The 71,612-nt window shown below is 44.4% G+C and overlaps 1 protein-coding gene across 3 annotated transcripts; it reads left to right on the plus strand.

The window, feature by feature from the left end:
* Positions 1–296: 296 nt before the first annotated feature.
* CRCP (CGRP receptor component) lies at positions 297–40,111 on the plus strand. Of its 3 annotated transcripts, none has more exons than XM_002722281.5 (6): positions 297–544; positions 14,069–14,105; positions 16,375–16,473; positions 18,540–18,634; positions 35,247–35,304; positions 38,473–40,111. In XM_002722281.5, the coding sequence occupies exons 1-6, from the start codon at positions 537–539 to the stop codon at positions 38,617–38,619; spliced, it is 444 nt and encodes a 147-aa protein (XP_002722327.1). In that variant the 5' UTR covers positions 297–536; the 3' UTR covers positions 38,620–40,111. The 3 variants fall into 3 exon arrangements, with proteins under 3 accessions (XP_002722327.1, XP_069920854.1, XP_069920853.1); XM_070064752.1 differs by having other exon boundaries at positions 443–544; positions 18,364–18,634; XM_070064753.1 differs by lacking the exon at positions 18,540–18,634 and having other exon boundaries at positions 422–544.
* The last annotated feature ends 31,501 nt before the right edge of the window (positions 40,112–71,612 follow it).

Genomic DNA, 71,612 nt, shown 5'->3' on the forward strand with positions numbered 1-71,612 from the left:
AGGCAGAGTTACAGAGAGGGGAAGGCAGAGAAAGAGGTCTTCCATCAGCTGGCTCACTCCCCAAACGGCCACAAGGGCCAGAGCTAGGCCACTCTGAAGCCAGGAGCCAAGAGCTTCATCTGGGTCTCCCTCACGGGTGCGGGGGCCCAAGCACTCGGCCATCTTCCAGTGCTTTCCCAGGCCATAGCAGAGCTGGATCCGAAGAAGAGCACAGCTCCTCTTGGCCCCCGCCCTGGGATTTTTTTAACACTGCAAAGGCCTACAAAAACGACCACGCCTTCGGAAGCTTAACTCGTGAAAACACTTTGCTTAAGTCCCGTCCGCAGACGCTAGACAGCCCGCTCGGCCAGGCGAGCGGCGCCCGGCCGCGAGAACCTCCCGGCTCCACCACGATCCCGGCGTGCAGCGCGGCGATCCCAGCGTGCACCGCGGAGGCCCGCGACCGCCGCGAGTGCTGTGTAGGTTAGGGGAGCTGCGGCGGCGCCGCGGCTGGCTCCTTATCTGCAGGCTGCTGGGGCCGAGGGCGCGAGGACGACATGGAAGTGTAAGCTTTGGGTCTGGGTGCACGGCTGGAGACGGTTAGACCGCTGGGAGCCGAGAGCTGTTAGAGACAGGGTTGAGGGCGCGGCGACTCCGGCTCAGCGGCGACTCCGGCTCAGCGGCGACGGCCGGGTCTTGGGAGTGGAGGACCGAGGAAGACGGGGGTTCTCGCTCTGCCGCGCTGAACCTCCGCTCCCGGTGTCTGGGGCGCCCGGCCCAGTGAGACTCGGTCGGCTGGCTTTCAGTGGGCCTCCTCCCTCCCTCATTCATTTACTGGCCTTTCCTGGGTCCCAGTGGCAGCGCGACCTGGTTTCCGAGCGGGGACTTGGAAAGCATAAAGCCCTTGAGAGATGGCTGCGGGTTGGAACAGAGCTGTGCTTGGGGGTAGGGGGCTCCTGAGAAACCCTCACAAAGAGGTGGCATCTGAGTTTGCTGAGGAGCTATCGGCCCTTTAGGGGAGGGGGCGGGGCTTCTGGGAGAAGGAATTGTATCTGGACTGGATCAGAAGCAGTACGAGGCGGGTGTGTGCACGGTATAAGCAAGGAGTAAAAGTTCCAGCAATTTAACGCCACGTGATCTTTTCCATGTTTCCTCATCGTACCGAGTACAGATAGAAACTTTTGCTTCTACTCTGCATGTGGCTTTTTACATGATTGGTGTAAACTTGTAGGCATGTCTATATTGTGTTTTCTGTGGCACCGATGAAAACATTTTCCTTTAGGTTAAATTTTTGCTTCGTGGTTAGTGATTTATGAACTGGTGGTTTTCAGACCTTTTTTTTTTTTAAAATAAAGAATTATTTATTTATTTGAAAGGCAGAGAGGCGGGGAGAGGGAGGGGAAGGGGGATAGGTGTCTTCCATCCGCTGGTTCACTCCCCAAATGGCTGCAATGGCTGGAGCTGGCCCAATTGGAAACCAGGAGCCAGGAGCTTCTTCTGGGTCTCCCATGTGGTTGCAGGGGCCCAAGGACTTGGGCCATCTTCTACTGCTTTCCCAGGCCATAGCAGAGAGCTGGATCAGAAGTGAAGAAACCGGTACCCATGTGGGATGCCAGCACTGCAGGTGGAAGGTAAACGTTCTAGACACAGTGCTGGTCCCCAGACTTTTTTTTTTTTTTACTTTAACTTCACTATTTACATATAAAACGGAAATGACAGGTACATACTTTTTTTTTTTTTTTGATAGGCAGAGTGGACAGTGAGAGAGAGAGACAGAGAGAAAGGTCTTCCTTTTCCGTTGGTTCACCCCCCAATGGCCGCTGCAGCCGGCGTGCTGCGGCCGGTGCACCGCACTGATCCAAAGCCAGGAACCAGGTGCTTCTCCTGGTCTCCCATGCGGGTGCAGGGCCCAAGGACTTGGGCCATCCTCCGCTGCACTCCCGGGCCACAGCAGGGAGCTGGACAGGAAGAGCACCGACTGGGACAGAATCCGGTACCCCAACCGGGACTAGAACCCGGGGTGCTGGCGCCGCAAGTGGAGGATTAGCCTGCTGAGCCGCGGTGCTGGCCTAGGTACATACTTTTTTTAAAAAAAGATTTATTTATTTACTTGGATGTCAGAGTTACACAGAGAGGAGAGGCAGAGAGAAAGAGAGGTTGTCCATCCACTGGTCCACTCCCCAGTTGGCCGCAACAGCCGGAGCTGTGCCAATCCGAAGACAGGAGCCAGGAGCTTCTTCTGGATCTTGCACACGAGTGCAGGGGCCCAAAGACTTGGGCCTCCTATTGCTTTCCCAGGCCATAGCAGAGAGCTGGATTGGAAGTGGAGTAGCCGGGACTCGAACTGGTGTCCATATGGGATGCCAGCACTGCAGGCGGTGGCTTTACCTGTTATGCCACTGTGTTGGCCCCAGGTCCATATTTTAAGTTATTCAGTTTACTCTGCTGTTGTCTAGTTTACTAAAAGTTGACCCACTAAATTAAGTTTGCAAGCAACCCACTAATGGGGTTTAGCCTGCAACATGAAATCATTCATAAATTAATATAAGCCATCATCATTAATTTTCCCACGTTACCAGAGTATTTCCTATCAGTATACAGGCCAGTTCAACCTATACATTGTATTGGTCAGCTTTTTATGAAATACCTGAGGCAATTAATTTTATAAAGAGAGAAGGATTCTTTAGTTCACAGTCCAAGATGGGGTAGATCTCATTGGTTCAGTGTCTGGTGATGGCGTTCATGTTGGCAGAATCCTCAAATCATATTGCAAGAGACAGGGAATGGGCATGTTTATGTGGTCTCTTTAATAATGGAGGTTGAAATCTAATGACCCAATTTGATCCGTTGCCAAAGGCTCTGCCTTCAAATATCATAACTGGATTAAGTTTCTACTCTCTTAGTGCCATTAACATAAGACTTTGGGCACCAGATATTTAACAGGTGGGCCTTTGGGAGACACTGAGCACTCAAATTAATACCCATAGCGTACATCTTGTAACAATCCCTCGTCCTCACCTATTTCTATTTCACCTATTCTTGCCCACCTATTGCCCAACACTTCTGCTTCCCCTCACAGCAAAACTTCTTGAAAATTGTTATATCTCCTAATTCACTTGGCCTGCTGTTGGACTCATCCTTATTGCAGAAATGGCTCTTGTGAAGATTACTTGAGCCTCTGTCTTATCGAATCCAAAACTGATTTTCTGGCCTCAGCTTTCTTGATCCCTCAGCATCAATTGATAGAGAAATGCTAGAACTCCTGGCCTTGTGTCAGGCTCTCCTGGATTGTCTTCTACAGCAAGGACCTCCCAGTGTCCTTCCCTGGCTGCCCTTCCTCCCTTGTTTGGCATCTAAATGTTTCTTAGTCCTGGGAGGCTTTCTCTCTATTTTCTCTCACTTGGTCATTTTAATCATCTATAACTTGATTGTTCCCTGAAATACATTTCTGATCCCCTTTTCCCATTTTTCCTGTTACTTAAAGCACAAACCTAGCCCCTTTTCCATACCCATAACCATCAGCCAGTCCTGTCATCTCTACATTTCAAACATTTTAAATATAGGGTTACTTTTCACCAGCTCCACTGTTAACTCTAGTCTGTCATCTCTGGTCTGGATTAAGTAAATAGCTGTTTGGCTCTCACTGCTTTGTCTATGTAGCAACCAGAGTGAGCTTAAATATTAATTGGATCGGGTCACCTGCTGTGTAAAACCCTTCATTGGCTTTCCATTGTCCTTGAAGAAAATCTGCACTTCTTACTAGGACCTACAAGACCCTGTATAACCTTGCCTCAGCTGTATCTCTGTCACTGTCATCCCCTTCAAAGTACACAATTTGTCAGGTTGTTCCTCTGACTTTCCAAGCCCATTCCTCCCTTTGGATCTTTGAATTGCTATTCCTTCTCCTTGGTATAACTCTCCTGCCCTGCCCCCTTATCAGATGGAGTGTCTCTTTAAAGATGCCTTTGCTCTTTAGTCAGTCCAAAATCAGTCCCCCCCACCCCCCACCCCGGCTTTTTTTTTCCCTTTCTCATCGCCTTGGTTTACTTTCTGCTTAAATAATTACAAGTTTTGAGGCCGGCGCTGTGGCGCAGCAGGTTAACACCCTTGCCTGAAGTGCTGGCATTCCATATGGATGCCGGTTCGAGACCCGGCTGCTCCACTTCCAATCCAGCTCTATGCTATGGCCTGGGAAAGCAGTAGAAGATGGCCCAAGTCCTTGGGCCCTTGCACCGCGTGGGAGATCCTGGCTTCTGGCTGTTGTGGCCAATTGGGGAGTGAACCATTGGATGGAAGACCTCTCTCTCTCTCTCTCTCTCTGCCTCTCCTCTCTCTGTAACTCTTTCAAATAAATAAATCTTTAAAAAAATTACAAGTGGTTTTTTTTTTTTTTCAGGCAGAGTGGAGAGTGAGAGAGAGAGACAGAGAGAAAGGTCTTCTTTTTCCATTGGTTCATCTCTAATGGCTGCTGCGGCCAGCGCACCGCGCTGATCCAAAGCCAGGAGCCAGGTGCTTCTCCTGGTTTCCCATGTGGGTGCAGGGCCCAAGCACTTGGGCTATCCTCCACTGCACTCCTGGGCCACAGCAGAGAGCTGGACTGGAAGAGGAGCGACCAGGACAGAGTCCGGCGCCCCTACCAGGACTAGAACCTGGTATGCCGGCGCCGCAGGCGGAGGATTAGCCTATTGAGCCACGGTGCTGGCCACAAGTTTTAATAATAGAAGTATTTAGTTGTTTAGTATCATGAAGGCAGGGACCAATATATGTCTACCTAGTGCTTAGCACTATGTCTGGCACACAGTAGGCATTCAAGAAATACTTGTTGAATGAAGTAATATAACAAAACTTTATTAGTTTAATAACTATAAATTAATTAACTAATATCCTAATTTCTGGGCATATAGATTTTCTGATTTCCTAAATGAAACAGTTTGAATCTAGGGTTTTTACTCCTGTAACAACCTGTATGCTTCTCCCAAGGAGTCAGTGACTTACTGAAATCAATCAAGAATTTTGCAGTAGGTGGGCATTGTGGCACAGCAAGTTGAGGCATTGCTTGGGAGTGCCAGCTGCTCAAGTTCCAATTCAGCTTCCTGCTAATGTGCCTAGGAAGGCAGCAGATGATGATGCAAGGATCTGGGCTCTTGCCACCCGCATGGGGAGACCAGGATGGAGTTCCTGGCTCCTGGCTTTGGCCTAGCCCAGCTCTGGCTGTTGCAGACAATTGAGTAAACCAATGAACAGAGGATCTCCTCTTCCTCTCTCTTTCTGTCTCTCCTCCTCTCTGTCACTGTGCCTTTCAAATAAACAAATCTTTAAAAAAACCAATTTTGTAGTTTATGGGAAAAAGAGGTTTTCTGAGGTGGATGTATGATTTAGAAGTGGAGTGGCCCCTGTAGTGGAAAGGTTTGGAGACCTCACTTCTGGTTGCTGCCTGGTCTCCAACATGAGTTGTGACCCCTCTCTGGGCCTTTGACTCTTCAGTAAATACATACTGGGTCTCTATCAGACGCTCCTAGGACCTGTAGCGTGGAGGCTTGAAAGAAACACTCCCTTACATTTTTACTATTTTTTTTTTCAGCTATGGGGTATGTAAAAGTATATAAAGACAGACACCAGATGGTTTTAAAATTTTTTAAAAGATTTATTTATTTATTTGAAAGCTAGAGTTGCAGAGAGGAGGGGGAGAGAGGGCTTCCATCCATTTGTTTACTCCCCATATGGCTGCAACAGCCAGGGCGGGACCAGCCTGAAGTCAGGAACCAGGAGCTTTTTCCAGATCTCCCAGGTGGCTGCAGGGACCCAGGCACTTGGGCCATCTTCTGCTGCTTTTCCAGATACATTAGTAGGGAGCTGGACCAGAAGTGGAGCAGCCAGGACACAAGTGGTGCCCCTATGGGGTGTCTACGTTGCAGGCGGTGGCTTAACCTGCTACACTGCAATGCCTGCCCCCAGAAGTTTTTTGTTGTTGGCTTTTTTTTTTTTTAAGATTTTATTTATTTATTTAAAAGGCAGAGTTACAGAGAGGCAGAGGCAGAGAGAAAGAGAAAAAGTCTTCCATGTGCTGGTTAACTCCCCAGATGGCCACAGTGGCTTAGAGCTGAGCCTATCTGAAGCCAGGAGCTTCTCCAGGTCTCCCATGTAGGTGTAGGGGCCCAAGTACTTGTGCCATCTTCTACTGCTTTCCCAGGCCATAACAGAGCTGGATCAGAAGTGGAGCAGCCAGGACTCAAACTGGTACCCATATGGGATACTGACACAGCAGGTGGCTTTTACCCACTACACCACGGTGCTGCCTTCTCCCCCCCCAAGTTTTTTTTTTTTTTTTTTTAACTTTTATTTAATGAATATAAATTTCCAAAGTACGACTTATGGATTACAATGGCTTCCCCCCCATACCGTCCCTCCCACCCACAACCCTCCCCTTTCCCACTCCCTCTCCCCTTCCATTCACATCAAGATTCATTTTCGATTATCTTAATATACAGAAGATCAGCTTAGTATACATTAAGTAAGGATTTCAACAGTTTGCTCCCACACAGAAACATAAAGTGAAAAATAATAGATGATTTTTTTAAATGATGATGAAATCAGATCAGACCTATTGTCATGTTTAATCCCAGTGAGAGTCAACCCCCCCCAAGTTTTTTAAAAGGAAGAATATTTGTGATTTATTTGCCTTAATGACAGAATTTAAAAAAAATATTTCTTGACCATCTTTTAAAAACTTATTTTTCTCAAGTAAAAAGATACAAAATATCATAGCAAAGTGAAGTATTTCCATACAGATGCCTCTTGACTTACGCAGAAGTTATACCCTGATAAAACCATCTTTAGTTGAAAATGTCATAAATGGAAAATGCACTCAGTATACCTAATGTTCTGTATGGCATAGCTTAACAACACAAAACGTTGAGGTCTATGCTGTGGTGTAGTAGGTTTAGCATCTGCCTGGAGTGTCGGCATCCCATATGGATGCTGGTTCAAGTTGTAGCTGCTCCAGTCGGATCCAGCTCTGTGGTAATGGCCTGCGAAAACCTTGGAAGATAGCCCAAGCGCTTGGGTCCCTGCATCTATGTGGGAGACCTGGAGGAAGCTCCTGGCCACTGGCTTTGGATAGGCCCAGCTCCAGCCTTTGCAGCCATCTGAGCAGTGAACCAGCAGATGGAAGACTTCTCGCTCTGTCTCTCCCTCTCTCTGTGACTCTACCTCTCAAATAAATAAATACACAGGGGAGTATTGGTTGTTTCTTCTTGTGATCTTGTGCCTGACTGAGAGTTACCCCTCGCTGCTCTACAGAGGAAAAGATCTAGCATAGGGAAAGATCAAATTTGAGGTTTGAGGTACGATTTCCTGTGAATATATATTACTTTCACAGCATCATAAAGTCAAAAAAAATCATTAGATTGAACCGCTGTAAGCTGTGAACTGTGTGTGTATATATAAGGTGTTTGCCCATTTTAACCCTTTGAGATAACTTATATACCTGTCTTGTGTTCACTCTTATTTTTGAACTTTAATATACATAGTTAGGAAGATAGCCACTATCCTCTCTACCATCTTTTTGAGATTGTGTCAGGATTTCTTTCATTTTACAGCTGGAAGTACTGAGATTGAAAAAAGTTAGGTAGTATAACAATTCCGTAACGGACCAGAGAAAAGATGCTTGTTTACTAGCTCCCAAGAGAATACTATAGGTTAAATTGCTCTTTGACTGTGTCTGCTACCTAGTTGTCTTGTACCGAAAACATCACTTGAATCAATAGCATAGGCTGAACAAAGGAGAATTTGAGCAATTCTGGTCGTCATTCCGTTCGTAAGAGTTCACTGTGTGGCAATTAATAGGCACTGTTTGTGTGAGCTTTTTTTGTGAATGTGTGTGCTTTTAAGGAAAGTCAATAGATCATCGTGTTCTGTTTATTCAGAATCCAGTTTTCCAAAGTAGCTGTTTATATCTATTAATTTGGCTCAGCAAGTTAAGCAGATTTGACAGGTTAAATTTCAAATAGCAAGTCAACGTCAAGCAACTGAGCAAAAAGTTTTTGAAACCCTTATATTGTTTTTACATAATATATAATTACCCTGAATTCTCAGTAATTCTGAAGATTAAATTTTTTTTAAGATTTATTTATTTATTTGAAAGACGGAATTGGGGGTGTGGGGAGGAGAATTTCCATCATTTGGTTCACTCTCCAAATGGCTGCAATGACTGGGCCAGGACTAGGCCAAGCCAAAGCCAAGAGCCTGGAATTCCATCTGGGTCTCCCACCTGGGTGGCAAGGACCTAAATACTTAGACCATCTTCCACTGCTTTCCCAGACACATTAGTAGGGATGCTGGATTGGATGTGGAGCAGCTGGGACTTGAACTGGCCTTCACATAGGATGCTGATGTCACAGGCCGCAGTTTAACCTACTGCACCACAGTGCAGGCCCCTACCCTGAATGTTTTGATGACCCCTTGTGTGCATGGATTTCAAAATAAGATTTCCTTTTTAAAGATTTATTTATCTGGAGGGCAGAGTTACAGAGACGCAGAGGCAGAGAGAGAGGTCTTCCATCTGCTGGTTCACTCCCCAAAAGGCTGCAGCTGGACTGAACTGAAGCCAGGAGCCAGGAGTTTCTGCCAGGCCTCCCACATGGGTGCAGGGGCACAAGTACTTGGGGCGTCTTCTATTGCTTTCTCGGGCCATAGCAGAGAGCTGGATGGGAAGTGTTGTAGCCAGGACTCAAATCGGTGCCCATATGGGATGCCAGAACTGCAGGTGGAGGTTTTACCTGCTATGCCACAGTGCCAACCCCCCAAAATAAACTTTTAATTCCATTTTCCCATAAACTCTTTGAAGTACCCTTGTAGATTCAGAAGTCTTATTTTATTTTATTTCATTTTATTTTTTTCTATTTATTTTTTTAATTCTATTCTATTTATTTTAGTATTTTATTTTATTATTTTAGGCAGAGTTACACAGAGAGAGAAGGAGAGGCAGAGAGAATCTTCTATCCTCTGGTTCACTCCCCAATTGGCCACATCTGTTGGAGCTGTGCCAATCTGAAGCCAGGAGCCAGCAGCTTCTTTTGGGTCTTCCAAATGGGTGCAGTGGCCTAAGGATTTAGGCCATCTTCTGCTTTCCTAGGCCATGGCAGAGAGTTGGATCAGAAGTGGAGTAGCCTGGACTTGAGCTGGTGCCAATATAGGATGCCAGAACTACAGGTGGCAGTTTTACCTGCTGTGCCACAGTGTTGGCCCCCCAAAATAAACTTTTAATTCCACTTTCCCATAAACTCTTTGAAGTACCCTTGTAGAATTTAAAAATTCATTTGTAATATTTGTTTTATACATCTGTAAATAAAACCAGTGGCATTCTATTATAAGTCCTATAGGGGAATATGAATATTTGTGTAGGTGGACAATTTCTAGAAGTCTGATTGCATGTGTATGTATTACATTGTATTATATGGTACAGAGCAGACAGTTCCTGTTCTATAGGGATCAACAGCTTGAAAACTTATAATTCATAGATGTGTCCATTGTCAGATTCTAATAGCTGTAAAGGACAATGGGAAAATTTATTATATCCTCAAATTATAAGTTATAATAATTTTTTAGCCTTATAAAATTCCTTTAGTTTTACATTTCCATTTTCCTCAGTTTATTAGCTTGAAAATCTTCAAACCTGTGGAACAATTGCAAAAAAGAGTACCATTTCATTTTGGCTTCAGTATTTGCCTCGTTTCTTTTGTACATGAGTTAAACTTTCTCTTCCTATACCCATGCATACATATATTTTACTGAGCTACTTGAGAATTGTAGACATTATGTAGTGTCATTCTTTCTTGAAGAAGGACATTCTGCCCGTGCCGCAGCTCACATGCCTAAACCTCTGCCTGCGGTGCCGGCACCCTGGGTTCTAGTCCCGGTCGGGGTGCCGGATTCTGTCTCAGTTGCTCCTCTTCCAGTCCAGCTCTCTGCTGTGGCCTGGGAAGGCAGTGGAGGATGGCCCAAGTGCTTGGGCCCTGCACCCGCATGGGAGACCAGGAAGAAGCACCTGGCTCCTGGCTTTGGATTGGTGCTACGTGGCGGCTGTAGTGGCCATTTGGAGGGGTGAACCAACAGAAGGAAGACCTTTCTCTCTGTCTCCCTCTCTCTCTCTGTCTAACTCTGCCTGTCAAAAGAAAAAAAAAGAAGAAAAGACAAGAAAAAGGACATTCTATTGCAATTGCAATACTGTTATCACAGCCAGGAAATAGCCTGATCCAGCTGTAGTACTGTTACTAAAATTTCTTTCCCTGCCCCAGTAATGCCCTTCTGATTGGTACTCCCCCTGCCCCCATCTGTTTTGGGATCCAGTGAGAATTGCACATTGCATTAATTGTCGTGTTTCTTTAATCTCCCTTAATCTAGAAGAGTTTCCCAGCCTCTTTTTATGACATTGGCATTGTGACAGATGACAGTGATACTTAGAACCTGGTATTTTGAAGAATGTTCTTCAACTTGGAATCATCTAATTATATTGTTATGACTAGATTAAAATTTAACATTTTTGCAGGATTGCTATAATGGATCTGTCTGTCTTAGTGCATCACCATTATTGGTGCTGTTAATTTGGATAACCTGATAAGTTGATGTCCACCTGATCTTGCTGTGTCCTGTTCCCAATAACCTGTCACCTGTGGTGGTTGCAGTAGCTTCTTGAGGATAAAAACTGCCTTACATTTTTCCCCCACTACATAGAGTTCATTTAGGACGTCATAAGAGGTGGATAGTGTACCCATTGACATTTTATTGAATAAATGAAGGTCTAGCATGTATTGGCATCTCTTCTAAGTATTTAGCTGAACTGAAAAGTTATTTATCATCCTAATAAAAAAATTCAATGAGTAAATGAGCTTTTGCTCAGCACCTGTGTAAATATCCATTGTTCTCTTGGTTCCAAAACAAGATTCATTAAAATATATGTGTTTTCCTCCTTTGTTGTATTGGTTCTAGAAAAGGCAGATGCTATTCTTTTGATTCTTGCATTAAGAATAATTATTTGAGTAATGGAGTAGTCACTTGGAGGGACCAAGGACACCTTTCTCTGCATGATGGAGGAGGGGTTGTGATTTGAGAATGAGGTTTTAACAATGGCACCTGGGATAGATCCATTGGCCCTGAAGCAAAATGTTTGTATTTATTTTCCCCAGTCAGCTGTTTTGGGAAGGGATATTTTAATGCCTTATGTTTTAGAGAGCACAGGGAGTTGTAACTCAATTTCAAGCAAATGAAGGAGGAAGCCTTTGTAGGCTGACTTCCTGATTAAGTGGACAAAGATGGCATGTGGCTGGATATGTCATTTTCAATTTCAGATGAACTGTACCACACTAATTGTGCATTGCCCTTCCTTTGTTTGCTTCTTTTTGTTATTATTTTAATTTGAGAGGCAAAGGCAGAGAGAGAGAGAAAGAGAGAGAGAGAATAAGAGCTAACTCCCCCCTCTGCTGGTCCATTCCCCAAATGCGTCTAACACCCAGGAACCAAGAACTCAATCCAGGTCTCCCACTTGGGTGACTGGAACCCAATTACTTGAGCTGTCACTGCTGCCTCCCGGGTTTCACATTAGCAAGAATGCTGGAATCAAGAGCCAGAGCTGGGAATGGAACCTAGGGCTTCTGATACCAGATGCAAAAATCTTTTTATTTATTTATTTATTTTTTATTTGACAGGTAGAGTTAGAGACAGAGACAGAGAGAAAGGTCTTCCTTTTTCCATTGGTTCACCTCTCAATGGCTGCTACAGCTGGCACTGCGGCAATCCAAAGCCAGGAGCCAGGAGCTTCCTCCTGGTTTCCCATGTGGGTGCAGGGGCCCAAGCACTTGGGCCATCCTCTACTGCCCTCCCAGGCCACAGCAGAGAGCTGGACTGGAAGAGGAGCAACCGGGACTAGAACCGGGCACCCACATGGAGCCATGGTACTGGCCCAGATGCAAACATCTTAACCACTAGGCCAAATAACCCAAATACACATACCACTTTTTTTTTTGTTATATGTTATGTTTGTGATCTGAATGCAGTAGTGATCATTTGGGCAACATTGTACTGTGAAATTGTAACTAGTTGTTGAATCACTGGTGGCATTTGGTAAGCTTCACGTGTTGATTCGGTTGCTAAGCTGACATCAGTATGCTGGCAATGTCAGGCTTGGGTCCATCCTGGGTGAACCACCTGCTAGTTTTGCTGTTTATTGACTGGGAAAATTACTCATCTAGTTGGCCCATGCTTTGAAATCTTGTGCCATCATTTTCATCATTTGGCCCCATTCCTGGTTTAAAACATACAATAAGTCCCTGTCACACATTATGTCAGATCCATAGTACTCCACCTGAATTTTTAGGATTCTAATTACTAATTTCCATTCATCCAATCCAGTCTCATTTTTCAGAATTCCTTAGTTATCATCTGCTTCACTTAGGTTTCTTACTGTGTAACCTTCAGTAGATTACTGTTTCTGAGCCTCTGTTTCACCATCTGTAAAGTAGGAACCATACTAATAGTTCCTACATCACAGAATTTTTGATAAGAATTAAGTGAGATAATATCTTTAAAAATTAATATTCCCGGGGCCAGTGCTGTGGTGCAGCGTGTTAATGCCCTGGCCTGAAGCACCAGCATCCCATATGGGCACCGGTTCGAGACCTGGCTGCTCCACTTCTGATCCAGTTCTCTGCTATGGCCTGGGATAGCAGTAGAAGATGGCCCAAGTCCTTGGGCCCCTGCACTCATGTGGGAGATCCGGAAGAAGCTCCTGACTCCTGGCTTTGCTCACACAGCTCCAGCCATTGTGGTCAGTTGGAGAGTGAACCATCAGATGGAAGACCTCTCTGCCTCTCTTCTCTCTGTGTAACTTTGACTTTCAAATAAATCTTTTAAAAAAATTAATAGTCCCTACTTATGGAAATCTTACTAAGCACCAAGAATGATGCTAAACTTAAAATACGTAGTCTCATTTCGTCATCATAGTTTTATGAGGTAGGAGGAGTTTATGGTGCTCATAGTAGCACAGGTAGTAGTAATAATGGCATTTATTGAGCACTTACTGTGTTTCAGGTTCTTTACAAGTGTCAGACTGTAAACAATCTTACAGGGTTGACACTATAATTGCCATTTTATAGATGAGGAAATTTAAGCAGAGAGAGATAATAACTTGCCCATATTCACACAGTTTATATATAGTGGAGCTGAATTTAGAATCTGTGCTACACTTCTAGATAGTAGCTTATTCCCATTTTTTGCTTTAACTCACTTTAATTCACACCCTTTTTAATGGGCAGAACTAGAATATGAACCCAAATTTGTCTGATTTCAAAACTCTTATCAAACTGTGCTACCTCTAGACTGCTAAAACAATACTTTCTGATGTGATATTATAGAACAGATCTGTTATAACTTAATAAGTCACATCACACTATACACACACACACACGCACAATATAATGTGTTGCCTTGATCAGCTGTCACACAAGGGTATCAGGCTTTTAACCACTGTTTAACAAGTGAACTCTGCTTGTTGAGTTGACATAGAAGATGAATACCTTTGGCATTTAGTGGATGTTGGGATTCTTGACCGTTGCTGGACTTGGCAGTGGGATGTTAATATTAAGACAAAGACTTTTTCTGTTGATTCAGTGTAAGGACTTGGCTGCAAAGAAGTCAGTAGCTAATGGGAGGCTGATGCTGTATGGGGAGAAGACATGGGTTCGGGAGGGTGTTATTTCTAACACCCCCACTATTTATTGACTCCTTCACCCTTTGTGGTTTTTGCCCCCAACTTCTTCCTTCCGGAACTCATACTTCTGCCTGTATAGAATTGGGACAAGTATAGTATTTTAATCATCTGCTTGGTGATGGGTGTGTGATATGCTGTGGATATAAAAAAGAAAGAACACTCTGAAGTTGTCTACAACCTGCTAAACCATGTAGGATTTAGGACATTTCTCAGTTTTAGGATGTAGTCCCCAAATTGCTGAACTGGATTACTGGATTCTTTTATGATATTTAATACCCAGAGAAGGGTATAAGCCTGGACTGATAATAACTTACTTTTCTTTTGCAGGAAGGATGCCAATTCTGCACTGCTCAGTAACTATGAGGTAAGTGGCTTTGAAGTGGACTGTTGTATATGTTTTTCTCCCAGAAAGGTATCTCTTTACTTCTGGGGATTGTTGAATTAGATTTAGTTAGAAATTACTGGATTCATTTGGGTTTTCACTTTTTTTTTTTTTTTTTTTTTTTTTTTTTTGACAGGCAGAGTGGACAGTGAGAGAGAGACAGAGAGAAAGGTCTTCCTTTGCCGTTGGTTCACCCTCCAATGGCCACCGCGGCCGGCGCACCGCACTGATCCGATGGCAGGAGCCAGGAGCCAGGTGCTTTTCCTGGTCTTCCATGGAGTGCAGGGCCCAAGCACCTGGGCCATCCTCCACTGCACTCCCTGGCCACAGCAGAGAGCTGGCCTGGAAGAGGGGCAACCGGGACAGAATCCAGTGCCCCGACTGGGACTAGAACCCGGTGTGCCGGCGCCGCTAGGCGGAGGATTAGCCTAGTGAGCTGCGGCGCCGGCCGGGTTTTCACTTTTAAAACAGGATAGACGGCCCTGTCGGTTGGATCTTGAATTATTTGAGGCTTGATAAATCATACGTAGTATTTCTGGGAAGATGGGAAGACTTTAAATCAAGCAAACTTTCTAAGTCCTCAAAATTCTAGTAACCATTGGGGATGCCTTCTTGGGATGGAAGCCATCTATTTTAGCACTGTTTCTGTGTGCAAAAGTTTTCTAATAAAATGCTTATTTCTCTTCATAATTACCCATTTTACCTATGAAATGCTTTTTTATACATTATTATTTTGATCCTCAGTCCATAGGTGGTACCATCCTTGTTTTGAAAGTAAAGGTTTAGTTGAATCACCATTATGAATGATTAGAAGACTTAAAATTTAAGGGACTTACAGGGTAGGGTTGCTGGGGAAAGGGAGGAAAGAAAGAGGTTGATGAAGGAGGAGATGTGATAGTATTTTGTGTACCTATTTTGCACAGGGCCTATTTGGTACCAGCATCTGACAGGCCCAGTTTTCCATATGCCAGAGTCTAAACTCATAAAGAGTTAAAGGAGGTCTGAGTTTCCATTGTGTGATATTTAGAGAAGGTACTGGAATAAACACGATTGGCTGTATTCCTTCCAAAAGGTTCATCCTAAATGGTTGCTGCTTAAAACAGGAAGGAAATGTCTGTTGGTCAGCCCATTGGCTTTTAGGAACCTCTTTGTCCATTTTGAACTTTGCTAGGTGTTTGATCTTTTGTCCATTGGGGACACCATGCATTCACTGGGCCCCATGTATTTGTAAAAGGAACAGCAGGCAGGGATAGGAGTTGCATTGTATCTAATAATGGTCTGTGAGCCTGTATTTCCCTCCATTTTCTGGCAGAGTCTCTGAAACAGCAGAGATCCCTTCTCCCACCCCAGCATGGATACACATCTGTTTTTCTCTTGCTGGGAAATGTAGCATTTCGTCCTTTCTTTTTTGAAAACTATTAAATCACTTGCTTCATAATTTTTCTTTTCTGGAAAGAAATTATTATGCTAAATTTTCATATTAGAGGAACAAAACCCTTTTTAAAAATATTATATATTTAGTTTAGCAAAATTTATTTATTTTATACTCTTATCTAAATATAAAAATATTTATATATTTTTGAAATATCTGGTATGTTTTTTGAGATCAGAGATCAGTTAGATGGCATATACTGATAGGAAACATTTGAAATATTTTAATTAAAATAATTTGGATTATTTGATTTAGATAAAAGAGCATTTTTTAAATGTCTCATGCTTCTGGGATTCATATTTACTCCAATCCAAGAGTTGGGAGGCAGGTTGTAAGGAAGAAAGAGGTATTATACTTACCTAATTGTCTTTTTTTTTAAATGTACATGAAAAAAATTTTTTTTTTTTTTTTTTTTTAGATTTTATTTAGTTATTTGAGAGGTAGAGTTAGAGAGAGAAAGAGAGAGACAGAAAAATCTTCCATCCACTGGTTTGCTCTCCAAATGGCCACAATGGCTGGAGCTGGGCCAACCTGAAGACAGCAGCCTGGAGCTTCTTTTGGGTCTCCCATGTGGGTGCAGGGGTCCAAGCCCTTGGGCCATCTTCTGCTGCTTTCCCAGGCCATAAGGAGAGAGTTGGGTCAGAAGTGGAGCAGCTGGGACTCAAACAGGCACCCATATGGGATGCCCGGTGCTGCAGGCCGAGGCTTTGCCCACTATGCCACAGTGCCGTACCCCCTAATTATCTTCCAGTATCATGGACCTTGGAATAGAACGTTTCTCAAATGTATTTATAAAGTCTTTTGTATATCTCTTCCTAGGTGTTCCAGTTACTAACTGATCTGAAAGAGCGGCGTAAACAAAGTGGGAAGAATAAACAGAGTTCTGGGCAACAGAACTTGAATACTATCACCTATGAAGTAAGCCTGGGCTTCTGGAGGCCTCCCTAAGCCACCACTGAGCGCTGTTGGTTTACTCTGCTGATAACTGGCCACCCAATCAAGATCACCTCTTACCTCATGTGCGGAGTGTTACTCTAACCCAGTGTTTATTCTGTTTATATAAAAGTGGGGGTGATTTGGCCAACAGAAGTGGTTAGTTAGCCACAAAAGTGGAAGGAATAGTCTGACTGCCCTCACCTCTGAACCCCAGTTCCATATTTGGGAATCCTCATCCTGAGGCTTCTGTAATTTACTGCATGACTCACAGATCTGACTGAAAGCTATTATAGTCATGACTGTTGTACATGCATCACAGGGAAAGGATACAGTTGTTGTTGCTTTTAAAGATTGATTTATTTGCAAGGCAAAGCAACCTAGACAGTTGAAGAGAGAGACACAGAGATCTTCCCTCTGCTAGTCTCCTCATCAAATGGCCACAGCGGCCGTGGTTGGGCTAGGCTGAAGGCAGGAGCCTGGAGCTCCATCTGGGTCTTCCACTGCTTTTCCAGGTACATTAGCAGAGAGGTGGATTGGAAGAGAACAGCCGGGACTGATACCATTGCTCGTATGGAATGTCAGTGTTGCAGGTTGCAGCTTAACCTGCTACCTGATGTTGATTTTTAAATTATTTACTTATTCATTTCTTTGAGAGGTAGAGACAGAGCTTTCATCTGCTGTTTCACTTCTCAAATGCCGGCAATGGCTTGGCCCAGGTTGAAGCCAGGAGCTGGGAACTCAGTCCAGGTTTCCTGCTTGGGTGACTGGGACCCACCTACTTGAACCATCACTTGCTGCCTCCCAGGGTGCACGTTCACAAGAATCTAGAATAGGAAGCAGAGGTGAGACTCAAATCCAGGTATAGGGTTACAGATGTCTTAACTGGGCCAAACATGTACTCTTAATGGTTTGTAAGCATTGTGCATTGTCCTCACTCCTTCTCTGTAAGAGTTGTCACTTCTTTTTTTTTTTTTTTTTTTTTTTTTTTTTGACAGGCAGAGTGGACAGTGAGAGAGAGAGACAGAGAGAAAGGTCTTCCTTTGCCGTTGGTTCACCCTCCAATGGCCGCCGCGGCTGGCGCGCTGCGGCTGGCGCGCTGTGGCCGGCGCACCGCGCTGATCCGATGACAGGAGCCAGGTACTTCTCCTGGTCTCCCATGGGGTGCAGGGCCCAAGCACCTGGGCCATCCTCCACTGCCTTCCCAGGCCACAGCAGAGAGCTGACCTGGAAGAGGGGCAACGGGACAGAATCTGGCGCCCCGACCGGGACTAGAACCCGGTGTGCCAGTGCTGCAAGGCGGAGGATTAGCCTAGTGAGCCGTGGCGCCGACCAAGAGTTGTCACTTCTTAGCCATTTCTTTATTAGTCATATATGAGTATTTCCATCTGGACAAGATTTTTATTCTTTGGGCGCCTCTTTTAAAAAGTGGAAGTATAATAACCGAATTTGTCAATTTGAGTTTTTTTAATTATCAGAAAATTCTTTTTTTTTTTTTTTTTTTTTTAGGATTTATTTATTTATTTGAAAGGCAGAGTTACAGACAGAGAGAGAGGTCTTCCATCTGCTGGTTCACTCCCCAAATGGCCAGAATGGCCAGAGCTAGGCTCATCCAAAGTCAGAAGCCATGAGCTTTATCTGGGTCTCCCACATAGGTTCAGGGGCCCAAGGACTTGTGCTGGTTTCCCAAGCCATTAGCTGAGAGCTGGATGGGAAGTGGAGCAGCTGGAACTCGTACCAGTGCCCATAAGGGATGCTGACACTGCAGGCGGAGGCTTAACCTGCTGTACTATATCAGTGGCCCCAAGATCAGAAAATTCTAAAATGTCACTAATTATTCTTCCTGTTTTAACTACTGGGTTTTTTTTCTTTCAGAAATTCTTATATGAAGATTGACTTTCCTGAATGCTTTTTTTTTTTAAAGGATTTTTAAGCAAAATTTCAAAATACTAAATTATAAGTTGTAGTCATTGATTTCCCCGTTTCTTGTTCTTTTATTTTTTTTTTTTGCCTATGTTTGCCTCTTTTTTTTTTTTTGTTTGTGTATGTAGACATTAAAGTACATATCAAAAACACCATGTCGGCACCAGAGTCCTGAGATTGTCAGAGAATTTCTCACAGCAATGAAAAGCCACAAGCTGACTAAGTAAGTAAAAATTGTCTTAAGTAGGAAGAAAGTGACCATAATGAAATGATAGCTTAGAAAAGCCTTCCTCTGTAACTGTATTTATATTTTGTTGAGTCTGTGATTTATAATTAAAAGGCAGTACTTCTTAAATTAGGATCATAATAGTGTAGATGAAATAATTGACAGACATAGGGATCCTTCTAGAGCCAGAAATAGTGTTTAGTGGTTTCTTTGTGTTTTGTGTGTGTGTGTGTGTGTGTTTTTTTTTTTTTTTTTTTTTTTTTTTTTTTTTACCATCTAAATTTTTTTTCTTGGCCTCTCAGTTCATATGACATATCCCATCATCCCCCTGTCTTATTCTGACTAAATTGGATGAAAAGTCAGGTTCAAAGATTAATGTACTTCTTTAAAAGTTGGTCAGTGAACACACTGATGTGTGTGTTTCCTTGAGGCAAAAGTGTGTAGTTCAGTAGCATCAGGCGTATTCACATCGTATAGTCATCACTGACACCTGTCCACAGAACACATTTCATTTGCAAAACTGAAACTATGTCCATTAAACAATAACTCCCCAATCTCCCTTGCTGCCAACCTGTGGCAGCTGCCATTCTGCTTTCTGTCTCTGAATTTGACTTTCCTGGGTACCTCATGTGAGTGGGATCATACAGTATTTGTCCTTCCGTGCTTCGCTTGTTTCACTTAGCATAATATCTTCAAGGATCATCCATGTTGTAGCCTCTGTGAGAATTTCTTTCTTGTTTAAGGCTGAATAATATTCCATTTTATGTATAAGCCACATTTTGTTTATCTAACGTCTGTTGGTGTATTCTTGAGTTGCTTCTACCTTTTGGCTGTTGTGAACAATGCTACTATGAACATGAAAATACAGGTGTCTTGTTGACACTCTGCTTTCAGTTCTTTTAAATGTGTACCTAAAAGTTGAATTGATGGATCATTATGATAATTCTGTATTTAATTGTTTGAGGAAACACCATACTGTTTTTTCAAAGGACTATACCTTTTTTGTTTCCATCTCCATATTTTTGTCAACACTTGTTATTACCTGTAATATTTTGTGTTTTTGATAATAGTCATCTGAAGGGTTTGAAATAGTCTCATTGTGATATGATTTTGCATTTCTCTAATGATAAGTACTGTTGAGTATCTTTTCATGTGCTTCTTGACCATTGTATGACTTTGGAGAAATATCTTTCAAGTCCTTTGCCCATTTTTGAATGGGGTGGTTTGGTTTTTTATTGTTGAGTTTTAGGAGGTCTTTTTTTTTTTTTTTTTTTTACATGTTAATTCTTTATCAGATAAGTGGTTCTCAACATTCTCTTCTTTTTCCTTAAGATATATTTATTTATTTGAAAGGCAGAGTTAGAGAGAGGGAGAGACAGAGAGCAATCTTCCATCCACTGGTTCACTCACCAAATGATCGCAACAGCCAGGGCTGGGCCAAGCCAAAGCCAGGAGCCAAAAGCTTCATCCCAGTCTTTCCCATGGCTGCAAGGACCTATGTAACCGGGCCATCTTCCACTGCTTTCCCAGGCACATTAGCAGAGCTAGATCAGAATTGGGGCAGCCAGGACTTGAAGAAGCATTTATATGGGATGTGAGATTGTAGGCAGCGACTCAGCCTTGCTGCACAACAATGCTGGCCCCACTTCTATTCTGTGGGGGTTGCCTTTACTCTGTTGATACATGAATTTTTTAATTTTAATGAATTGCTTGTGCCTTTAATGCCATATCTTAGAAGTTATTGCCGCATCCAATGTCATGAAGCTTCCCTCCCATGTTCTTCTAATAGTTTTATAGTTTTAACTCTTACATTTAGATCTTTGATCTGTTAATTTTTTGATGTGGTGTAAGATGAGGGTTCAACTTCATTGTTTTGTTTGTAAATATCTAGTTTTTCTTTTTTAAAGATTTATTTATTTATTTGAAAGGCAGAATTATAGAGATGCAGATGCAGAGACAGAGGCAGGGAGAAAGCTAGAGAGAGAGAGATCTTCCATCCACTGGTTCACTCCCCCAATGGCTGCAGTGGCTGAGCTGAGCTGATCTGAAGTCAGGAGCCTGGAGCTTCTTTTGGGTGTCCCATGTGGGTGCAGGGGCCCAAGAACTTGGGCCATCTTGTACTGCTTTCCCGCATTATCAGGGAGCTGGATCAGAAATGGAGCAGCCAGGACTTGAACCAGCTCCCATATGGCATGCCGGCACTGCAGGCGGTGGCTTTACCTGCTACCCATAGTGCCAGTCCCAACATCTAGTTTTTCTAATGCCATGTGTTGAGGAGGTTGTCCTTTCTCCTTGTTGAATGGTCTTGATACCCTTGTCAAAAATCATTTGATCACATATACAGGTAATTCTTTGGGGCTTTATTCCATTGATCCATGTACCTGTCTTTGTGCCAGTACTACACTATTATGATTACTGTAGCTTTGTAGTAAGTTTTGAAATCAGGCAGTGTGACTCCTTCAACTTTGTTCTTTTTTTTTTTTTTTCTAAGATTATTTTAGCTGTTCAGTGTCCCTTGAGATTTCAGAAGAATTTTAAGGATAGATTTTTTCTGTTTTAAAAACACCATTTGGGGTTTTGATAGGGATAGCATTTGATACATTGATTTCTTTGGATAGTATTGACATGTTAACATTACTTAAGTCTTCCCATCCATGAACAGGACATGTGTTCCCATTTATTTGTGCCATTTTACATTTCTATTGGTAATGTTTTGTAGTTTTTTAGCATACAAGTCTTTCTTCATGATTAAATTTGTTTCTAGGTATTTTATTTTGCATGTAATTATAAATAATGTAGTGTTTTCAATGTCCTTTTCAGATTATTCATTGTTAGAGTTTTATTTGGATGGTTGATTTGTATCCTGTCACCTTGCTGAATTCATCTGTTAGCATCAAATATTCTCACTTAATTTTAATTCTCACAGCAACGTAATTCTCACAGCTGCTATAGAGTACAAATATCAAATCTTAGACAGTTCTGCATATAAGATCATGTATCTGTGAACAGAGATTTACTTCTTTCTTGTCTGTTTGAATGGGTTTTTATTTCTTTTTCTTGCACAGTTGCTCTGAGTAGGACTTTAGATACTATGATGAATAGAAGTGGTAAAAGTGGGCATACTTGTCTTGTTCCCAACCTTAGAGAAAAAGCTTTCAGCCTTTCACCATTTAGTATGATGTTACTTTTGGCTTTTTCATACTCTATGTTGAGAGGTTTTCCTTCTATTCATAGTTTGTTGACTGTTTTTTATCTTGAAAAGGTATTGAATTTTGTCACATGCACTTTTTCTGCAGCAATTGAAATGTCTATTTTCCCTTTTCATTCTGTTAATATAGTGTATTACATTAATTTTTTAAATACTTTTTTTTAAAAAATGTATTTATTTGAAGATAGAGAAAGAGAGGGAGATCTTCTATCCACTCTTTTACTCCCCAGATGGCCACAATGGCTGGAGCTGGGCAATCCGAAGCCAAGAGGCAAGAGCTTCTTCTGGTACTCCCATGTGGGTGCTGGGGCCCAAGGGCTTAGGCCATCTTCTGCTACTTTTCCAGGCGCATTAGCATGGAGCTGGATCAGAAATGGAGTAGCTGGATCTTGAACCAGCACCCATATGGGATGCCAGTACTACAGGCAGCACCTTTACCTGTCATGCCACAACACTGACCCCATGTTTGTTTGTTTGTTTTTTTCCCTTCAATTTGTATTTATTTATTTTATTTATTTGAGAGACAGATGGAGATCTCCCATCCACTGGTTCACTCCCCAAATACCTGCAAAAACTGGGGCTAGGCCGAGATGAAGCCAGGAGCCAGGCTTACAGTCTGAGTCTTTCAAATAGATGACAGGATCCCAACTACCTGAGCTATCGCTGCTGCCTCTCAGGATGTATCTTAGCAGGATGCTGGAATCAGGAGCAGAGCTGGGTCTTGAAACTAGGCACTCCAATATGAAATGCTGGTTTCTCAAGTGGTATCTTAACCATTGTGCAAAATGCTCATGCTGGTTGATTTTTGTATGTTGAACATCCTTGCAGTCCTTAAATAAATACATGGTCGTGGTGTTCATAGTTCTTTTGTGTGTTAGTATTGTGCATCAATATTACTGAGGGATATTGGTCCCTAGTTTTCATGTCTATTTCACTTTGCTAATGAGAACTTTTAGGACTCATAGAATGGATAAGGATGTAGTCCTCTTTAGTTTTTTTTTGTTTTGTTTTGTTTTTAAGGATTTCAAGAAAGATTGGTATTAACTCTTTCAAAATATTTGGTAGGATTGACCAGTAAAGCCATCTGGTCCTAGGCTTTTTTTTTCTTCCTTTCTTTTTTTAAATACTTATTTATTAACTTGACAGGCAGAGTGACAAAAAGGGTTTACTCCCTAAATGGCCACACGGCCAGGATTGGTCCAGGCTGAAGTCAGAAGCCTAGAACTCCGTCCAGGTCTCCTATGTGAGTGGCAGGGGCCCAAGCACTTGATGCATCTTTCACTGCTTTCCCAGACGCATTAGCACGGAGCTGGTTGGGAAGTGGAGTAGCCAGGACTTGAACCAGCGCTCTGCTGCCACTGTACCACAACACTGGGCCCTCCAACCCCGCTCCGCCTTTTTTTTTTTTTTTTTTTTTTTTTTAAGATTTATTTGAAAGGCAGAGTTAGAGAGAGAGGCACAGAGAGAGAGAGGTCTTTCATCTGCTGGTTCACTCCCCAAATGGCCGCAATAGCTGGAGCGGGGCCGATCCGAAGCCAGGAGCTTCTTCCAGGTCTCCCACGTGGGTACAGAGGCCCAAGAACTTGAACCATCTTCTGTTGCTTTCCCAGGCCATAGCAGAGAGCTGGATCAGAAGTGGAGCAGCTGGGGTTCGAGCCAGGGCCCATATGGGATGCTGGCACTGCAGGTGGTGGCTTTACCCACTGTGTGACAGCACTGGCCAATCCCTCCCATCTTTTTTAAAAATTTTTTTAATACAGTGTTTTTAATTACTGATTTCAGTTTCCTCACTACTTATGGATCTGTTCATTTCTTTGTGATTCAGTTTTAATGTGTTTCTATGACTTGTTATCCAAAGTTGTTCCTGATCTTTGGTGTGTTAGACACTTTATGGAGGATTCACCTCTAATGTGCTAAATTGCAGACCCTTCCTTCTGGGGAGCTCGGTTGTGCAAATAATATCGATGGAACAGGGTAGTGTCATCTCTACCTACAGAAGTTTCCATTTATCAAGCTTGTTTAGTGTTTCATGAATATAACAGTGTCATTTAATTCTAATTCTCAGAGCCATCTAAGGGGCTGCTATAGAAGCTATTAGAAATGAGGATCCTTTGAGTTCATTAATTGAGGGTTCCAGTTAAGCTTTTTCCTTTTTGAGTATTTTGCTTTTGGTTTCTGAATGATAAGCATGATTTTTTATTTTTTAAAGATTTTTTATTTATTTGAAAGGCAGTTACAGAGAAGCAGAGTAGAGAGAGAGAGAGAGAATGAGGTCTTCCATTCTATGGTTCACTCCTCAGATGGCTTCAATGGCCAGAGCTGCGCTGATCCGAAGCCAGGAGCCAGGATCCTCCTCTGGGTCTCCCACGTAGGTGTAGGGGTCCAATGACTTGGGCCATCCTCCACTGCTTTCTGAGGCCGTGGCAGAGAGCTGGATTGGAAATGGAGCAGCCGGAACTTGAACTGGCGCCTGTATGGGATGCCAGCACCGCAGGCGGCAGCTTCACCCACTACCCACAGCGCCGGCCTCAGCACTATTTTTTACTTGTTGTGATAGTTAGGTGAGTTCAGATAACCCAGGTAATTAATCAGTCACCTGCTCAAGTTAGTGTTATTTCTCCAAACACATTTAATGATGTGCAGGGGTTAGTACGTCTGGCCCATGGGCCTTGTAAGATCTGCAAAATCATTTCATTGGTTTGGCCCAACTATAGGTAGAACTCAAAATTTAGTAACTCTATAGCAGGCTAATTTTTAAGTTTATAATTTTGTATGGCTCACGAATGATGTTAAAATATCCAAATGACCCTTGGCAGAAAAAAGTTCTCCAGCCCTGATGTAGGCCATGGTGTAGAAATGTGCCTAATCATTACTGTAATCTGCATGCTTTTTGATTATTACAGCCTTTAATATTGATAAACAGTTTTGAAACAAGTTACAACAAAAAGAGCAGTAACTTAATCCTTACAGGTGTTTTGGGTTAGTTGCCTGCCTTATGTATATCCCTAACAGTTTGTATTTGTGGTATTTGAGGCTTGAAGCAGTTGAGAGGACCTGGCCTTTCCTTGTAGTTGAAAACCATTTTAAGAAGTGACGTAATCAAATAACTCAGGAGTTAGAGGTGGGTTCTGAAGCTAGGCTGGCTCCAGTGGAAATGTTTCTGTGGAACATGGAGAAAAGGAAGGGTGAAGGAATCTTTAAAAAAAAAATAAAAGGAAAGGTGAGAAGAGCTCGTAAGTTTAAAAGAATTAAAATTTTGGCTGCAGGGGGCTGGTGCTGTGGCTGAGTAGGCTAAGTCTCTGCCTGTGGCACTGGCATTTTTCTGTGTGTATTGAAATGTTCATATGATTCTTATTCTTTTTAGATTTATCCTCTGACTTTTGGCTATATCTTTTTGTGTATTTTTATCTTTAGTGGTTGCTATAGGGATAACAAAATATGCATGTGTAACCATTTATAGTTCAGTATACGTACCTAACCATTTACCACTTTAAGTAAAGTGTGTATGTCACTTTACCTTCTACGTATATTGAAAATACTATTAACAATGATTTTTTAAATTTATTTTATTATTATTTTTTTTGACAGGCAGAGTGGACAGTGAGAGAGAGAGAGAGAGAGAGACAGAGAGAAAGGTCTTCCTTTGCTGTTGGTTCACTCTCCAATGGCCGCCGCGGCCGGCGTGCTGCGGCCGGCGCACCGTGCTGATCCGATGGCAGGAGCCAGGAGCCAGGTACTTCTCCTGGTCTCCCATGGGGTGCAGGGCCCAAGCACTTGGGCCATCCTCCACTGCACTCCCTGGCCACAGCAGAGAGCTGGCCTGGAAGAGGGGCAACCGGGACAGAATCTGGCGCCCTGACCGGGACTAGAACCCGGTGTGCCTGCGCCACTAGGCGGAGGATTAGCCTAGTGAGCCGCAGCGCCAGCCTACAATGATTGTTTTTTTAAGATTTATTTATTTATTTTGAAAGTCAGAGTTAAAGGAAGAGACAGAGATTTTCCATCTGCTAGCTCAATTCCTGAGATGACTGCAACAGCTGGAGCTGGGACAGATGGAAGCCAGGAGCTGCTTCTGGGTTTCCCACCTGGATTCCAGGGGCTCTAAAACTCACCATCTTCCACTGACCCTCCCGGGCCACAGAAGGGAGCTGGCTCTAAAGTGGAGCAGCGAGGACATGAACTGGTGCTCATATAAGTTGCTGGTATCACAGGTGGTGGCTTTACCTGTTATTCCACAATGCTGGCCCCAGCAGTTTTTATTTTGTTGTTGTTTTTAAGATTTGTTTACTTGAAAGCCAGAGCTACATATATATATATATAGAGAGAGAGAGAGAGAGGGAGGGAGAGGAAAAACAGAGATCGATCTCCATCTGGTGGTTCACTCCCCAGATGGCCACAATAGCTAGAGTTGGGCTGATCTGAAGCCAGAAGTGAGGAGCTTCTTCCAGGTCTCCAACTTGAGTGCAGTGGCCAAAGTACTTGAGCCATCCTTTGCTGCTTTCCCAGGTGCATCAGCAGGGAGCTGGATCAGAAGTGGAGCAGCTGGGACTCGAACCAGTGCCCATCCGAAACTGTAGATGGTGGCTTAACCCACTCTGCCACAGCACCAGCCCCCCAGTAGGGTATTTTTTTTTTTAAGATTTTATTTATTTATTTATTTGACTGGTAGAGTTAGAGGCAGAGAGAGGGTGAGACAGAAAGGTCTTCTATTCACTGGTTCATTCCCCAAATGGCCACAATGACCAGAGCTGTGCTGATGCAAAGCCAGGAACAAGGAGCTTCTGCCAGGTCTCCCATGCCGGAGCAGGAGCCCAAGCACTTGGACCATCTTCCACTGCTTTCCCAGGCCATAGCAGAGCGCTGGACAGGAGGAGGAGCAGCCAGGACATGAACTAGTGCCTGTATGGTATGCTGTTGCCTCAGGCAATGGCTTAGTCGACTATACCACAGCACTGGCCCCACTAGTTTTTTTTTTCCAAGATTTAATTTATTTATGTATTTGAAAGAGTTATGAATTATAGATAGGCAGAGAGAGGGAGAGGTCGTCCATCCACTGGTTCACTTCCCAGATGGCTACAACAGCTAGAGCTCGATCTCCCACAAGAGTGCAAGAGCCCATACTAACTTGGGCCATCTTCAGCTGCTTTCTCAGGCCACAGTAGAGGGCTGGATCGGAAGTGGAGCAGTCGGGACTCGAACTGGCACCCATATGGGATGCTGGCACTGTGGGCAGAGGCTTTACCCACTACGCCACAGCGCCGGCCCTTCCACTGTTTTAATATTTACATTTTATGCTCTTAACTATTGTAAAGAAAATAAAAATAGTCTTTTGTGTTTACTGAAGATGTAGCATTTCTTTTGCTCTTCTTTTCAGGAGTTCTCTGTTCTCTTTTCATTCACTTCAGCCTGGAAAACTTCCTTAAGTACTTCTTTGACAGCAGGTCCAGTGCCTTCAACTTCTCTGTTTCCTTGACCTGAGACGTCATTCTTTCACTCCTGAAGGATAGTTCACTGATTGGAGTGATCTTTTAAGACTTTACAGCTGTTACCTAAATGTCTTTCTGCCATTTCTGTGGTTTCTGGTCCGAAATCTGTGATCCTCAAGTACATAATGTGTGGTTTTCTCCTGACTACTTTTAAAAATTTTCCAATTTTCAATAAATTGATTACAAGTTGTTTTGGCCTTTTTAAATCATCTTTTTGGAGTTTCTTGATTATGTAAACCTGTGTGTCCTACCAGTTTTTGGAAATTTTCAAGTTCACAGATTTCTTCTATCATCGCCATTCTGTTACTAAGCCCACTCATGAGTTTTTTATTTCAGATTATTTTTCAGTTTTAAGATTTCCATTTATTCAGTTTTTATAACTTCTCTTTCCTAGAGCTGCGATTATTCCATTTATTTCAAGAATGCTTTTACCCATGTTGTTGTAAAAGCCAACAATTTGATGATTCCAATTTTTCGGTCATCATCGGGCTTGGCATCCGTTGATTATCTTTTCCCTTGACAATGAGTCATATTTTCCCAATTGAGATAATTCTAGGTTGTTTCCTGGGCCTTTTACATTGCTTGGATTCTACATCTTGTTAAAAAGTCTCTGGTTGATGTTGCTTTTGTTTTAACAGGCAGTCAACTCAGTCTTGCCTTCCATCGGCAAGGGTTTCAATGTCAATGAGTTTTTTAAAACTTTTGCCCTGCCGCTTTGGGTCCTTTTTGCATACAAGACTAGAATAGTGGTGAACTTGCCCAGTTCTTCTCAATGTCTTTGCTGGGCTGGTCTGTTTGATGTTTGCCATCTGGGGTTGTTGTGGAAATAAATAGCTCAGGGTAAACCTAGGCTATTTGGGGTGGTGTTGTGGGACAAGGGGTTAGTTCTGGGCACTCTGCTCCAATCTGGCTTCCTGATGATGTGCCTGAGAAGGCAGCAGATAATGGCCCAAGTACTTAGGTCCCTGCCACGCATGTGGGAGACCAGAATGGAATTCCTGACTCCTGGCTTCTCCCTGGCCCAGTTCCAGATGTTGCAGGTATTTGGGAAGTGAACCAGTAGATAGATCAATCTCTGGGGCCAGGGCTGTGGTTTTGTAGGTTAAGCCTCCGCCTGTGGCATCGGCATCCCATATGGGTACCTATTCGAGTCCCAGCTGTTCCACTTCCAGTCCAGCTCCCTGTTAATGGATTGGGAAAGTAGTGGAAGATGGCCCAAGTGCTGGGGTTTCTGTACCCATGTGGGATACCCAGAAGAAGCTCCTGCTTCCTGGCTTCAGGTCGGCCCAGCTCCGGCTATTGTTGCCATCTAGGGAGTGAGCCAGTGGATGGAAGACCTCTCTCTCTGTCTCTCCCACTCTTGGTCTGTAATTCTGCCTCTCAAATAAATAAATAAATAAATATTTTAAAAAAGATCAATTTTCCCTCACCTCACCTCCCACACTCTGTCACAAATATGTATTTACATATGTTTTTCAAACCCAGGATTTGTGTAGACTGAAACGCAGATTTAGAGGAATTCTCTTCCTGTTCTTTCTGGTATTTTCCTCTGACTCTGTGGCCCACTCAGAACCCTTTGTTTTTTTTTTTTTTTTTAGTCCTCTCTCTGCAAGTATTTTGTTTTCTCTGAGTTTTAACTGTCTATGTGTGCGATTATCTCTGGGGCTACCCTTGGGAGAAAGCAGGGGGAGAAGAAAGGAAGGGAAAACAAAGAGAGGTTTGTTTGGCACTCTTTGAACCAGAAGAGTTCCCTTGCAGCCTATACCTGCTGCTGAAACTCCACGAAGAAGCTGCCCTTGAGCTGTGAGCTTCATTCAGATTTCCTTCTTCAGTCTTCTGGCCAGAAAGATGGGATTTCTATTTTATATAGAAGTTTTTAATTATAATCAGAGGAGAGAGATGTGTTAGTGGTCTTACTCCATGTTATCTCCAACAGACATCCTATTTTTTTTTTTTTAATGTATTTATTTGAGAGGTAGAGACAGGCAGACAGAGATTTCCCATCTGCTGGTTCACTCCCTGAATACCTGCAGTTGCTGGGTCTGGGCCAGGCCAAGCAGGAAGCCAGGAACTCAATCCAGGCCTCCTGTGGGTAGCAGGAATCCCATCACTTGAGCCATCACTGTGGGCTTCCATGATCTGCTGTAACAAGAAGCTAGAGTCCTGAACCAGAGCTTATCACCAAACTCGGGGATTCTCGTGGGATGTGTGTTTCAGTTGGTGTCTTAGCTGCAAGGCTAAATGCCTACCCCCACTAATGATTGATTTTATTTTTTAAAGATTTATTTATTTATTTGGGAGGCAAAGTTGTAGACAGAAGGAGAGACAGAGAGGTCTTCCGTCCACTGGTTCACCCCCTAAATGGCTACAGCGTCCAGAGCTGGGCTAATCTGAAGCTAGGAGCTAGGAGCTTCTTCTGGATTGTTCACATGTATGCAGGGGCCCAGGCACCTGGGCTATCCTCCACTGCTTTCCCAGGTCATCAACAGAGAGCTGGATAGGAAGAGGAGCATCCAGACAAGAACCAACACCCACATGGGATGTTGGCACTGCAGGTGGAGGCCCAACCTACCATGCCACAGTGCCAACCCCCATAATGATTGACTTGTAAGGCCTCTTCCCAGCTATTTGGGCCAATGTTTTGCTTCCTAATCCCTATGACTTCCACTACAAATGTGGACCTGGCTACAGTTCACTAAACCTACAAAAAGAAATTGCCTTGGGAGCTTATTCATGATTGGTCATAATCTATGTAAATTTCAAGCAGACTATAATCCTTTCAGAGGAGGATTGAGGTCAGCTCCATTTTTCAATTTGTGGTGCCCAAGTTGAGGATTTATAAAATCCTTTGTGACCTTTTAATCTCTCCCTTTTATTAAATAGTTGATTTCCTTTTGACTGCCAGGAACAAAAGCTCCAGGCAGTGTTGTACAACAACCAGTAGAGGGAGCTGGTAGGCTTCTTTCACTTTGCTGGGGACCTGGCTCCTCCAGCAGGTAGCAGCCATTTGGAATCCAAATAGCCTTGGTGCCTGGTGACCCAGGGACCTGTTTGCCAAATGCCATCAAGACCTGAACCACCTCATGCTAGCCAGTGCAGGTTAAGACAAGAATCACCCTCCTTACCCCCCCCCCCCCCAAAAAAAAAGTCTTTGAAAGCAAAAAAACAAAAGGTTTAAAGGAATTCTATTTATTTATTTGTTTAAAGATTTCTTTAGTTTACAGGCAGGGATATATATATATATACACACACACACACACACAGACAAAAGTCTTCCATCTGCTGGTTTACTTCCTAAATGGCTGCAGTGGTGGGGGCTGGGGCCACAAAGAAACCAGGAGCCCAGAGCTCCATCCAGGTCTCCCATGTGGGTGGCAGGGGCCCAAGTACTCAGGCCATCTCTGCTGCTTTCCCAGGAGCATTATGAAGGAACTGTATCAGAAGTAGAGCAGCCAGGACTCAAACAGGCACTCATATGGGATGTGGCATTGCAGATGGTGGCTTACCTGGCTGTACCACAGCACTGAAAGAAACACATTTATAACCAGAACTAGGGAAGTGCTACTCTTTAATCCATAGGCCTAAATAGTTTTTCTCCACCATTTTCTCAGGGAGAGGAGATTCAGGTAATAACCCTAAAACTGGTGCAGATCTATTAGTGCTTACTGGAGCTTAACTTCCTTGCTCAAATTCCTGCATGACTGAAGTTCTTCAGATGAGGACAGGAAATTTGTCTTGTTTGATTTCATAGTCTCATTCAGCAAAATGGTAATCTCGAAACTCAGCTTTTAAGTCGTTTTGACACTATGTCCCATGTCTCATGTCGTTTCTAGTAGTATGTTGTTTCCTCCAAAGCATTTGACTTTTTAATTTTTTTTTGGCTTGAGGCGCTTAGTTCTCAAGGTAGGGCAGCCTGGCTTATAGTGCCAGCTCTCATCCTGAGATCTCCTTAAAATATACAACTCTGTCTGCAGGAGTAGAGGGAGGACTTGCCAACCTTTCAGAGCACCTCTTGTGTGCACAGATTGCACTGGAGTTTGACCCCATACTTGGGACTTGTGCCTTTGGGACCAGCAAAGCTTCATGTAAATGGATGGGTTGTCAGGTTTGCCTGGTTTATGGAGTCTGCTTACCCTGTCTGCTTTCAGAATGTGAAATCTTAACTCGTGTGTCCCCAGAGTTTTCCACTTGTCTCTGCCACGAGCTTCAAGAAGTCAGGGCTACCCTAATTCTTTCCTCAATTTATCCTTGAGATCATATTTATGTCATGCCAGCTTTGTCTCTGTTGTTGAGATACAAAGACAAATACAGTGTAAGTGCGGACATATGGAAAGACGCTATATAGTTAAATTCTGGAAGATCTCTTTCTCTGTCCCCCCCCCCCCAACTCTGCCTTTCAAATTAATAAAAATAAATCTTTAAAATAAAATATAACTTTATTTGTGAAAGCAGATTGAAAAGTGGCAGACCTCTGAGGGTGGAAGCATGACCCTGCCACCTGGAGGTTGAGTGGTCCATGGAAATGGTAGGAGAGGGCAGGTGTCTGGGAAGAACTGTTGAAGAGAGTGGGAGATGCGGGCAGTGGGCGAGATGGAGGACAGAGTGTCCTGCAGGGTGCTGGCCTGGGTGTTCGGCTTTTCACCAAAGTGGAGGTCTCTGGGCCCTTTCACAGGAACAGTCTTGGTGGTTACTTGGGGCAGGAACTAAGTGCAGTGAGTTGAGAAGCAAGAGGAGGAAAAGGGGGCAAGCATTGTGGCACAGCGAGTTAAGCCTCTGCCTGCGATGCTGGCATCTCATATGAGCACCAGTTCAAGTCCCAGCTGCTCCACTTCCGATCCATCTCCTTACTAGTGCACCTGGGGAAGCAGCAGAAGATGACCCAAGTGCCTGGGCCCCTGTAACCCACATGGGAGACCTGGAAGAAGCTCCTGACTCCAGGTTTCAGTCTAGCCCAGCTCTGGCTCTTGTAGCCATTTGAGGAGTGAACCAATGTATGAAAGATCTCTGTCTCTCCATAACTCTGCTTTTCAAATAAATAATAAATCTTTCAAATGATAAATAAATAAATAAGCCTTTAGAAGAAAAGAGGAGAACATAGAGGCAAGAAAAGGAGACTTGGTTATGAAGCCCTTGGGGGTAGGGCTTGTTTGTGGAGCGTGCAGTTCTGTGGTTTTACCCCAGCGGTGCTTGCTGTAGGACAGGGAACCCGCTTGGTTGTTTTGACCCAGAGCTGGGGTGTTGCAAGGAGTGACGGTGAATGTTTTTGTTCGAAGGCTCACGAGATCCTTTTTGTGATCAAGGACTTTTTCAATAGTTTAGAGTCTGGCAGAACACTTTCTGATAAACTGCGTTCCAGTGTTTTGATTCAGAGCTGAGATGCTCATTAATTCCACTGGATTGTCTCTATTTCTGCACTTTTCTGTGTTCTGTGTTGCTGTTGGATGAAGATAGATAGAAAACACAGCAAAAACTCCTAATCTTGTTTTGAGTGAGGGTTCAGATTTCCTGACTCAGGCCGTAAGTGGGTGATCTTCACCCTGCTTTCCTCACCAGCTTCTGCATACCATTTGGTCCTTGTTACCGCATTTCACATCCAGACCTCCCAGATGGTAACTTCACTTCTGCTGCGCTAAAAAACTTGTTCAGGACGAACTCGTCTCCCTTTGAAACCTCTCAAAGTTGCTTTTTCTTTCCACATTGCTGTGGTCTCGTTGGAACATGAGCCCCGTTCACTGAATTTCTGAGAGTCTATCCTTTTTCCTCCTGTAACCTCAGCCTTTCCTCACGTGCGTCCCCCAAGTCAGCAGATACTCTTCACTCTCCTTGCAGGTCCTGCCATCCGCAGGCTACAATAGCTTTTGTACTTCTGTTTTGTCAAGAGGCATTTTCCTCCACAGGCAGCCCTCGGTCCCTGCCATCCAGTCGTTGGCACTGCTTGCCGAGACCACCGGTAATCAAAAATATATGTTGAAAATAGTCTGTTTTATCATTTGCTACCATAAAATACTCATATCTATTATAAAGAGAATTTCTTGGGGCCAGTGCTGTGGTATAGAAGGTTAAACCTCTGCTTGCAGTGCTGGCATCCCATATGGGTGCCGATTTGGGTCTCGGCTGCTCCACTTCTGATTTAGCTCCCTGCTAATGTGCTGGGAAAGCAGCGGAAGATGGCCCAAGTGCTTGGGCCCTGCACCCATGTGGGAGACTGGAGGAAGCTCCTGGCTCCTGGCTTCAGCCTGGCCTGGCCCTGGCTGTTAAGGCCATTGGGGGAACAAACCAGTACGTGGAAGACCTTTCTCTCTGTCTCTCTCTCCTCTCTACTTTACAAATAAATAAATCTTTAAAAAAGCAAAGTTAGAATTTCTCAAAACTTACATACATAAACACAGATTGTACATGCAGTCAAGAGAAATGTAAAGAAACATGAAGGTGCAGGGTTACATCATAACTGCATAAAGTTAACTGCAGTACACACAAGGACTACCCTACTGTAATAAGTTTGTAGCCACCTCCCATTGCTGTTGCAGGGAGCTCAAATGTTGCCAGGACTCCTTAAAACAACATGTGATGCTCCTCATCTCCATGTGAGTGGTTCATCGCCTGAAAATTAAATAGAGCAGTGAGAAATGATCTCCTGGTGCTCATGTATTTTTCACCGTATATAAAACCTGTAATACAAATATGTGTTTATCCATTGTGTTATCAGTAAGGCGGGTCAACAGCAAGCTATTAGTAGTCAAGTTTGAGGGAAGTGGAATTGTATCCACAGCACAGCAGTGGGGAGGGGTTGGTTCCCAACCCCCATGTTCAAAGTTCAGCTGTATTTGTTTTCTTTCCCCTACTGGATTGTGAAAACTGTACTTTACACTTCTGTGTCTTAACTCCTCTCCTTTTAGAGTCTTGTTTGTTTATTTACTAAGATAACAGGTCAAATCTGAATAACACTATAAAAATATTTATTTATTTGAAAGGATAAGAGAGAGATCTTCCTTCCACTGGTTCACTCCCCAAATGTCCATCCAGGACTCGCACATTAGGTGGTAGAAGCTCGAGTACCTGAGTATTTAGTTGTCTGCTGCCTCCCAGAAACATTAATAGGGAGCTGGATTGGAAGCAGAGGAGCCAGGACTCGAACCAGCACCCGGATAAGGGATGGTGGCATCCCAGCTGGCAACTCAACCCACTGGGCCACAACACCCACCCCGTGTAACATTTGATCTTAGTCTCAAAAGGGAATTATCAGTCTTTCCTGAGCATTGACCAAGATGATTTTGTTAAGCTTTACTTTCTATAATTTAGATTAAGAAAACACTGTTTTCACATTTTCCTAATTAAAAATTACAATGTCAAACCTGTATTTTAAAACGTGTTGTGTGCGTTAAGCCACCACTTGCTATGCCTGCATCTTATACTGGAGTGCTGGTTGAGTCCTGGCTACTCCTCTTTCAGTTCCCTGCTAATGGATCCTGGGGGGCAGTGATGGTGGCTCAAGTGCTTGGGCCCCTGCCACCTATGTGGGAGACCTAGTTGGAATTCTAGGCTCCTGGCCCAGCTCTGGCTGTTGCCAGCATTTGGGGAGTGAATCAGTAATTGGAAGATTTCTGCCTGTGTCACTCTGTCTTTCAATTAGAAGAAAATAAATAAACTTAACAAAGAATAAAACTGCACCTCTCTTGTTGCCTCATTTCTTACCATTATGCCTCTGTACCTGTTAGGATTGTAGTTCACCTGCATACCCTTCTGTCAGGGCCCCTGATGTTCCCATTGTCTCATTTTACAGTTGAAGAAGCCAAGAGTGGTGTTCCAGCTGTTCTCCCATTTTCTGTCTGACAAAGTCCTTTCTAAACAGCTTAGACAAAACTGAAGGGCCTTAGGGGCGTGGAAGTTTAAATGCTTTTTACTTTTCTTTTGACAGAGCTGAGAAGCTTCAGTTGCTGAATCACAGGCCTATGACTGCTGTTGAGATCCAGCTGGTGAGTGAAGGAGCCTGAACTTGAGGGGTCATTTCCTGCATCTGCCAAGTAGAGAAGACTGAGAGTAGAGCAGCCGGCAACTGTGTCTTTTTGAAGAGGCTGCCCAAGCACCTCCTTTTATACATGAAAGCAGACCTCACTAGTTTGATCCTAGTCAGTGTGGACTTAGGGAAGGTAGGAGACGGGAGGAAATTTAATTCTTCCCAGGAGTTTGGGCCTGTGATTTGGCAGCTGTCTCCCCAGAAGACCTGGGCCACTCTGGCCTTGCTTTGCTGTAGGGGTTGTTGCCAACCAGATGTTGTATGGAAACATTAAGCTTCCTGTGCCTCTAGTGGACTCCACCTCCCCCTACTCCTACCTTTCCATCCTTTTCTTCCTCTGCTTCCTTTCTTAGGTCACGGAGCATGTGTGCACTTTCCCACGTGCTCGCTGTCTCTGGCTTACCACCCTAGAAATCACTCTCACTCTTACATCATGTTCAGTTGGTTCCCAAGTGCTGTCGCTTCTGTCTCTCATTCTTTCTTCTTTTCCCTACGGCATGGCACTCATTTCTGTCGCTGTTTCTCAGCCTGGCTCTTGCTGTTGTCCTCACACCATTCTCTCTGCACAGTCTGGCTCCCTCCTTTCCCTGCCACTGCCATAGATCATGTTCTTTCTCTTTTTTAAAAAAGATATGTTTATTGGGAAAGCAGAGTGACTGAGAGGGAGAGACAGAGACAGTTCCTCCATCTGGTTCACTCCCCGTATAGCTATAGCGGCTGGGGCTAGACCAGGCCAGAGCCAGGAGCCTAGAATTTCATCCAGGTGTCCACAGGAGTAGCAGGGGCCCAGGCACTTGGACCATCTTCCACTGCTTTCTCAAGCACATTAGCAGGCAGCTGGATTGGAAGTGGAACAGCCAGGAACTGAACTGGTGCTCATGTGGGATGCTGGCATGCAGGCGGCAGCTTAGCCTGCCGTACCACAACTCCACCCCTGTAGGTCACTTTTTCTAAAACCACAAATGTGATCCTCTTGTTTCCCTGTTGGAAACCTTTCGGTGGAGCCTCAGCACGCGTCAGGTCCGCATTGCCATCACAGCATACAGCTTCAGAATTAGAGTGGAAAGCCTGAGAAAATGAGCCGAGACCGAGTGGCTGCTCTGTGCATGTGGTGGCAGCTCCCTGTGTGGTACTGGGCAGAGCAGAGGAGGCTGCAGATGGTAAGCAGGCCAGTTGACTTCCAGTACAGAAAACCCTGGGCTGGAGAAATAATGAGAATAAATCAGCTCCCAGAGTCAATTTTAGAAATATTTCGCTCTTTGTCAACTTTCCTTTAGAAAAGTATAAAGAGAATGGTCAAAAATGCCTATGTTCTTTAGGGTTGCTTATTTAAAGTACCTTTTGTCGCGAGGTCACGGAGTACTTAATTTTTGGTTAAAATTTTCATTGTCTTCCCAGAGTTGTTTCTGCCCTTCAAAATGCACCCAAAATTAAATTAGAAAAATTCCTTCCATAAACGATTCCTTTCAAGGGGAACTGGCCTGAAGGCGAAAAAAGACTCTTTTTTTTTTTTTTTTTTTTTTTTTTTTTGTGTCCTCGTTGTTCTGATGCTTTAGACTGTGTTGGAGAGTCAGCTTAGGGGAGAGAAAAAAAAGCAAACAAAACAGCAAGAAACCAATCCTTGTCCCTTTGGGTTAAAGATCACATGTCGTGTCTCCTCCAACTTTAATCGGCAACATATGTTATCCATGGCTCAAGGACAGATGGAGAGCAGGGATGGGGAGGATTAGCGTGACCTCATCCCGGAGCCCATGGCAAGCTCTCGCTTGCTTGGTAAGATTAGCTGCTGTGAAGAGTGCCTCGTACTGTCCAGCAAGGTCCCAGGGGAAGCGTGTCTTTTAGTGCCCTCACCATGGCCAGGGGTCAGTTCCATGTTAGCATGCAGGGCTAGTGAGTGGCTGATGTGCGTCCATCTGGTTCAGAAGCCTCTCTTTGTTCCTGTAAACTCTGCTCTTTTGCTTGGTGTTGTGGTCCCCACTCTGAATACCCAGGATTATGCCCTAGTTATGGAAGCATTTTTTTTTTTTATTTTGGCTGAAGCAAATAAGGAGGCCAGTGTTTTGTCCGGAGTCTGGTGTGACCTTGGACACATCACATGATTTCTTTGACTTCCATTTTAGTCCATCTGTAAAGTGAGGCAGTCAACCTTGAGGTCCTTGTTAGGATTATAAGCCTAGCCTGTTTTCTTGCTCTACTTCAATTTGCCAGGATTCTTTCTGGGAATTCCTGTTGGTTCCAGTTGCCAGATTTCAGAGATGGCTGTGGGAAATGCCATGGAATAGGACCTTGGGCGCCTCGTGCTGAGATTGTGTCTGTGATAAATGGCTCGTGCCACCAGACGAGCATAGGGAAGTCACGTGGCGGCCTGCACACTGTATTTAAGGAGGTGGCTGACCACATAATGTTAAGAATGGGATGTGAGGCTGAGTGTCCAGGACTGTGTCCGAAACCACGGGACGGTATGATATTGTTGTCAGCCCTCACTCCCCACACTCCTGTTCTAGGTTCCCAGAAGAAGACCAAAGCCACGTGGAGTGTTTAAGTGTGTGCTTTAGATTGGGCGGGCCTGGCTTGGGCAGGATCGTCTTGTTGAAAGGGTTAAAGAGAAAGAGTGAGGTGAAGCACAAGATGTGGCTCCAGACACGGGAGAGGCTGTTGGGAGTGACAGTGGTGGTGATGATTGGAAGAAAGATGGAAAACATTTGGCACATGGTGGGCAGTCACCAGATGAGTTATTGGTGTAACTCATCAAATTAGGCATGTGCTTGTTGTGAAATACAAAAGGATGTCAATGCCATTTTATTCCCCAGAGGTGACTTTTCTTTGCAAATAAAACGTATTCACGCCTGCCTGTACATGGATGGGTTTTGAACTCTGAGGGTTTTCTTTTCCTTTAAGAAAGAGTGCTGTCCTGCAACTCAGTTTTTTCGGTAACCCATTCTGAGTAATTGCATTGGCTTGGTCTGGGCTTTGAGCTGGCTTCACTCCCCTATGGGGCTAAGATGGTTAGGACCTGGGGACCAGGCGTGCCTCAGAACCTAAACCCTGGGCTCTTATGTTTTAGGAGGCTGGGCTGAGACTGTGTGGCTCATTTGTAACCCCTGGAAGGTTTTCTTTGCTCCTGCAGATAGTGGAAGAGAGTGAAGAACGGCTCACAGAGGAACAGATCGAAGCTCTTCTCCACACTGTCACAAGTATTCTGCCCGCGGGGCCAGAAGCTGAGCAGAAACAGAACACCAGTGACGTGGCAATGGACGAAGAGGAGCCTGCATAGAAGTGCGTCTGGCCCAGGCGTTTGATGGGGGCTCAGCAGCCACGTCCCGGACATTCAGGAGATTGTTTGATTTTACACTTTATCCCACCAGGTCTGATTTCATGGTTAGTTGGGAAAATCAGAAAAATAAGCTGAAAGAGATATTTCTGCCTTGAGGGGAAGAAAAATGGTGAAGGCTGGCTGAGGTTGTCTGGGCAAAGGACTAAGGAGGGGAGGACAATGGCTGGGGACCCCTCTGTGATGGAAGTATTTCTTCTGTGGCCTTTGCCACGGTCATAGGGAAGCCTCCGTACACAGATGGTAAAATACTTGCTTTGCTTTTGATGGGCTGTGTCGTAATTAGTTTCATCTGCTTCCCCAGGAACTTCCTGAGGAAAGCAAGGGCTCAGAGCTCTGTTGGGACGGAGCCGAACCATGAGAATCTAGTTAGATGCCTAAAAGACGCCCAGCGTCTGGGTTACTCTGGGTTAAAACGAGCCTCTGACCCTGGCTCACCTCAGAGGATTTCCTAGAGAACTGTGGAGATAAGAAGAGAAAGGGCGTGGCCAACCCTTCAACTGGACCTAAAGGCCACTTTCCTGTGCTGGCCTTGGTTTTGTTTACCAGCTCACTAATGACTTGGTCTTAATTACCAAGCCATTCTTGTTGAAAAGCAGCAAGGACAGTGGCAAGGACAGTGCAGAGTTGGCCATCTTCCTGACCGCCCCCCACCTCGTGCTCTCACAGGTACTGCCTGTGAGGCCGAGGGCAGTTCATCTGCCCAGGAAACAAACGGTTTGCACCTTTAATGTGAACTTGCTTCTGCAGCGCTTCTCAGGAACAGATGGATTCCTAAGAATTCCACTTTGCTTGCTGTTGCAGGGTTGCATCCGTTTGTTTTTTTTTTTTTTTTAATATTAAGATAATTACCACATGAAGATGATTTTAATATTCAGGCTTTGGAAAGTTTAGTGGCTCCAGGCATGTGGTTCTAGGAATATTGGTGAAAGTCTGATTTCCCACATTCACTGTTTCCTGTTTGGGGAAGAAAAATGCCCGTAAGCATTCATTGGTAAGATTATTTCCAACACTACTATTTATTAGTCTAGTTCTGACCCCCCCAGTTCATTTCAACGCGTGTATATATCTCATCCCAACTCCCAGACAGTTGTTTGCAGTTATATCCATCTTAGCCTGATCATCCAGAGACCAATTGAAGTCCGTTCACAGGCAGCATTGAAAATAGCAGGAGATTGTATTCTCAGATCTCTCTTGAGCGTTGAGAATTTGATTAGAAGCTGTTGGTTTATTTGTCAAGGCATATGTGTACCAGTGTCATTTTGGTTTCTTTAAGTGTGTTGGATGATTTTTTTTTTTCTTGATAGAGGTAAGGCTTAATCCAGTTAATAATACTTTGTTTCCAGGTAATTGCCAATTTGTGACACTTGATAGATCTTTGAAGGGTTTCTATTGTCATAGATAGAAATAAAGGAAATCTGGCTAAAGACTAAAATGTATGCTTCTTTTTTTTAAAGGATCGAATCTGTTTAGATTGCCGTTCTTTATTGGATTTTAAGGAAATTTGGTTCTATAACTAGGACCTGAATTTAGCCTCAATTTTTTTTATTCAAGCAGGCTCTGGAACATTTTACCTTTATAAGAAACATAGTATGTATGATAAACCTGCCACATTAATAACAAACAGTTTGGAAATAAAAAGTCATAATTTACCCAAGAAACTTGACCAGGATCACATCTGGGAATAACAGCTAGGGAGTCTGGGAATGTGTCTTTAATTTTATATCCTTCTATATAGTTTCAAATTTTGATGATGTGCCTATTCTTTAAAAAGAAAAAAATATGTCTGTTTGCATGTTGTGCTTGTAGTTAGCAGTTAAATTACGCCCTGGTCATGGAAGCTGCGGCCCAGCCCAGTCACTCTTAACCTCATGGGAGGAGGAGCTCTGGGAGGAGCTAGGGCAGGCTCTAGGGCCTATCAGGAAGGCAGTTTGGTTTTTTTGTTTTAAGATTTATTGATTGGGGCCAGTGTTGTGGCAGAGCAGATAAAGCTGCTGCCTGTTACTCCAACATCCCACGTGGGCACTGGTTCGTGTCCTGTCTGTTCCACTTCTGATCCACCTCCCTGATAATGACCTGGGAAAAGCAGAAGATGGCCGAAGTGTATGGGCCCCTGCCATCCATTTGGGAGACCTGGATGAAGCTCCTCACTTTGACCTGGCCCAGCATGGGCCGTTTTAGCCATCTAGGGAGTAAACCAGCTGATGGAAGATCTCTCTGTCTCTCCTTCTCTTATGTAACTCTGCCTTTCAAAATAATTAAATTAGGGGCCAGTGCTGTGGCATAGTGGGTTAAAACCCCAGCCTGCTGTGCTGATATCCTATATGGGTGCCAGTTTGAGTCCCAGCTGCTCCACTTCCAGTCTAGCTCCCTGCCAATGGAGATATGAGATGAGGGCATCTTTTTTTTTTAAAGATTTTATTTCATTTATTTGAGAGGTAGAGTTACAGTCAGAGAGAGGGAGAGACAGAAACAAAGGTCTTCTGTCTGCTGATTCACTCCCCTGATGGCCGCAATGGCCAGAGCTGAGCCGATCCAAAACCACAAACCAGGAGCTTCTTCTGAGTTTCCCACATGGGTAAAGGGGCCTGAGGACTTGGGCCATCTTCCACTGCTTTCCTAGGCCATAGCAGAGAGCTGGATCAGAGGAGGAGCAGCCTGGACTCAAACTGGCACTGATACGGGATTCTGGCGCTGCAGGCAGAGGCTTAGCCCACTACACCACAGCGCTGGCCCCGAGATGAGGGCATCTTAACTGACATCTTAACTGCTTCACCAAAGGTCTGCCCCTGGAGAAATTTTCTAGTTTTCTGTCAGAAAATTAGTGTCGAACTGTTGAGAAATTAAATAGACACCCAGATTGATGTTAACCCAAAACTTTCCCTTTCTGCTTTTGCTTAGAATTGTACTATAACCCACTGCCACTCCAGAGAGCTGCTGTTTACTCAGGGCTCACTCATTAAATAATCGGTACCGAGGTCAGCGCTCTGGCCTGATGGGTGAAACTACTGCCAGCAGCGCTGGCGTGCCATAGGGCCACTGGTTCGAGTCCCAGCTGCTCCACTTCTGATCCATTTCCCTGCTAATGTCCTGGGAAACCAGTCATTGGGCCCCTGCACCCACATGGAAGAAGAGGAAGAAGGTCCTGCTTCCTGGCTTCGGTTTGGCCCAGCTCCAACCATTGCGGCCATTTGGAGAGTGAACCAGCGAATGGAAGATCTTTCTGTCTCTCGCTTTTTCTAACTCTGCTTTTCAAATAAATAAATCTTTAAAAAATTTCATAATAGCGGGTACCATTTTGCTAACCAACCACTGGGTAACCATGCAGCTCAAGAGCCCATAGCCATTGAGAGGTGAGTGTACATACAAATGGTCTTCAACAGTTTCCTGGAAAATGTGGATTATGAAAAAGCTATATGTAAATTTCAGAAAATTTTTGCACCAAAATAAATGTATCTTTTAATTCCATTTTCCGCAAACCTTTTGAAATACCTTGTTTTAGTCCAAGGTTCCATATGTCTCTAGCAAGAGATCTGTTACAAGGGATGTCTCATCAGACTATAGAGGCCAAGAAGTCCCACAGTGCTTTCTGCCAGCAGGAGGCCCAGGAAAGCCAGTGGTATAATTTGAAGGCCCACAAGTCAGAGCCAATGCTGTGTGTCAGTGTTCAGATGTAGCCACTACTTTAATAGGTATCTATGGTATCTCCTTTGTTTTTGCTTTTTCTACTTTACCTTGAAGCCAGAGACAGAGATCTCCCATCTGCTGACTAATTCCCTAAATGCCCATGACAGCCAAAACTAGGCCAGGCTGAAGCTAGAAGCCTGGAACTCCATCCGGATTTCCCACATGAGTTGCAGAGACCCAAGCACTTGGGACATCTGTTGCCTACACAAGCACATTAGCAGGGAGCTGGATCATAAGCGGAGTAGCCAGGACTCGTACAAGGTTCTGAATATGGGATTCTGGCATCACAAATGGCAGCTTACCCTACTGGGCCACAACACAAGGCCCTAGGTTAATCTTTTATTTCTGAGTTTATTTATTTGAGAGGTAGAGTTACAGAGAGAGGGAGAGACAGAGAAAGGTCTTCCATCTGCTGGTTCACTCCCCAAATGGCCACAATGGCTGGAATTGGGCTGATCCAGAGCCAGGAGCCAGGAGCTTCCTCTGGGTCCTCCGTGTGGGTTCAGGGACACAAGCACTTGGGCCATCTACTGCTTTCCCAGGCCGTAGCAGAGAGCTGGATCAGAAGTGGAGCAGTCGGAACTTGAACCAGTGCCCATATGAGATGCTGGCACTGCAGGTGGCGGCTTTACTCACTATGCCTCAGCACCAGTCCCTATTTGAGTTTTAAGAGTTCTTTGGGGAATAGGTATTTGGCATAGTGGTTGAGATACTTCTTGGAACTTCCACATCCCATATTGAAATACCTGCATTCGGATCCTAGCTCTACTCGTGATTCCATTTCTTGCTAATTTACAGCCTGGAAAGCAATAGTGATGGCTCAAATAGTTGGGAGACCCAGATTGAGTTCTGGCCTCGTGGCTTCAGCTTGGCCTAGCCTTGGCTGTTGAGGGCGTTTGGTGAGTGAGCCAGTAAATGGGACATTTCTGTCTCTTTCAAATAAATTTTAAAAAGAATTCTTTGTGTATTTTTGACATAGGTCCTTTACCAGAGAATATATTTTGCAAATATTTTCTCCCAGTCTGTGGCTTGTTTTTTCATTCTCATACTCTTTGCAGAGCAGAGGTTTTAACTTTAATGAAGACCAGTTTACTCATTTTTTTCTTCCATGGATTATCATGCTTTTAATGTACCTAAAAAGTCATCATTAAAGCCCAAATCATGTAGTGTTTTGTTTTAGGAGTTCTGCAGTTCTGTATTTAGGTCTTGAAGGGGCTATGTAGTTTTATATTTATGTTTGGTCCATTTTGAATTAATTTCTGTGAAAGGCGGAAGGCTTATGTGTAATTTTTTTGCACATGGATATCTACTCCTTTGTTGAAAAGACTCTTTTTTTCGTTCCATTGTTTTTCCTGCATTGTCAAAGATCATTTTTCTTTGTGTGGGTCTCTTTCTGGACTCTCAGTTCCGTAGATCCTTTGCTATTCTGTAACATCTCTCTCTCCCCTTCTCCCTCTCCCTCTCCCCCTCCCTCTGCCTCTCCCCCTCCCTCTCCCTCTCCTTCTCTCTCTCTTTCCCTCTCTCCTCTCTCTTTAGGTTTATTTATTTGAAATACAAAGTAACACAGAGAGGGAAATATAAAAAGGGACCTTCCATCTACCGGTTCACTCCCAGAAATGGCCACAATAGCTGGGCCTGACCCAGGCCAAAAGCAGGAGCCCTGAACTCCCTCCAGGTCTCCCCTGTGACTGGTAGAGGCCCTAGCACTTGGGCCATCTTCAGCTGCTTTTCCTGGCTTATTAGCAAGGAGCTAGATGGGAAGTAGAGCAGCCCAGTTTGAGTCTTGGCTTTTCTAATTCCAGTTTCCTACTAATGCTCACCCTAGGAGGTAGCAGATGATGGCTCAAGTAACGGTCCTGGTAACCCATGTGGGAGATCTGAATTGAATTCCAGGCTCCTTAATTCTGCCTAGCCCAGCTGTGACTATTGCAGGCATTTGGGGAATGAACCAACGGATGAGTGATCTATCTACGTCTGTCTCTCTTTCTGCCTTTCAGATAAATAACAAGTAAATGAAATTTAAAAAGGAAAAAAATCTCAAATTATTAACCTAACTTTAGAACTTAAAGAAATTGAGGGGCTTGCTCTGTGGCGCAGTACGTTAATCCTCTACCTGCGGCGCCAGCATCCCATATGGTCGTCAGTTCTAGTCCCGGCTGCTCCTCTTCCCATCCAGCTCTCTGCTGTGGCCTGGGAAATCAGTAGAAGATGGCCCAAGTCCTTGGGCCCCTGCACCCACATGGGAGACCAGAAAGAGGCTCCTGGCTCCTGGCTTCGGATCAACGCAGCTCTGGCCATTGCAGCCACCTGGGGAGTGAACCAGTAGATGGAAGACCTTTCTCTCTGTCTCTCCCTCTCACTGTCTAACTCTACCTCTCATATAAATAAATAAATAAAAATCTTTAAAAAAGAAAAGTAGAGAACAAACTAAACTCAAAACTAACAGAAATATATAAATAATAGATTTCTTTATTTTTTAAAGATTAGATAAATAAAAAATTAGTTAGGGCCAGCATTGTGGTATTGAGGGTTAAGCTGTCACCTACAGTGCCAGCTTCCCATATAGGCTGCTCCACTTCCAATCCAGCTTCCTACTAATGCTCTTGGGGAAGCATTGGAGAATGGCTCAAGTGCTTGGACCCTTGCACCCATGTGAGAGACCTGGAAGAAGCTCCTGGCTCCTGGCTTTGGCCTGACCCAGCCCTGGCTGTTGCTGCCATTTGGGGAGTGAACCAGTGGATTGAAGACTTTTTTCTTGCTCTCTCTCTCTCTCTCTTTTCCTCTTCCTCCCTGTAACTGCCTTTCAAGTAAATGAAATAAATCTTTAAAAAATAAATTAAAAAGTCAAACAAGCAACAAACCAAAATTTAGTTCTTCAAAAAGACCAACCTTAGCTACATTGAGGAAAAAGAAAAACCTCCGTTTGCTAAAAGTATTAATTATTAATTTTACAGAAATTATAGCTGGCAGCACCAGTACCCCAGGTTCTAGTCCCGGTTGGGGCGCTGGATTCTGTCCTGGTTGCTCCTCTTCCAGTCTAGCTCTCTGCTGTGGCCCGGGAAAGCAGTGGAGGAAGGCCCAGGTCCTTGGGCCCTGCACCCGCATGGGAGACCAGGAGGAAGCACCTGGCTCCTGGCTTTGGATCGGCACAGTGCGCCAGCCTCAACATGCTGGCCGTAGCGGCCACTTGGGAGGTGAACCAACAAAAAAAGGAAGACCTTTCTCTGTCTCTCTCTCACTGTCTTAACTCTGCCTACCAAAAAATTAATAAATAAATAAAATAGAAATTATAGTATATAGGGTAGATGGTTAGCACAGCAGTTGCATTTGCCACTTGGGATGCCCATGGATCCCTGCCACAAACATGGGAGACCTGGATTGAGTTCTAGTCTCCTAGCTTTAGACTGGCCCCACACTGGCTGTTGTGGGCATTTGAGGGGTGAACCAATACATGGAAAGTCCCTCTCGTCTATCAAATAAAATGAAAATTAAAAAATGTTAAAGGAATCCTGTAGGGACCAGCATTGTGATACAGTGGGTTAAAGCAATAGCTTGGAGTGCCAGCATCTCATATAGGGGTACTAAGTTGGATCCCTGATGCTCTTCCAATCCTGCTCTCTGCTGATGCAGGGAAGATGGCCCAAATGCTTGGCTCCCTGCCACTCACGTTGGAGAGCAGGATAGATTTCCCGGGCTCCTGGCTTCTGCCTGGCCCAGCCTTGGCTGTTGCAGCCATTTGGGGAGTAAACCAGCAGATAGAGGATTTGTGTGTGTGTGTGTCCCTCTTTCTTTGTCACTTTGGCTTTCAAATAAATAAAATCTTAAAAGGTTATTAAAAGTGTAACATGAATAATTGTATACCAACTAATTGGATATTAAAGATGAACAAATTTCTTCAAATTTACAACTTTACAACCTACCAAGATAAATTCTAAAGAAATAGAAAATCTGAAAAGACCATGACTATGGAAACATTGAATTGATAACCAAATCATTCCCAACAAAGGAAAGCCTAAGATTAGATGAGCTCACTGGGGAATTCTACTGAACCTTTAAAGAAGAATTAATATCACTCCTTTTCAAGCTCTTCCAAAGTATTGAAGAGAGGAAATATTTCCTAACTCATTCTTTGAGGCCAGTATTACTCTGATAGCAAATCCAGACAAAGACTAAAAGACAATTAAAATATCCATTATGAATATTGAAGTAAATCCTAGACAAAATATACCACCATGTTAGAATGGTTATGCACCATGACTAAGTGAGATTCCTGGAATACAACGATGACTTTACAAATAAAACCCAATGACTGTAACACACAACATTAACAGAAAGGTGAAAAACACCCATGTAGTCATCACCATTGATGCAGAAAAAGCATACAACACAAATCAACACCTTTTAAAAATCAACTAAGAGAAGGAAAACATCATAAACATAAAGACTGTATGGGAAGAGAAAATGTCATACTCAGTGTTGAAGACTGAAAAGGCTTTTTCCATAAGATCATGAACAAGACAAGAATGACTTCTTTTGTCACTTTTATCCAACTCAGACATGAAGAATTGAAGTCCTTAGGCCGAGTTTTGAGGCTATAAGAAGTAAAGACATCCACAATGAAAAGGAAGAAATAAAATGAGCTCCATCCACAGATGACATAATCTTCTATGCAGAAGACCCTGAAGATTACATACACACACTGTTAGAACTAATAAATGAATTCAGCAAGGTGGTAGGGTGTCAGGATACAAAATCAGCACACGAAAACCAATTGCATTTGCATACCTTAACAATCTGAAAATTTAAAAAAACTTCCATTTACAATTGCAAGGAGATGTAAAACTTATGCACTAAATACTAGAAAATGTTACTGGAAGAAATTAAAGGTACACAATTAAATGGAAATACCTCCCATGTTCATGGATTGGAAGACTTAACATCATGATGTCAATACTGCACAAAATGATGATATTTAAGAGTCTCTAACAAAATTCTAATGATATTTGCAGAAATAGAAAAATCTGTTCTAAGGAATCTTGGGGTCAGCATTGTGACATAGTGGGTTAAGCCCTTGCCTGCAATGCAAGCATTCCATATGGGCACCAGTTCAAGTCCAGTTCAACTGCTCCACTTCCAATCTAGCTCCCTGCTATGGCCTGGGAAAGCGTAGAAGATGGCCCAAGTGCTTGGGGGCCACATGGGAGACCCAGAAGAAGTTCCTGGCTCCTGGCTTCAGATCAGTGCAGCTCTGGCCATTGCAGCCATTTGGGGAGTGAGCCAGCAGATGGAAGACCTTTCTCTCTCTCTCTCTCTCTCTCTTTCTCTCTTTCTCTCTTTCTCTCTTTCTCTCTCTCTTTTTGTCTCCTCTGTCTGTAACTCTGCCTCTCAAATAAATAAACAAAATCTTAAAAAAAAAAAAAAAAAACATGAACTAATAGAATAGGTAGCCCAGAAATAAGCCTTCCTATTTATAAATGAATGATTTTTGACAAATGGGCCAAGACCATTGAATGGTGAAAGACTATCTTCAATAGTGATGCTGGAGAAACTGGATATCCACAAGCAAAAGAATGAGGTTGACCATTTACCTTACATTATTTGCAAAAATAACTCAAAATGGACCAAAGACTTAAATATAAGAGCTAAAGCTACAAAACACTTAGAAGGAAACATAGGAGGAAAGATATTGAATTTGGCAGTGATTTCTTGAGTTTGACACCAAAGGCATAGGCAACAAAAACAGGCCATTTGAACATCATCAAAATTAAAAATGTATGTGCATCAGAAGCCACTGTCATAAGACTGTAAAGACAATGGAATGGAATAAAGTATTTGCAAATCATTTATCTGGAAAGGGGATAATGTCCAGAATGTCTACAAAACTCTTATAACTCAACAGAAAAAAAATGCAATTCAAAAATGGGCAAAGAGCTTGAATATACATTTCTCCAAAGATACATAAATAGCTCAAGGGCTCACAAAGAGATACTGAATAGTACTAGTCATTAAAATACTGCACTTCAAAACCACAAATTACATGACAATGACTATGATTTTTCAGAAAGTTAACAAGTGTTGATGAGGATATGAAGAAATTGCAACCCTTGTACATTTCTAGTGGAAATGTAGTAACCACTGCAGAAAACAATATGGTTATTCCTAAAAACAGGCATATAATTACCATATGATACAATAATTCCACTTTTTGGTATATACCTAGAGCAACTGAAAGCAGTTTAAATATATATGCTCCTGTTACAGCAGCATTATTTGCAACAGCCAAAAGATAATAACTGTTTCACCAAGATACGTGGATGAATATAGTACAGGGGCCAGTGTTGTGACACAGTGGGCTAAGACACCACTTGTGATGTTGGCGTCCCATATTGGAGTTCTGCTCCACTTCCAATCCAGCTTTCTTGGAAAAGTGGCAGAGGATGGTCCAAGCGTTTGCGCCGCTGCTCCATGTGGGAGACCAGGAAGAAATTCTTGGCTACTGATTTCTTTCTTTCTTTCTTTCTTCTTCTTCTTTTTTTTTTTTTTTTTTTTTTTTTTTTTTTTTTTTTTTTTTTTTTTTGGCTAATGATTTCAACCTGTCCCAGACCTGGATGTTGCAATCATTTGGGGAGTTTTGGAGTGAACCAGTGGATAGGAAAATTTCTCTCTCTCTCACTCACTCACTTGCTCTGCATCTCAAGTAAATACATCTTAATGTAATATTCTCTGCCTTAAAAAATGAAAGTTTTACAGGTGCTACAACACGATTGAAATTTGGAGTGATGATAAGTGAAGTATGCCAGACACACACAAAAAAACAGATTTTGTATGATTGTGCTAGAATGGTCACATTCATAAAGACAGTAGAATGGTGGGTGCCAGGGGTTGGGAGGAGGGGGAAATGGGAGTAGTCCTTTAATGGGTGCAGAATTGGTGTTTGGAAAGATGCATAAGCTTTGGAGATGAAGGTGGTGATGGTTGTACAACAGTACTTGATGCCATGCAACTAGACGCCTAAAATGGCTAAAATGGTAAATTTTATGTTATATGTATTTTACCACAGTAAAAAAAAAATAGAAATCTAAGTATGGAAAGGTAGAGGAGCAGAGTGTACCAGGAATGTAGGTGCAGTCATTAAAATTGAGCTCCACTTTGTCTCTGAGGTTTCTGGAAGAAGCTCCTGGCTCCTGGCGTTGGATTGTCACAACACCGGCCGTCGCGGCCATCTGGGGAGTGAACCAGTGGATGAAGACATCTCTCCGTCTCGACCTCTCTCTGCAACTCTTTCAAATAAATTAGAAAAAACCCTGTCCATTTCTATCCCCTAACACGTTATCTACTATATTTATTTGCCATCCTATTTCTTCTAATTAATTTTCTCCTTTTTTTCTAATTCTTTGCTTCTTCTGAGTTGTCTCACTTCATTTACTATGGTACTTTCATGCCTTCTGTTATTTTCTTAATGATTTTAATTGGTTTAAAATCACAGGTTATAACTTACAGGATAATATGAAAATAGCCAATCTTATAGGAAACAGAGGGTGGAAGGACAGGTGCAGGGGCTGCAGAGGAAGTGGAAAATGGGGAGTGTGAGTCACAGGAACAAAGGCTTGGTTGGACAAGGTGAACAGCCTTCCACTGTGGCACCTACAGAAAGTGGCAGCTCTGTGCCATCCCATGGCCCTGGGTCTCAACAAAAGCCCAGAGCATGCATCACCACCAAGACACCTCGTTCAAGTGGAACGGGATCTGAGAGGTGTATGGCTTTACCTCACAGGGCCATGGAACTGCTCAAGGTCTCCAAGGACAAACAGGCCCTCAAGTTAATCAAAAACAGGCTGGACACACACACACACACCCATGCCAAGAGCACAGCAGAGGAACTGAGCAAGGTCTTGGTTCACCATGAGGTGAGCGGCTCTCAAGGACTGTACCCCCCTCCCTCTATGTGCATTATAAATCCTTTTTTCTTTTTTTAAGATTTATTTATTTATTTATTTATTTGAAAAGCAGTGTTACAGAGACGCAGAGACAGAGAAAGAGAAAGAGAGAAAGTCTTCCATCCGCTGGTTCACTCTCTAGATGGCTGCTACGGCCGGAGCACCAATCAGAAGCCAGGAGCCAGGAGTTTCTTCCAGGTCTCCCATGTGGGTGCAGGGGCCCAAGGACTTGGGCCATCTTCTACTGCTTTCCCAGGCCTTAGCAGAGAGTTGGAACGGAGGTGGAGCAGCCAGGACTCGAACTGGCGCCCATATGGGATGCCAGCACTGCAGGCAGCAGCTTTACCCTCTATGCCACAATGCCGGCCCCGCATAACAAATCCTTTAAGGGGATTAAAAAAGATGAGTGAGTCCTATAGAGGTGCTATTCCGCCCAGAGTCCATGGTTAATACTCATCCCCCAAAGTAATACTGTTAAAGAGGGTGGAACAAAATTTAGGGTAGTGCTGAGTAGGTTAATGGCATAGATTGTGGTGATGGATTCACAAATGTGTTTATCTTGAAACTCATCAAGTTGTTTACATTAAATACATACAGCTTTTGTATGTCAATCATACCTCAATGAAGTAGTTGAAAATACAATACTTGAGGTACAGGTTTGAGCTCTCTTGGTAGGCCTGTGTTTCTGGTGTCCTAGTACATCTTGTAGGGACACTATTTTGCTTTTTATTTTCTTTTTAAAAATAACTTAATTGAGGCATTTGACCTCAACAAGTTTCTTCTTTTCTTGTGTGTGGGATCAGTTTTCTGCAATTTCTAGAAGGAGTTGTGTGGTTCAGGATGATTTTCCAACTTCACAGAACTCCTCTGTTGTTGTTTCCTTATAATATTCAAAACCATGATGGCTGCTGATTCTGTTCCCTTCCCACATTTTTATCTAGACCAGAGGTTTGGCAAAAATCATGTTTTTTTCTTATTTCTCCTATGATTTTATTTATTTACATTTTGTTAATTAAAAGACAGAGCTCTCCCAGCTGCTGGTTCACTCCCCAAATGCCCACAAGAGTCAGGGCTAGGCCAGGCCACAGCCAGGAGCCTGAAACTCAACCCAGGCCTCCCACATGGGTGGCGGGGTGGGGAGGGGGAATCTACAATTTGAGCCCTCCCTGTTGCCTCCCAGGGTGCCCATTAGCAATAATCAGGTGTCCCAAGCAGTGTCTTAGCCCCTGCACCAAACATCTGCCCCAACCAGTAGGGGCAGATGTTATTGTTTTTCTGGAGTGCAGCCATGGCCATTTATTTTCATACTGTTTATGATGGCTCTTAGAGTCAATGAGTAGAATCAAGAAGTTATACCACGACCCGATACCCTGCAAACCACTACTATTTACTGGCTAGCCCTTTAAGATGCCTGCCTTAGACTTTTTGTTCCTTTGTCTGTGTTGTCCTGGTTCTGTTCAATTTGGATATTACTTCCAGCTGTTTCTTCTCAGTGTGGGGCCCTGTCCTGGCCAGAAGACCTCAGCAGTCAGTTTCAAAAGAGTTCACAAAGAGGTGCTGGTGCTGTGGCATAGCAGGTAAAGCCACCGCCTGCAGTACCAGCATCCCATATGGGTGCCAGTTCAAGTCCCAGCTGCTCTACTTCTGATCCAGCTATCTGTTTATGACCTGGGAAAGCAGTGGAAGATGGCCCAATTTCTTGGGCCCCTGCACCCACATGAGAGACCCAGTAGAAGCTCCTGGCTCCTGGATTTGGATCAGCCCAGCGTCGGCAGTTTTGGCCACTTGGGGAGCGAACCAGCAGATGGAAGGCCTCTCTCTCTCTCTCTCTACCTCTGTGTCTCTGCCTTTCAAATAAATGAATAAATAAATCTTAAAAAAAAAATTCCCAAGGATGCTGCAGACTGCTCACAAACCCTTTGCCCTCATCCACATATTTAAAAAGATTATGGTAAAATGTATGTAATGTAAAATTAACCATTGTAACCATTTTTAGCTTTCATTTCGATCACATCAGGTACTATGCAGACTTCAACAGTGTGCGCTCAACTTTTTCAGAACTTTTTCGTCATCTCAGATTGCATATTGTAAAATAGGAACTCCCCGTCCGCCCCCAGCCCCTGCTGACCTCTGTTCTAGTTCTGTCTTCATGAATTTGTCCATTTGTGTCTGGATTATGTCATTAAGCACAGTGTTTTTAAGATTCATTCACACTGTAGCATGATCAGAATTTCTTTCCTTTTTATGACTGAATAATATTCTGTTGTACCTGTAGCCCACACTGTGGTTACCTATTTATCTATTAATGAGCACCTGGCTTGTTCCTTTTGGCTACTGTAGATAACACTGCTGTGGCCACTGGTGTACAAGTATCTGTGTAAGTCCGTGATGCAGCTCATTTGAGTACACATCTAGAAGTGGAACCCTGGGTCATAATGTAATTCTATATTTAACTTATTGAGGAAATGCTGAACTGCTTTCCACAGCAACAGCACCATTTTATATTCCCACCAGCAAGGTACAATGTGGTTCTAATTTCTCCACATCCTTGCCAACATTTGTTATTTTTCATTTCCTTGGACTTTTGTTTGTTTTTAATAGTAGTTATCTTAAGAGGTGTGAACTAGTTTGTCATTGTGGTTTTGATTTGCATTTCTCTCTCTCCCCCCTTCCTCTCTGTTTAAAGATTTGTTTATTTATCAGAAAAGACAGAGAGGGAGAGGGAGAGAGAGAGAGGTCAATCTTCCATTTACTGGTTCACTCCCCAAATGCCCACAACAGCCAGGGTCAGGCCAGGTCAAAGCAAGAGCCGGAAACTCCATCTGGCTCCTCCACAAGTGTGGCAGGAACCCAAGTACTTGGGCCATCTGTTGCTGCTTACCAGGCACATTAGTAGGGTGCTAGATCAGAAGTGGAGTAGCTGGGACTCGAACCAGCCCTCCAGGACAGGCTGCAGGCATCCCCAGCTGTGGCTTACCCCACTGTGCCACAGTGCCAGCATCTCAGTGGCTCTAATTTTTGAGCATCAGCTAAGCTCCAGGCACTGCTCGACACTATTCACATACATTATCGCTGTGTCACAGACAAGAAACTGAAACAGGGGACCAGAGCAAACCCAGCAAGGAAGAAGAAATGGGGAGTGGGAGCAGACCCCAGGACTGACGTCAGCCCCAGAGCTGGGGATCATGCACTGGAACTCGGGAAGCAAGTGTTGCTGGAAACTTGAACTTCAAGTGTCAGGTTGCTAGAGCAAGTCTGTTTCCCTAGTTCCTTCCTGTGGTTCCCCAACACCATGACCGAGGGAGGGGGTAGGGCCGCCTGACTCTGGGGAAGTGGCCTGTGATTGGGCTGGGCCGGGCGTGTTCTGCATTCGGGAGGCCATTCCTGATCAAGCACCAGCTACCCAAACTCATCCCCTGATCGGCACACATCTGCAGTGTCCCAGGTCAGGAGCTGGCTTCCCAGAACCGGAAGCTCCACAATGTCCTTCACAGGGCACAGAAGAGGGTCTTGGGACGTTGGCAGGTTCCGGGTTGGACCACTCGTGTTGTTCCCTTCGTGAGGCCTCGGCTGGGAGGACCGAGTATAGGCAGGGTGGGGTCCTTGGGCGGGGAGCCAGAACTTTGAGTCATAAGGAGCCCGAGGAGTCATGGCCAGGCCAGGGCACGCTGAGCCAGAGAAACTGAAGCCAAGCCATGGTCTCCCCAATGCTAGGGGGTGGGGGAAGTTCAGATGTGGGCGAGGTCACGGTACAAGCCCCAGCGAGTCGGGATCACATGGGAGAAGCTGAGATGGGAGAGCCTGAACGTGTGCTCTCTGGCGCTGGCGCCTGTTCTCCACGGCTGCCAGGGGCCCACAGCTGGGCTGGGACGCATGCACAAGGCCAGGAGTGTGTGCTCCTTGGGGGTGCCCTCCATCAGCTGCTGCGACTGCTCGGTCAGCCCCAATCCTCTCGAATTCGCTAAAGAGATGCTCGCTCAGAGACTTTCCATGGAGTGGCTTCCCCGCCCCCCTGCCTCCCTTTTAAGCTATTTGGAAATAATTGCAAACTTACAAAAGCTTGCAAACATGAAAATAGCACACTATAAAAGCATATTTTTCCTCCCTGGAACCATCTTAAAGTGAAATAAATATATCCTGGCCCCTCACCCCTAACTATGTCATCGTGTAATCCTTGTTCTTTATTTCTCCTTTGCAAGTAATACGCAGTGTGGGAGACCATGCAAATTCTGCATTTTCTATCTAAATCGCCCCCCTTGGATCCACCCATGTTTCTTGCCTAATCCAATCTTTACCGTGGTGGTTGCAAACTCTAGCGCTTGCTCTATGTTTTCCAGATTGTCCTCAGCTTTCACCCATGAACAAGAGACCTGCCTCCTCTCCAGTTATGTGTAAGGGTACTTAAAAAAAAAATTTTCATGGGAAGGGGCCAGCATAGGGGCGCAGTGGCTTAAGCTGTCGCCTGTGAAACCAACAGCTCGTATCAGAACTGCTCCACTTTGAATCCAGCTCCCTGCTAATCTGCCTGGGAAAGCGGGGGAAGATGGGAGACCTGGATGGAGATCCAGGCTCCTGGCTTTGGCCTGGCCAAACCCTGGGCCCTTGTAGTCATTTGCGGAATGAACCATCAGAAGGAAGATCTCCCTCTCTCTGCCTCTCCCTCTCTCTCTGTTACTCTGCCTTGCAAATAAATAAAATAAATTTAAAAATTCATGGAAAATGAAATTAAAAGATGTTTAGTTTGGTGCAAAAGAATTTGAAATCCATGCAAATTTTGAAACACTTCATATTTATAGACTCAGGGTGTGGACTCATGTTCCTGCTTTTTTAGTGAATTATAATTTACTATTTAAATTATATTGGTGTTAAAATTGCCCTAGATTTACCTCTGGGGAATCCCTACAAGCTGTGTCTTGTGTACTTGTGATGTAACCCAAATTACTTCCTTACTTTGTGGTATAACAGGTGTTCTGTTCATATCTTCTATGAGCCCTGGACACAACCATCTCTCTGAGGAGTGCCACTTCCTATCAGTTCTGAGCAGTGTTAGACATCGAGCCTGGGATATTAGATGTCCTCCTACCTCTGAGGTGTCCACTTATTGGCTCTTCCAACTGACAAAGCTAAGAAATATATGCATTGTGGGGCTGGCACTCGCATCCCATATGGGTGCTGGTTTGTGTCCTGGCTGCTCCTCTTCCAATCCAGCTTATGGCCTGGAAAGCAGTGGAAGGTGGCCCAAGTCCTTGGGCCCCTGTACCATGTGAGAGACCTGGACGAGGCTCCTGGCTCCTGGCTTTGGATTGGGTCAGAGCTCTGGCCATTGCTGCCATTTGGGGAGTGAACCAGCAGATGAAAGACCCTTCTCTCTGTAACTCTGCCTCTCAAATAAGTAAACAAATCTTTTAAAATGTTTTTTAAAGAAAGAAATAGATGCATTGTGTAATACACCATATGTTTGCATATATGTACATATATGTATTGGTGACATAAACATGCATATATATAAATATATATTAGAAATCATATACTGACACCTACTCACATGATTCTTTTTCTTTTCTTTTCTTTAAAGATTGATTTATTTATTTAAAAGGCAGAGGAATAAAGAGACAGACACAAAGATCATCCATTCTCTAGTTCATTCCCCAAATGGCTACAATAGTCAGGGCTGGGCCAGGCTGAAGCCAAGAGTCAGGAAGTCTGAGTCTCTCACGTGGGTGCCAAGAAGTTAAGTACTTGAGCCATCACCTGCTGCTTCTCAGGTCCATTAGCAGAAAGCTGGATGGGAAGTAGAGCAACTGGGACTCGAACTGCTGCTCCAACATGGGATACCCAACGTCCCAAGCAGCGGTGTAACCTGCTGTGCCACAGTGGCAGCCCTGCCAGAAGATAATTTCTTGCCTCCATCATTCCATATTTGTATGTTCGTTCTTCCTCAGTGAGAAGTCTGGCTCCCAGCTGCATCCAATACATTAGCTGAATCCTATATTACATCTAAAATCCTTTCTGGATGGCGTTACCCAGACCACTGTAAATAGCAATCCTATTAAAAAGAATCTAGGAGGCAGCACTGTGACTTAGTGGCTTAAGCTGCTGCCTGCCATTCAGCAACCCAAATGGGTACTGGTTCAAGTCCTGACTGCTCCACTTTTTTTTTAAAGTTTTATTTTTTAATTTATCTTTTAAGATTTATTAGAGAGGCAGAGTTACAGAGGGAGAGGGAGAGGGAAAGAAAGAGACTGAGAGATCTCTTCCATCTGCTGGTTCACTCTTCAAATGGCCTCAATGGACGGAGCTGGGTCGATCCAGAGCCAAGAGCCAGGAACTTCTTCTGGGTCTCCCACACAGGTGCAGGGACTCAAGCACTTGGGCCGTCTTCTGCTGCTTTCCCAGGCCATTAGCAGAAAGTTGGATTGGAAGCCGACTGCTCCACTTCTGATCCAGCTCCTGGCTAATGTGTCTGGGAAAACAGAGGAAAGTGGCTCAAGTCTTTGGGTCCCTGCACCCATGTGGGAGACCCAGACGAAGCTCCTGGCTTCTGGCTTCAGCCTGGTCCAGCCTGCGCTGATGCAGCCATTGGAAGGTGAGAACCAATATATGGAAGATTTCTCTCTCTAGCTCTCCCTCTTTATCTGTAATTCTTTCAAATAAATAAAATAAATATTTAAAAAAATTCAGGATTTGTTGGCAATTCTTTCTCTTCCCCATCCCATCTCTTGCCTCCAGCTAGAGGGATATAGAGAAATACTGTATTAAATTACTTGAATTTGTTCTTTCTTTTTTCTTCCAGTGTGGTTATGGTATTCATTTGAAATACAATTCATTTCATTGCTTCCATTTTAGTTTACCATGTTTCCACTCTTATTGATTTATTTAGTTTTTAAACATATGAGGTATTGCCCTGCTTTCAAAAGTCAAAGCTATACAAAAAAGGGAACTTCAAAAAGTTTGTGGATAAATGGAATTCAACATTTATTTCAGTGCAGAGAAATTTTGAAATCCATTATAGCTTTCCATAATGCACATTTCCATGAATTTTTAGAAAAAGTGTGTGTGGATTTCAAAAATGTTTGCACCAAAATAAACTTGACTTTATTTTTCTGTGAGCTTTATCGATTTCTCCTTTATTTCCATTTTATTTGAAAGGCAGAGAGACAAAGAGAAAGAGGGAGAGAGAGGGATCTTCCACTTGCTGAATCACTGCTCCAAATGCCTGCAAGAGCCTTAACTGGGCCAGGCTGAGGCCAGAAGCCCGGAACTCAGTTGGGGTCTCCCACCTGGCTGGAAGGAGCTCAAAGTTTTGAGCCATAACCTGCTGCCTCCCAGAACTCACACTAGCAGGAAGCTGGATCAGAAGTAGGAGCCAGGACTCAAATCAGGCACACCAGCATGGGATGTGGGGAACCCAAGTGGTGACTTTTAGCACCGTGCCAAAGCCCATCCCTTGCATGACTTTGTAAGTATCCACCTATGCTTGGAGCAATGTTACATCCCTCTATTCCCCTCTGTCACTTGTAGACAAACAATTGCCTTGTTTTCTAATTTCATCCTTACGTCTCATTTTATAGGGACAAGCAGATTTGTGTACGTTTATGTTGCCTTTTTAAATTTATTTATTTATTTGAGATACAGACAGGGAAAGAAAGAGAGAGAAGTTGCATGTGCACCCATCTGCTGGTTCACTTCTCAGAAGCCAATGACAATCCTGGGTCAGGCTGAAACTGGGAACCAGAACTTCAAGCCGGGCCTCCCAGGTGGGTGGCAGGGACTCAATGACTTGAGTGGTCCCTGCTACATTAGCAGGAAGCTGGAATCAGGCACAGAGCTGGGACTCTAACACAGGCACTCTGATATAGGACGTCAGCATCCTAATTAGTTTCTGAACCACTATGACAAATGCCTGCCCTCCCCTTCCTTCTAATACAAGAGCCAGCACGTTGTATATGCTTTTCTATTTCTGCTTTAACTTCTTCATTTAATATATTCCAGAAATCATTCCACACCAGTTCATAGAAATACTCATTCTTTTTACAGCTCAGTTATGTATGCCATAGTTTAGTCAAACAATCTTCTTTGCTTGACCTATATAGTTTCCAGTATTTTGCAGTTAAAAATAATATTGTAATGAATTATTGCAAAACATATGTTTTATTGTTGATGGTATATCTTCAGGACAAATTCTTAGAAGTGGGACTGCTGGGTCAAGCAAAGGATGTGTTCATTCTCTACTAATGCATAGCAAGTTATTACTGCAAACTTAGCTTAAAACAACACCCACAGTTCTATGGGTTGGAAGTCTGGGCAGGCTTGGCTGGATTCTCTGCCCAAGATGATCACAAAGGATAAATCAAGGTGTCAGCTGGGCTCTTACCTGGAAGTGCTAGAAAGAATTCACTTCCAAGAAAATTCAACTGCAGAATTCCTGGGATTGAGGTCCCCGTGTCGTTGCTGGCTACCAGCTGGGGGCTGCCCTGTCTTCCTTGCCAGTGGCTCCCTCCAGCTTCAAGCCAGCAACAATGCAGAGGATCATCCTAAGACTTGGCATCTCTGACTTCTGTTCGAGATAAACAAAACCAGGCATTAAAGTAATCGAAGCAGATTTTATTTATTTGAGAGGCAGAGAAACAGACAGAGAACTCCTATCTACTAGTTCACTCTCTAAATGCACACAACAGCCAGAACTCGACCAGGCTGAAGCCAGAAGCCAGAACTCAGTTCAGGTCTCCCATCTGCATGGTAGGGATCCAGTTTACTTGAGTTATCACCACTGTGTCCCAGGGTCTGCATTGAAGGAAGCTATCATCATGAGCAGAGCTGGGACTTACACCCCAACACTCAGATGTGGGATGCAGTCCCAATTGATGGCTTAACCAATAAACCGAGTTCCCACCCACTCAGTCTTTTTTTAAAAAGTTTATCTATTTTTATTTATTTGAAAGGCAGAGCAACAGAAACAAAGAGAGCGAGAGAGATATCTTCCATCTGCTGGCTCACTCCTCCAATGCCTGCAATAGTCAGAAATGGGTCAGGCTGAAGTCAGGAACCAGGGACTCTATCCAAATCACCCAGGTGGGTGGTAGGAACCCAGATACTTGAGCCATCATCTGCTGCTGCCCAGGTGGTGCATTAGCAGGATACTGGATCAGAAGTGGCGGTGCGATTCCATCCCAGGCACTCTGATACAGAATGCAGAGGTCCCAAGTTGCAACTTAACTGCTGGGCCACACTCTGTCTCCTCCCAGTCTTTTGTGACTTTCATGAAACAGGCATTTTGGAAAGTCCAGGGCAGCTGTTTTGCAGATCGTCCTTCCATTTGGATTTGTCTGTCTCTTTTTTTTTTTTTTTTTTCCTGTCTCATTCAGATTCATGTCCAACATTTGGGCCGAAACTTGTCAGGAGTGGTGGTGTGTTCTCATGACATCACATCAGACGGCCCATGATTTCACATTGACTGATTTTTTTTTTTAACTTGAAAGGCAGAGTTAGAGCGAGCGAGCAGGAGAGACAGAGAGAGATCTTCATCCGCTGGTTCACTCCCCAAATGGCTACAACAGCCAGGGCTAGGCCAGGCCAAAGTCAGGAGCCAGGAGATTCTTCTGGGTCTCCCACATGGCTGCAAGCACTTAGACTATCTTCCATTGCTCTCCCAGGTACATTAGCAGGGAGATGGATGGGAAGTGGAGCAGCCGGGACTTGAACCGGCGACCTGTATGGGATGCTGGCATTGCAGGTGGCAACTTTACCCACTATGCTACAAGGCCGGCCCCTGCCCCATTGTTTGTGATGTTACGTTTCATCACCTGTTTATGGAGTGTCTGCAGTTATCTGCTGTACAGATAATTTGCCCCCTTTGTATTTTGTATGTGATCTGTGAAGACATTTTTATGCTGTGTATGAATAACCCGCTCCCCAACAACCTTTTGCCCTGTAGTTGTTGCCTCCATTGATGCTTCTTGCCTGAATCCGCTGTGGCCAGGGAGCCTGTCAATGGACATCAATATTGTGCTAAGTGGTCCCCAAGAGGCTTTAAAGTTGCAGCCAGAGTTGGAAGTCATTGCTCTCTCTAGATCATTCTTCTCAATCTGTTAACAAATCCCCTGGAGATCCTGTTGAAATGCAAATTGGGATTCAGTAGGACAGAGCAGAGCTGAGATTCAACAGTTCTAGAAAATTCCATCTGCAGCTGGTGCTGATGACCCACAGAGACCACACTTCATTTTATTTATTTTAAGATTTATGGGGGCCGGCGCCGCGGCTCACTAGGCTAATCCTCCGCCTTGCAGCGCCGGCACACCGGGTTCTAGTCCAGGTCGGGGCGCCGGATTCTGTCCCGGTTGCCCCTCTTCCAGGCCAGCTCTCTGCTGTGGCCAGGGACTGCAGTGGAGGATGGCCCAAGTACTTGGGCCCTGCACCCCATGGGAGACCAGGATAAGTACCTGGCTCTTGCCATCGGATCAGCGTGGTGCACCAGCCGCAGCGCGCTGGCTGCGGCAGCCATTGGAGGGTGAACCAACGGCAAAGGAAGACCTTTCTCTCTCTGTCTCTCTCACTGTCCACTCTGCCTGTCAAAAATAAATAAATAAAATAAATAAATAAAATAAATAAATAAAAAAGATTTATGGGGGCCTGCACTGTGGCGCAGCGGGTTAAAGCCCTGGCCTGAAGCGCCGGCAACCCATATGGGTGCCAGTTCTAGTCCCGGCTGCTGCACTTCTGATCCAGCTCTCTGCTATGGCCTGGGAAAGCAGTAGAAGATGGTCCAAGTCCTTGGGCCCCTGCACTTGCATGGGAGACCCAGAAGAAGCTCCTGGCTCCTGGCTTTGGATCGGAGCAGCTCCAGCCGTTGCTGCCAACTGGGGAGTGAACCACTGGATGGAAGACCTCTCTCTCTCTCTGCCTCTCCTCTCTGTGTATCTCTGAGTTTCAAATAAATAAATAAATAGTTTTAAAAAGATTTATATACTTACTTGAATGGGAAAGATATATACATATTCTTTTTTATTTTTTAATATTTATTTTCTTGAAAGAGTTACACAGAGAGAGAAGGAGAGGCAGAGAAAGGTCTTCCATCCACTGTTTCACTCCCTAGTTGGCTGCAATGGCTGGAGCTGTGCCAATCTGAAGCCAGGAGCCAGGAGCTTCTACTGGGTCTCCTACACCAGTGAAGGGGCCCAGGGACTTGGGCCATCTGCTACTGCTTTCCCAGGCCATAGCAGAGAGCTGGATCGGAAGTGGAGCAGCTGGGGTTCGAGCCAGGGCCCATATGGGATGCTGGCACTGCAGGCGGTGGCTTTACCCACTACACCACAGCGCCGGCCCCAAGACCACACTTTAAACATTAAGGGTCGGTCTAATCTCCTGATAGCACCTACAGTGCATTCTGCATGCTATGTCGTTCTTCCCTAATGTAGTTCTGCCTGTGTGTCAGCCAAGATTCTTACTGACCTGCATCAGCACACACGCCCACTAGTTTGCACAGAAAAGGCACTTGTTCACAGGCACTGAGTAACTCAGAACTGCTGAGCGCACAGAAACAGTGCCCACGTGGCAGAACGGACCTAATGAGCAAAACGACCTTCTCACTGCCGGGCACTGAGCCCGTGTACACCGGGGCCAGGAACATAAATCAACTGCACTCATGGCCGTCACCAGTACCAATGCCACATGTGTGTCTGGAACGCAACCTCACAGCTATTGCCAGCCCCCAAAGCCGGATGCCTCTGTTGTCACTTTCCTAGAGCCTGCTTGCTTGTGCTCTTTCTTGCTGAACTTCAAGTTCCACACGGCGTGTTGCATTGGTGGAGCCTAGATCCCATGGCCAGTCTCTATGTAAAGGAGATTGGGAAATTATGTTTTCTGGCTTCTGTCGGGAAGGATGGGGCTGGGGCAGGATTTATAAAGCAGAAAATTCTCCAAAGTAGATAGCTCTAAAGCATGACAAATGTCCAGTTCACTGTTCTTTATAAGAATAAACATAACAGGGCTTGCATTGTGGCACAGTGGGTTAAGCTCTGTTTATAACGCTAGCATCCAGTATCACAGTGCCTGTTTGAATCCCGGCTGCTCTGTTTCCCATTCGGCTCCCTATCAATGTACCTGCAAAGGCAGTGGATGATGGCCCAAGGCTTGGACCCCTGCCACCCACATGGGACACCAGGATGGAATCCCTGGCTCCTGGCTTCAGCCTGTCCCAACTCTGGCTGCTATGCCGTTTAGGAAGTGGACCAGCAAATGGAAGATCTCTCTCTTTCTTCTCTCTGTAACTACGCCTTTCAAATAAATAAATAAACCTTAAAATAAATGTAGCAACCACTGAGAAATATGTAAAGACTTAGAGTAATAATACTCTTCCTCTTAGATGAAAAAATACATTGTAAAATTATAATAATGGGTTATACCAGAGTGAGAGGTAAATTATTGGGATAGATAAACACACACACACATATAAATTTGGGGGAAAAGAATTTAGATAAGCTACCTTAGATAAGGCCTCACACCTTATATCCAAATTAATAACAGATGGGGCCGGCGCTGTGGTGTGGGTAGGTTAACCCTCTACCTGTGGTGCCGGCATCCCATATGGGCGCCAGTTCGTGTCCTGGCTGCTCCTCTTCCAGTTCATCTCCCTGCTGTGGCCTGGGAAAGCAATGGAAGGTGGCCCAAGTCCTTGGGCCCCTGCACCCACATGGGAGACCGGGAAGCAGCACCTGGCTCCTGGCTTTGGATCAGCGCAGCTCTGGCTGTAGCGGCCATTTGGGGAGTGAACCAACGGAAGGAAGACTTTTCTCTCTGTCTCTCCCTCTCACTGTCTGTAACTCTACCTCTCAAATAAATAAAGTTATTTAAAAAATTAGTAACAGATGAGGGTGGGCTTTGTGGTACAGCAAGTTAAGCCATTGCTTAAGATGACTGCATCCCATTTTGGAGTGCCTGGGTTTGAGTCTTGCCTCTGTTTCTGATCCAGCTTCCAGGTAATATGCATGGGAGACCTAGATAAAAGTCCTGGCTCTTGGCTTCGGCCTGGCCCAACCATGGCTATTGCAGGCATTTGGAGAATGAATCAGCAAATAGACTATATCTCTCCCTGCCTTCCAAATATGTAGAAATACATAAACACTTAAAATTTAATAATATATAAAGAGTTAAACTGATTTTTAAAGTTGCTAAAATACTCAAGGAAAATATTTTCAAATCTCATGATGGAAAAGAACTTTCTAAGCTGAATAACTGAAATAGCTCCCAAATTCAAAGATGAATGGCTTTACCTTATGAGGATTTACTTTGAGTACTTAACAAATAAAATTAAAGGCAAAAAACTGGAGAAAATATGCAATAAATACCATAACTTCAAGTGTGAATATCTTTAATGAATAAAAATTCTGACAAATTTATTTTTATGACTGCTTAAGAACCAGTAAAGGATAAAACTAGGCAATTCACCAAGAGGGAAATACAACTGGATAAAAAGACTTTATCAACAAAATCTATTTTTTTAAAGATTTATTTATTATTTGAAAGTCAGTGTTACAGAGAGAGGGAAAGAGAGAAAGAGATCTTCCATTTGTTGGTTCAATATATATATGTATGTGAGGGTATATATATATATATATATATACACTCATACATAGATATCTAGATATAGACATAGACATAGATACAGATACAGATATAGATATATATATATAGATATAGATATAAACAATATTGTCCAGGATTGATAAAAGGAGAAAGAAATGGATATTTTCATCCATTGCTTATATGAAAAACCTTTATTTGGAGCAAAACAAGTACTACTTTGCCATTCAAAATAAAAAATGACTGCCATGGATTGAACCATATTAACAAAATGGTAATCTAAGCATTCGAAAAAAGGAAAAAAGGTGAGGGGTCGGCACTGTGGTGTAGCAGATGAAGGCACTGCCTGCAGTACCAGCATCCTATATGGATGCCAGTTCGAGTCCCAGCTGCTCCACTTCCAATCCAGCTCTTTGCTGTGGCCTGGGAAAGCAGTAGAAGATGGCCCAAGTCCTTGGGCCCCTGCACCTGCGTGGGAAGACCTGGAGGAAGCTCCTGGCTCCTGACTTCGGATTGGCTCAGCTTTGGCCATTGCGGCCTTTTGGAGAGTGAACCAGTGGATGGAAGACTCTCTCTCTCTCTCTCTCTCTCTCTCTCTCTCTCTAACTCTGTGTTTCAAATAAGTAAATAAATAAATCTTTTTTAAAAAAAAAGTAGAAAAGGTAAGAAACAGAAACAAAAGACTGTCTTTTGAAGTTTCTAGGGTGCCAGTTCATTCTGGATATTAGTAAAGGAAGGGAAGAATGAGTCATTTATCTTGCCTTTTCTCAGAATATCCAAGTGGTTTATGAATGAAAGTTCTTTCTAAAAAATTATAGGATGAGAAGAATAAGAAATAAGACTGTAGACAGTGATCACTGATGGCTGTGGAAGGATTAGGCAGAATATCGATGAGAACTTTAGAGCAGATAAAGCCAGCTAATCGTTTCGGAACCCTCTGATCAATCTTAACAACATACAGGAGACTTTGGGACATTCTGTGGCCTCTGATGTGATATAACAGGAAGCAGACCATCCCCAACAAAGTATTCCTGCCAAAAAGTTTAACATGATTTTAATCAAGCCCCTATCTGGAAAAGAGGAATTAGAGAATCTAAGGAAACATGCTGGGCTGGTTGTGGCATAATGGGTAAAACCACTGTCTGCAGTGCCGGCATCCCATATGGGCGCTGGTTCTAGTCCCAGCTGCTCCACTTCCAATCCAGCTCTCTGCGATAGCCTGGGAAATCAGTGGAAGATGGCCCAAGTCCTTGGGCCCCTGCAACCATGTGGGAAATCCAGGAGAAGCTCCTGGCTTCAGATCAGCACAGCACTAGCTGTTGTGACTATCTGGGGAGTGAACCAGCAGATGGAAGACCTCTCTCTCTTCCTCTGCTTCTGCCTCTCTAGTTCTGCGTTTCAAATAAATAAATAAACCTTAAAAAAGAAATGTTAAGTGATACCCAAAGAGGTCAGTGTTGTGGCATGCTGGGTTAAGTCCCTGCTTGGGACACCAGCATTCCATATCAGAGTTTTAATCCAAGTCCCAGCTGCTCCGCCTCTGATCCAGCTCTGTACCAATGGGCCTGAGAAGGCAGAGGAAGATGGCCCCTTCCACCCATGTGGGAGACCCAGATGGAGTTTTGGGCTCCTGGCTTCTAGGCCTGGGCCATTGTGGTCATTTGAGGAGTGAACCAGTGGATTAAAGATCTCTGGCTCTCTCTCTCTCTCTCTCTCTCTCTCTCTCTCTCTACCTGCCTTTCAAATAAATAAATAAATCTTTGTTTCTAAATCTCAAGTGCAAAAAAGTTCACAGGGTTTTCTGGGAATCTTTTATTTTTGTGTTTTTTTTTTTTTTCATTTGAAAATCAAAGAGAGACAGAGACAGAAATATTCCATGCCCTGGTTCCCTGCCCAAATGACTGCAGCAGTCAGGGCTAGGCCAGATAAAGTCAGGCGCCAGGAACTCCATCTGGGTCTCCCACATGGGTGGCAGAAACCCAAGTACTTGAGCCATCACCTACTGCCTCCAACGGTACACATTAGCAGGAAACCAGATCACAAGCAGAGTAGGGTCTTGAACTCAGGCACTCTGATATGGGAGGCAGGTGTTTTAACCACTGTGACAAATGTCTACCCCACCTCATAAGGTTTTATATATATTACTGTATCAGTTAGCTTTTGAAGTGTAACAAACCATTCCACATTTATGACATAGGACAATAAACATGTATTATTTCCCTTGTTTTGTAGGTCTGGGCATTTTGTGGCTGGGTCGGGGTGTTGAGGGATGGCCTCACTCACCTGTGTGGCAGTGGGCAGGCAGACTGGTCTGAGGGGCTGTCATCTCTGACCCATATAGTCCCTCACCCTCCAAAAGGTTAGCCCAGGCTTCTCACAGCACTCTTGCAAGAGTCCATCACCCATCACCTTTCAACATCTGCTTGGCTCATAGTTGCTAGTGGCCCAGAGAAAGTCAGGACGACAGTGGGGTCTCTCAGCTCTCAGGTCCTCTTTCCACCCCTACTTTCTTCTTCTCCTCCTCCTCCTTTTTTTTTTTTTTTTTTTTTTTTTGACAGGCAGAGTGGACAGTGAGAAAGAGAGACAGAAAGAAAGGTCTTCCTTTGCCGTTGGTTCACCCTCCAATGGCCGCCGCGGCCGGCACACCGCGCTGATCCAATGGCAGGAGCCAGGAGCCAGGTACTTCTCCTGGTCTCCCATGGGGTGCAGGGCCCAAGCACTTGGGCCATCCTCCACTGCACTCCCTGGCCACAGCAGAGAGCTGGCCTGGAAGAGGGGCAACCGGGACAGAATCCGGCACCCCGACCGGGACTAGAACCCGGTGTGCTGGCGCCGCAAGGCGGAGGATTAGCCTAGTGAGCCGCGGCGCCGGCCCACCCAGGCACTTTTAAAAGTATTTGGTTGTTGCCCAAAAGTGCTGAAAGAAATTGGCCCTGGCTCTGAGCCGAAACTCTTTAAGCCCTCTCGTGAACTCCTTGCCCTGACCCCACACAGAGGACTTGCCTCGATAGACGACTCCCTTGCCTTCGTTCTTCCTCCCAAAGATATGCTGTGTGGTCCGGTAATAAGCGCTTTGGGCTGATCACCCAGCCATTCAGGGCTTCATTCTTTGGAATCGCAACCAGCCCCATCTCAGAGTGTTTGGAGCATTCCCTTGTGGGAACAGCCCTGCCTGCCACTTTTTTGAGCAACCTCAAGTCAGCGAGGGAGGGCATTCCCTAATGGCTGGGATCCGGGGAAGTGTGAACAAACAGGAGGCCTTTACTGTAAGAAGCTGCCTCAAGTATGTGCTCATCAAAATGCCTTTCAAAACCGTTTATTAACAAAGTCAGCAGGAGTGGGCGTTTGGTGCAGAGGTTAAGGCCTCTTGGGATACCCGCATCGCATATCTGAGCGCCTGAATTCCAGTCCCACTCTACGCTCCATTCTGGCTTCCTGCTGCTGTACAACCTGGGAGGCAGCAGGTGGTGGCTCAAGTATTTGGGAGCCTCAAGTATGTGGGAGACCAGCATGGAGTCCCAGGCTCCCAGATTTGTCCTGACAGAGCCCTGCCTGTTGTGGGCATTTGGGGAATAAGCCAGCAGATGGGGATCTCTCTCTTCCTCTCTCTTTCTGCCTCTCAAATAAGTTTTTTAAAAATTTAAATTTATATATATAATATATATGAGTTATATTAAGACATATAAAACAAAGCCAGGAGGAACTACCAAAATGTTCATTGTGATTGCTTCACTTTTCTTCCCATCTTAATACTTTGCTGCATATTCTAAAATGTTTGTAATAAATATGAGTTTTTATCGTTGGAAAAAATAAAGTTTCTAAGAAAGAAGGGAGGAAGGAAAGAAGAAAGGAAGGAAAGAAATCTCACAAGGCTGATTTATAAGCTGGAAGGTCAGTTGCTTTCCTGGGGCTGAATTTTCCCCAAGCAGTGAAACTGGGAAGCGCAGTCTAATCTGAGCAGTCCATCTCCCTCCACCACGCCTCCAGCCCCCACCCCCTCCTGGTTGTCAGATCTGCAGAGGCCACAGGTAGCACGCAGCCCGATCTCTGCCCCCAGTGTCTACTCAGAGACTCCTGCACTAAGCCTGTATGTGTTGGAGCTTTGGCTTCTCCTGGAACTTGGGGTGGATTATCCAACCCAGCCCTGGGGCTGCAGGAGAGCTGTTCAGATGGGAGATTTATCTGGCTTGGAGCAGGATGGGGTGAGAAAAAGGGCAGCCAGGAACTATGGATGTTTCAGCTGGAGCCCTGAGCTCTTTCCAGAACTGAACGTGGAGTTGGGTGATTCTACTTGGCTTTGAGTATGGTCTCCAGATCGTTTTCTCCTGACCCCTTACACTGTGACAACACTCTGCCCCTCTCTCTAGTAGAGCTTAGCAGATTTAAATAACCAATGCATGGGGCCAATGCTGTGGCGTAGTGGTTTAAGCTGCATCCTGCAGTGCCGGCATCCCATATATGTGCCGGTTTGAGACCCAGCTACTCCACTTCCGATCCAGCTCTCTACTATGCTCTGGGAAAGCAGTAGAAGATGGCCCAAGTTCTTGATCCCCTGCACCCATGTGGGAGACCCGGAAGAAGCTCCTGGCTCCTGGCTTCGGATTGGCACAGCTCCAGCCGTTGCGGCCAACTGGGGAGTGAACTAGTGGATGGAAGACCTCGCTCTCTCTCTCTCTACTTCTCTTTCTCTCTCTGTGTAACTCTGACTTTCAAATACATAAATAGATATTTAAAAATAAATAAATAACCGATGCATAATTAGATTACACTAGTCTTGAAGCTTCCTGTGGACAGGAATCTTGTTCACCGTCAGTTATTGGCACAATAAGATACTGAATTTATAAATAAAGAATGCTACTTGCAGGGGCTGACATTGTAAACTGTTTCTTGTGATGCTGGTGTTTCATATTCCAGCACCAGTGCCAGTCCCAGCTGCTCTGCTTCTGATCCAGTTTCCTCCTAATGCACCTGGGAAAGCAGCGGAAGATGGCCCAAGCGCTTAGGCCCCTGCCACCGACGTGAAAGATCCAGAAGGAGCACAGGTTCCTGGCTTCTGCCAGGCTCAGCCATCTGGGAGATGAAACAACAAGCAGATCTGTTTCTCTCTCTGTCCCTCCCTCTCTCTCTCTCTAACTCTGACTTTCAAATAAATATTTGAAAATAGGGTAGTACTAATCATGTATTAAGTGCTTGCATGAGCAAAAGTACTCTGTGAAGCACAGCAAAATTCTCCTTAATCTTTATGAAACTTTACCAGTAGGTATTACTACCATCATCTACTTCATGGATGAGAAACTGAAGCCTGGAGAGGTTATATAACTTTTTCAAATGCAAATTTGCACTGTAGATCAGAGGTGGGATTAGACTCTAGGTCTAATTCCAAAGCCTGGGCTGTTAACATCATAGGCAGTGACAGAGGGCAAAGGACAGATGATGCATGCTCCACTGAGTACGCTAAACCTTTAAAAAATGTTACTTATTTACTTATTTTATTTGAACTGCAGAAAGAGAGGAGAGACTTCCATCTGCTGTTGCATTCTTTGAATGCCTGCAGTAGCCAGGGCTGGGCTGGATCAAAGCCAGGAGACCTTAACTCAGTCTGGGTCTTCCACTGGGACCCAAGCACATGGGCCATCATCTGTTGCCTTCCAGTGTGCACATTAGCAGGGAGCTGACTCGGAAGCAGAGTAGCTGGGACTCAAACCAGGCACTCAGATACGGGATACAGGTGTCCCAAGCTGCAAATTAGCCATGGTGCCAAATGCCTACTCCTTGCTAAGACTTTTATACCCTTGATGGTGCAAGGGGTTAAGAATAAAATACCGGGGCCGTGCTGTGGCACAGCGGGTTAACGCCCTTGCCTGAAGTGCTGGCATCCCATATGGGCACCGGTTTGAGACCTGGCTACTCCACTGCTGATCCAGCTCCCTAATATGGCCTGGGAAAGCAGTGGAAGATGGCCCTGGTCCTTGGGCCCTGGCACCCTAGTAGGAGATCCGGAAGAAGCTCCTGGCTCCTGGCTTCGGATTGGTGCAGCTATGGTTGTTGCAGCCAATTGGGGAGTGAACCAGTGGATGGAAGACCTCTCTCTCTCTCTCTCCTCTCTGCCTCTCCTCTCTGTAACTCTTTCAAACAAATAAATAAATCTTTTTTAAAAAAGAATAAAGTACCTACTTTTCAGAAAACATGTACATTCTTTTTTGTTTTTTTTAAAGATTTATTTTATTTATTTGAAAGACAGAGTTACAGAGAGAGGTAGAGACAGAGAGAGAGGTCTTCCTTCTGCTGGTTCACTCCTCAGATGGCCGCAACAGCTGGAGCTGCACTGATTTCAAGCCAGGAGCCAGGAGCTTCTCCCAGCTCTCCCACGCAGGTACAGGGGCCCAAGGACTTAGGTCATCTTCTACTGCTTTCCCAGGCCATAGCAGAGAGCTGGATTGGAAGAGGAACAGCCAGGATTAGAACCGGCGCCCATATGGGAGGCTGGGGCTTCAGGGCAGTGCTTTAACCCGCTGCGCCACAGCGCCAGCCCCAACTTGTACATTCTACATTTGGTATAGTCCCCAGTTTTTCAGCCTCAGACCCACAGATATTTTGAGCTTGATCGTTCTTTGTTTCGGAGGCCATCACCAGAGGCTCTTCACTGTTAAGATGCTTAGCAGCATCCCCAGCCAGTATACATGAGACGGTTAATGCCCTCCCTGCTCCCAATGCATAGCCAAAAATTCCTGCAGGTGCTCCCCATTAACAAACATCCCAGAGGCAGGGAGGATGGTGGCAAAATCTCTCCAGGTTGAGAACCACTGACCTAGCTTCCACAAGCTAACACCACAGGCAGTATCTGGGAACTTCTGCATTTTAACAAGATGTGGTGTGTATACAGTGAGGGAGGGCCTGGTGTTGTGGTGCAGCAGGATAAACCACCACTTGTGGTGCTGGAATCCCATATCAGAGTGCCCACTGGAGTCCCAGCTACTCTGCCTGTGATCCAGCTCCCCACTGATGCACCTAGCAAAGCAGTGGGAGATGGCTCAAATACCTGGGTCCCTGCCATCCATGTGGGAGACTCCTGGTTCCTGGCTTCAGTCTGGCCTCGTTCCAGCTGTTGCAACCATCTGAAGAATGAACCAGCTGATGTACGTACGATCTCTCTGTCTTTCTCTGCTTCTCTCTGTTACGCTGCTTTTCAGGGAAATAGATAAATAAATAAGTGAGGTGTGCTGGCCTAGCACACCCTGTAGCATATAGCTCTTTTTTTTTTTTTTTTTAAAGATCTATTTATTTATTTGGAAGTCAAAGTTACACACACACACACACACACACACACACACAGGTCTTCCATTCGCTGGTTCACTCCCTGATTGGCCACAAGGGCTGGAGCTGTGCCGATCTGAAGCCAGGAGCCAGGAGCCTCTTCCTGGTCTCCCACATGGGTGCAGGGGCCCAAGCACTTGGGCCATCTTCTACTGCCTTCCCAGGCCATAGCAGAGAGCTGGATCGGAAGTAGAGCAGCTAGGACTTGAACTGGCATCCATGTGGGATTCCAGCACTGCAGGTGGTGACTTTACCCACTGTGCCACAGCGCTGGCCCCAGAAAGTAGTGCTTAATGTGCTTTGGCAATTCTGGTGAAACTGATATGTATTTTTTTTTCTTTTTATGTTAGAAAAATGTATTTTTTTTCTAACATAAAAAGAAAAAAAAAATCAAGGCCATGGCCTGATGTCATTGGCACC

Source organism: Oryctolagus cuniculus, chromosome 19 (genome assembly GCF_964237555.1).
Source record: "Oryctolagus cuniculus chromosome 19, mOryCun1.1, whole genome shotgun sequence".
Lineage (NCBI taxonomy): Eukaryota > Metazoa > Chordata > Mammalia > Lagomorpha > Leporidae > Oryctolagus > Oryctolagus cuniculus.

Coding starts and splice junctions, on each gene's coding strand:
- CRCP (XM_002722281.5), top strand. Junction 14,106..16,374: donor CACTGCTCAGTAACTATGAG/GTAAGTGGCTTT, acceptor ATCTCTTCCTAG/GTGTTCCAGTTACTAACTGA. Junction 16,474..18,539: donor TGAATACTATCACCTATGAA/GTAAGCCTGGGC, acceptor TTGTGTATGTAG/ACATTAAAGTACATATCAAA.